The sequence below is a fragment of the Tamandua tetradactyla genome, chromosome X (genome assembly GCF_023851605.1).
Source record: "Tamandua tetradactyla isolate mTamTet1 chromosome X, mTamTet1.pri, whole genome shotgun sequence".
In the NCBI taxonomy this organism is placed as follows: domain Eukaryota; kingdom Metazoa; phylum Chordata; class Mammalia; order Pilosa; family Myrmecophagidae; genus Tamandua; species Tamandua tetradactyla.
Window position 1 is genome coordinate 93,487,413 of NC_135353.1, and position 72,089 is coordinate 93,559,501.

Sequence of the window (72,089 nt, forward strand, 5' to 3'; positions counted from 1 at the left end):
CCTGAAACCACCTCCCCTGGGGAAACAACCTCAATCCTCTGTCTGGAGAGATTAATCCTGTTTCATGAGATGAAACTGCAAGAGAATGTCCTTAGGTAGTTGGCTTGAAAGACATTTCTAATACTTTTCATTACCGACCCGCACCACATCTCTGTCTTCAAGGCTTATAATTAGACTGAAGTCCCAGTAGGCCCAAAAGGTGAGGTACAAAAGAGGTATTCTACAGTCCAAAAGAACTGCATGAATTTTTTAATTCTTATAGACAGAAATCAGAGGAATATGTGAGGGAATGGATATTAAGGGTGTGAGATAATGGTTGAAGGAATATAAAGTTGGATAAGACTGAATTTATTGATATGGGCTCACTAAGCATTGATTCTGCAGCTTGAGGGGATAGAAAGGGTGTTGAAAGTTTGTTTAGGTGGTTGGCTGAAATGTGGATCGAAAGGTAATTAACGTTACTTGAGGTTGAAATGCCAGAATTGCTCTGGTATAATGCAGATGAGGGGATCCAAAGGCTTAGAGATTGGAATGTGAGAGTGGATTTATCATGGAAGGCCTGCTCGCACCATAGGAATGTCCAGACAACACACTGTTTCCTAGGCTTTTGGGGAATAAATTTGTGAGACTAGCTCCATCATACCTGAAGAGCTCTGTAGTCACCCTTCCATGTAGGTCAGATATTACTATGGGAAGTGCTGTCACTGAGCTGGAATCCTTAATCACGATGGGGATGATCAGATCCTGAGTTGACAGAAAGAATGTGGTGGCAGTTAATCGCCAAAGACAAGGTAGGCATGGCTACCATACATGGACAACAGATTCAAAGTAGCAGTCAGATAATCTGACTCACAGAGATTTATGAAGTTGGATCAATTTATTTCTAAAATAAAATTGATGAACAATCTACTAAATTCTTGTTGATCTGTATAAGCAGAACAGTTCTAGGTCAAGTGAACAGAAGTCTAACTTGAATTACAAAAACAGGCAGTCACAGCCCCTTAACCAATTCCTAGAGTTCAGACAATTTATAGATACAGAGCCCTTTCAATGAATAAAAGACTGGGTATACTTGGGAAGGATCCTGTTACACTGACAAAAATTTAACTGTTAATCTTCCCCCAAGCCTTCCCCAAGGAGACCTTCAGCCTTTTACTAGGGTAATGTGCATCGGGGTAAATGAAATGATCAGATATTTTGGAGGTTATTAGACACTGGCTCAGAAGTGACATTAATTCTAGGAGACCCAAAACATCACTTTGGTCAACCAGTCAAAGTAGGGGCTTATGGAGGTCAGATTATTGATGAAGTTTTAGCTCAAGTCAGTCTCACAGTGGGTCTAGTGGGTCCTCAGATCCATCCTGTGCTCATTTCCCCTATTCCTGAATGCATAATTGGAATCAACATACTCAGCAACTGGCAGAATCCCCACATGGGTTCCTTGACTTGTGGAGTGAGGGCTCTCACAGTGGAAAAGGCCAAGTGGAAGCCACCAGAACTGCAACTACCTAAAGACAATGCCACATTACTGGAGGGATAACAGAGATTAGCACCACTCGTAAGGGATTGAACGATGCAGGTGGTGAATCCCATCATACCCCCATTAAAATCTATTTGGCCTGTGCAGAAAACATATGGGTCTTGGAGGATTGTAGTGGATCATCATAAACTCAACCAGGTAGTGACTCCAATTGCAGCTGCTGTTCCAGAGGTGGTATCGTTGCTTGAGCAAATCAACACATTTCCTGGAACCTGGTATGCAGCTTTTGTTTTGGAAATGTTGGAAAGAAAACCATACCTGAAAGAATAAATACTCATCCAATTGTAGAGAAGGAAAGAATTTATTAATGACCTTGCAAGAATGGGCACACAACTGAAATGTGGTGGCTGGCACGCAGATCAACAGAAAGCATTAGCATTTATTCCCTAAAGCTTAATAAGCAACTTCCTCCCCTGTTTCTCTACTGATTGGATACTCCAGAGGTTATAGCTTATTCAGGTAGTTTAACTAACCAATAGTTCCCACATTTGGTTATGTTTTTATATCCTAGTGACCTTTATCATTACTTGTTTAGACTTGTTTTTATCTGGATAAAGATCTGACATGAATTTTGGGCTTATGCTAGAGGCCCTCTCCTTCCCCTGTCTGTGAGACTGTCTTGAGCTGTCCTTGCAGTGCTTTGTTTAGCTAGTTTAGTTTTCCCCTCTCTGTGTTATTTTGTGTGAGAGCTAAACTTAATTATATTCTTATAAATTCCCCCCTATTTTTTTAAACCTGTTTAGCTTTCACATTTTAGTTGTTTTTTAAACTTACTAAGAATTTTTTATATTGTTCATCATAGGGATCTTCCTCTTTAAGGTAGTATAAATTATTTTGTCTGTATTGAACAGACATTTACTTGGCTAGGGCAGTCTCAATAAGACATTGGGTTAGCCCCTGGGTTCATGGGATGATGCAACAATGGATTACTGTTAGAATCCTAGTTATGATGATTAAAGAAGTTAAAATGGACAGTTCCACCCCTTTCCATTTTCTGAACCAACATTCTAACTATTCTGTGAGGGGGTTATCAATGCCTGAATTCTCCACCAATTCTTTAGACAAGGCTGTTAAGCCTTGCAAAGCTTTGGGGATAGTTCTATTTGGGGCTATATTATTGGGATTAATGTACAACAACCACCTCCAATCACAAAAAAAATGCCTCCCTTTTCAACTAGCATCATATCTAGGGCTATCCTGCTTTCCCATGTCATTTAACTAGCAGCAGCTAGCTGATCTGTGATTCCCCTCATTGCATCTTTGGTGTAGTTGATGAATTTTTGTTGATTATGATATATGTAATTAATCCAGTCTACATTTTTATTAACTGCAGCCCACCAATTAATAAATAAGAATTAAATTAAAATAGGAATGACTTAAATCCCACAGTTATTTGATTTCTGGCCTTAAACTCATCGGGGATTCCCTGTGGTACCCTTATACTGTTTAAATAAATTCGGTTGTCAAAGGAACCAAGTAAGCTTCTTTTCTTTCCTTCTCTTTGGATTTGAATTTCCTTCTCTTTTTAAAATGCCAGGATGAATGGGATAGTCAAATGAATCAGATAACAGGTCACTTTCCACTTCTTAGACAGAGGATGCCCTTTCCATAATACTACCAAAGTTCTGCCCAGGGTATGGCTAAACTGGAGAAATTGCTAGTCTTATCCTTAGTCACATCCCATGCTTGGTTGCACAAGGCCAGGGTCCCAAGGTCCTGGAGCCCTCTCCCCATCAAGAGAGACAGGCAGAGTGGTTTCTTGGACTGAGGTGGGAAGCAAGTATGGCCTTGACTTTTCTGCCATTGATTGGAGGGAAGAGAGAGGACAATGTATTACAAATTTCACCAGGAGTAGTGTTTTGAAAAAGAAGTACCATGCATTTGAACTCCTCTTCATTTTTCTTCATACCTATCAGAAAGGGCACTATAAGAGCAGTGGGTCAACCTGTTGCACAAGCATAACAGTTGCTTTTGTTTAGACTTTAGACTGTATATTTAATCCATTTCACCCAGGCGTTTTTATCTCCATACTTTGTCTTTATCTCTATAGTTTGTTTCAAATGTTCTGCCTTGACGATCCTGACAACTGTGGGGGTCATTTCAAACTGGGGAACTAGCCCCTGTTGGGTCTCCTTGGGTGTTGCTGAAGAGCTAGCTAGAAGGGATGTTGTCAGGAAAGTGCTCAATGGGGGTGGGGGGACCTGTGTACAGAACATTCCCAGAGGATTTCTACCAGTGACATCTGCCCACATTCCATATATCTTGTTAATTGTCTGATACCAGTTGTTGCTCTCTGCCTCTTATTTGTTTGCTTTTTTGATGGTTATTATCACCGGGTTACAATGAAGATCCTTGCAATCTGATGGGGCATTTCCTTTATAAAAGGTTATTTTATCCTTTAATGGTTGCTATCTTGATCTCACATCTGCAGTCCATCCCCAATGCTGTGTATTCCATTCCACTTTTCGCCAAGTGTTGCAAGGGAGGGATTGATTGTAACCCTCCTCCACTCATTCTGGGCACAGGTATTTTTTTGTCCTTCAATTGCCACTGATTCACTAAATTTCCAAGTCTATTACTTGGCAAGCATCAAACAGTACAGTTTGGGACTCTAAACTTTCGGTTATATTCATCACCAATTTGACAGGGCTCATTGCGTCTCAAATTTGGAACATAATATCTAGTATAATTATTCTCATTTTTAAATTGGGCTTCAAATCCCTCATCTGCTTTCCTTGTAAGGAGCAGGGTCACTATTTCCCATGTTAGATTAGAATACAGAATCCAAACACTGAATTCAACCCCCACCCCTCTTACTCTCCCAAATATTGTCTCTTTAAAGTAATCTTTAAAGAATCCAAAGTTATAGCTATCTCCCAGGAATTGGACTCTGTTGTTGTGTACTTATCATTTGGCTTAGGTATTGGTCCTTTTACTTGGTGTAGTGAGTCCAGCTTTTTTTTTTTTTTTTTTTTTTTGCCATCCAGACTGTTGTTTCAGTTGTCAACAGAACTTGATAAGGTTCTTCCCAGGCTGGTTGGCGTTCAGACTCTTCATGTTTTGATGAAGCCCCAACTGCTGGGTTGGTGGTGATGGACATCAAATTCAAGAGGTGAGGTCTTGGCTAGCAAACTACAGTGACTGAGGGATGATAGAGTAGAAGACAAAGCTAATATATAACGCTTAAAGAAGAGGTCCTTTGAATCTAAAAAAGGTAGATTTTTAGTTTTCCTGGAAAAAGCAAGCCAAAGAGCATATCACGGGGGGGGGGGGAATCCCTAACTGTTTTCTAGTTCTAATTCTTATTAGAGCTATGGGTAGACAGTCCAAAGTAACTTGGATTTTCAGACTAGCTTAGAAAGATGCTTTTTAGAGGTCTAATTCATTCTTCTCACCCTCCCTGAGGATGGTGGATGCCAGGGTGTGGGAAAATTCTATGCAATACTTAGCTTTGCATAACATCCTGCAGCACATGGGAGGTAAAGTGGCTACCATTGTCAGAATCGATATTTTCTACCAACTCATAATGGGGAACAATTTGTTCAAGGATAATTTTGAAAGTTCCCAATGTTGTAGCCAAGTCTAGAGGACATGCCTCCACCCATTCTGTTAGATGGTTTACAAGAACTAGAGTATATTTTAGTCATCTTACTGGAGGCATCTCAGTGTAATCAACTTGAATGCTCTGAAATGGTCTGAGGCCTGTTTCCCTTCCCTCTTGCACCTCTTTCCTTAGAACCCTTTTATTGACCTTTTGGGAATTATGCATTGTTTATATATTTGTTTAGCTATGGTGTAGAAGCCCTAAACACAAAATATTTAGGTACTATGTCACACGTGGCCTGTGCTCCCCAATGACTTCCCTGATGTAAGACTGCTAATATTTGTTTCTTTAACATCTGTTTGTTATCTTGGAGGACCCATCTACCTTGATCATATGAGCTTGCTCCTAATTATCCTATCTCCTTTACTTCTTTTTCAGAGAATATAAGAACCTTACATTCTTTGGGAATGGAGGGTATTAAGACCACTAATCTTGATGGGGCACAAAGGGAAGCCTCCATAGCCTTTTCATCTGGTAATCTGTTGCTCTTTGCCTCAGGGATATGACCTTTCTGGAGCCCATTTACATACACCACCAGTATTGTCCTTGGTAAGAGTAGGTTGGTTAGTACTTGTTTTATTAATTCTACATGGACCAATTCTTTTCCCTTGCTGTTAATTAATCCCCTTTCTTCTCATTTTTTCACAAAAGTGTGGACCACCCCAAAGGCATACTTAGAGTTTCAGGTGTTGCATAAATACCTAAAGTTTCTGGGAATGATCAGGTTATATCAAGACAGCTGAGTATATCAGAATTTAGAGATAAAAGAATTCCTGAATATATGTGACTGCTGTAAGCGCTTACAGTGTGGGACTCTTTACAATAGGTCCCAACCTGATAACCAATGCTCTCGACTTCAACTCTGAGTTTGTATATTATAGTTAGGCCATATAAGTGTGGCTCAGTTGAAGATTTTTTTCACATGGGCAGGTACCAGGAATCAAACCCAGTCCTCCAGCACAGCAGGCAAAAACTCTGCCTGGTGAGCCACAGTGGCCCGCCCTCAGTTGAAGACTTTTAAGGGAGAGGTGACAACTTCAGCAATCAGAAGACAAAGTGTTCTTCTCTATTTCAGCCAGCCATCTTCTGTAGACATCATTGGAGGGCTTCATCATTATTGCCAGCTCACGGCCTGCCCTGCAGATTTGGACTCATGCAAACCAGTTTTGTGAGATGCTTTTATAAAATCTTGTATTTAGATATGTCTCCTTTTGGTTTTGTTTCCTTAGGAAATTATGGCTAATCCAATTGTGTTTTCAATTTCATGATAAACTCCTTTGAGTCACAAAAGTTTTTAATTTGGGGGAGGTTACAGTCTTCTGTTTTTTCTTTCATGCTTGTTTCTTGGGTTTAAATTCTAAGAAACAATTGCTTTGTAAGAAACAAGATCATGAAGATTCTTCCTTACATTTTCTTCAAGGAGTTTTATAGTCCTGGTTCTTCTATTTGGGCCTTTGATCCATTTTGAGTTAATTTAGTTATATGGTGTAAGATAAGGATCCTCTTTCATTCATTTAAATATGGGTATCCAATTCTCCTGACAACATTTGTTAAAGAGATGCTTCTCTCACAATTGTGTGTACTTGGCAGCCTTGTCAAAAATCAATTGGTGGGGGTGCAGGTGTTTCAATGTTAGAGTTCTCAACTGTCATGTGGGTTTCTTGGGTTCAATTCTCAGCACATGTACTAAAAAATTCAACAAACAGTGCTGTGACAACAGGATATTCACATAGAAAAGAATTGAAATGTGACCCCCACCACACAGCATACAAAAAAATCAGTTGACAATGTGGAGGCAAGATGGTTATGTAGGGAAGTATGGGATTTAGTACATCTTCCAGGGAAGCTAGTAAATATCCAGGAACTGTCTGGAACAACTGTTTGGGGGATGTACTCAACTGGACATATATCATACACCAGTTTAGAAAGGGTGCAAAGGATGAGATCATAGCACAAAACTGTAAATAAAGTTCCCAAACTGTGGAGGCTGACACCCCTCCCCCACTGGCATGGCAGGCTCTGTTGCAGACACTTCCCTGTGGCAAAAATAAACAGTTTCTACTAGGAGCAAGGGAAGGTAGTTCACCAAGCTGCAAGATCCAATTGCAGTTTATTTTTTATATGCTGTATGGCAGGGTCACATTTCATTATTTTTCCTTGTAAATATTCTATTATTGCAGCACCATTTGTTGAATTTTTGTTTGTTTGTATTTTTGGGGGGGAAGTGCACAGAACAGGAATTGAACCCAGGTCCCCTGCATGGCAGGTCCAATTGCATTTTAAAACATTGAAATTATTCAGAGCACTTACTCTGATCTCAATGGAATGAAGCTGGAAATCAATAACAACCAAAGAATGAGAACTTTCACAAATATATGGAGATTAAATAATGCACTCCTAAAAAAACAGTGAATCAAAGAAGGAATTGATAGAGAAATCAGTACTTATCTGGAGACACATAAAAATGAGAATAGAACTTACGTGATGTAGAAAAGGTTGTGCTGAGAGGGGGAATTTATTGCCCTAAATGCCTATATTAAAAAACAAGCAAGAGAGAAAATTGAGGACTTAACTGCTCACTTGGAGGAATTTGAAAAAGATCAGCAAACTAGACTCAAAGCGAACAGAAGAGAAATAAAGATTAAAGCAGAGTTAAGTGAATGGGAGAACAAAAGAACAATAGAAAGGATCAATAAAACCAAAAATGGTTTCTTTGAGAAAATAAAATATTGATGGATGCATACCCACACCAACACCTATTGTGCATGGCAAGCCTAGCCTAATCTATTGAAGATTGGATCTGATGTACCAAGCAAGCCCTATACCCTAGGATTAAGACATTGGGAACAGGAATCCCTTATTGCATATATAGATAACCTTCACCTAACCTTGGCCTCTTCTCTTGATCTTTAAGCTGGCCCAACCTCTCCTTACCTCTCTGCACCATCTTCCCATTTAAACTAATTTCCAATGTTCCAGTAGGAGATTAAATCATGGGGCAGCCTAATGGAAATGTAGTCTCCCATGAAAGGGAAAGATTTCAAGGGGACACTACAGCAGAAAAGCCAGCTCTAATTAGCAAAAATGAGGTAGTTCAAATAGTTGTTCTTTGTAACGATAATACAATAACAATAAAACATTATTCCTGCTTTGCAGACCTTGAGCTGCTGCAAGACTGATTCTTGAGATTGCTCATGTACCTGAGAACCCAGTGCAACAATAAGGGTTTAGATTGAAATATTCAAAAATACAAAACCAGAATATTTATATTAAGAAAAAAGTTAAAAAGCGTAAGATATGTCATTACCACACAGGTATTGCAATTGACATCCTGGAGAAAATGGGACTCAAAGTACATTTATCCAAGGGAGCAAATAAATAAAATCTTATTGACCAAGAATGGGGTAGGAGTGATCTTAGGAACAGTAGGTTTACAGCTGTCCCACCAACCACCCCTTTTGTCTATCATCACAACCCACCCAGCACACTGTCCCAAGTGTGGGATGTAAGGAAACAAGACATGGAGAAAACCTGTCCTAACCCTGAGCAATTCCCTCCCACAAAATGTAGTGTTCATTGGTTGGATCCATCAATCTGCTCTCATACTTAAGCTTTTCACACTGGCATGAGAAATTTTTATAAATTCTCTTTCAAAGGAAAACAACTTCCCTATCCAGACCACTGTCAAAAAACTGGAAATTCTAGACATATTTCATGCAGGCTCTAGGGGGTATTTCTCTTGAGACTCCTCACTTCTATTTGTATAGAGCATGGTTGGAGTGTCTTTGTTTCACTCCTTTCCTCCATTAAGATGGAAGAGGGGGTGATGCAATGGATCCCACCTAAGATACACAGTAGTGCCAGCCGCACCCTACCCACCGTATCCCATTTTCTCCACTCTGTAGATTTTTGCCTGATCCACGGAGCTTCCTGATCACAAAAGGATTGCCCCCATGCACTGTGGCTCAATTCTGAATCTCTGGGCACAAGGCAGGGCTGTGGATCTCTTTTGCTTCCTCCCCAATGTATGAGGGATTTTCCCCTGAAGTGGGGGCCTACTGAGCTTTCATTGGATGTCAGGCCACCATATGGCTGATGGTCTGGCAGAAGTGGTACCCCTTGGGCTGGGGTGGCAGCTTGCATTCCTTGACATGATGGTCTAGACCTCCACAGCTGTAGCACCTCTCTTTTTGATATGTTCTTCTGCATGTTCTTCCTATTTGGCCTCCTCTCACTCCCAATACAGAATACCCCATGATGTCCAATGACAGGGATAGAGTCCAGGACCTTGGGAGACTTCTTTAAGGTGAACTCCACTGCCCCACTCTCCTTCAGACTCTGGAAGCCCTCCATGTGCAGTTTACTCTGATGTCCAAAGATGTCCAAATGGGGATTGAGAGCTGCGGTGTGGGGTGCCATGGACAGGAGATGGAACCCAATCCTCATGTTGAACTGCTTACAGATGCCAGCACTGTGCAGCAACTGCAGCTCTTCTGTCTCCCAGGCTGCATTGTCCAGCACCTCCTCTACAGCCTTGATGCAGCCCCCACTTGCAAACTTTTGGGTGGACACAGAGTCCACGGTCGTCTCCTGAGCCTGCAACCTCACGCCCTCAGTCAGATTACTGCTGGCACCAGAGAAATCCAGAGGCAAAGGGGTGGTTTGGACTCTAGTTATTTTTATACTTGTCTGTCTTCTGCACCAAATTAGAAGTCCTTTCACATTTTTTGCCTTCCCTCAGCAGATGGCTCAGGACACAACATATTCTAGATGTTCAAAAAACGTTTTGCTATTTTAAATTGACATAGCATTTAAGCTGAGTCTCAAAGTACGGTTAAGATTGCAGTAGGTAATGATGTGGGTAAAAGCATTCCAAGCAACTGTGCAGAAGTGTGATGGGGAACAGGTTCTGGCAAGAGCCACCTGTGGTCAGTCCTTTTTCTTGGAGAGATTACAGAGGACATGTAAGGTGGAGATTATAGTAGTCAGGTGCTTTTTGTGATCAGGAGTAGAGATCCAGTTAAGTTAGCTCATAATAAGAGGCTCATCAACCCAGAGCTCAGGAACAGGCTACTGCATCTTTCTCACAGGATTCATTTTCTGCTTCTTTTGATGTGTCTGCTTCAATTTCCCTTTACTGACTGGCATCCTCAGCCTGATTCTAGTCCTATTCCTTCAACATCTCAGCCAGAATGGAGTTCATCCTGGTGACATTTATCCCTCCTTTATTCACTGTGTCTGTTTCTTCTATTGACTGAGAAATTCTTTTTGTTTTTCATGGTCAGGTTCCCAAGACAGAATCCAATTGATACATAGGATGTTTTTGTCTTCTAGCTTCTTTCAAGATTTTCTCTTTGTCTTTGATTTTATGCAGTTTGAATGTGATATGCCTAGGTGCAGATCTTTTGGTATTTATCTGGTTGGTGTTCTCTGAGTTTCCTGGATCTGTGGTTTGGTGTGTGTCATTAATTTTGGAAATTTCCAAACCACTTTTAATTCAAATATTTCTACCCTTCTTTCCTTCCTTCCTTCCTTCCTTCCTTCCTTCCTTCCTTCCTTCCTTCCTTCCTTCCTTCCTTCCTTCCTTCCTTCCTTCCTTCCTTTCTTTCTTTCTTTCTTTCTTTCTTTCTTTCTTTCTTTCTTTCTTTCTTTCTTTCTTTCTTTCTTTCTTTCTTTCTTTCTTTCTTTCTTTTCTGGTATTTGAATTATGGGTATGTTACATCTTTTGTAATTATCCCACAGTTCTTGGATATTCTTTTCTGTTTTTTTTTCAGTCTTTTAAAATTTGCATTCCAATGTTGGGGTTTCTATTGACATATCTTTAAGCTCATGGAGTTTTTTCCTTTGACTGTGCCCAGTGTACTGCTGAACACATGAAAATCATTCTTCATTTCTCTTATAGTGTTTTTTATTTCCAGCGCTTTTTTTAAAAGTTTTTCTTAGAGTTTTCATCTCTCTGTTTACATTACCCATCCATTCTTGAAGTTTGTCTACCTTTTCCATTATAACTTTTAGCACATTAATCATAGTTATTTTAAATCCCTGGTCGGATAATTTAAAACCTCTCTCATATCTGTCTGGTTCTCATGCTTGCGCTGTCTCTTGAGACTGTGTATTTTTGCCTTTTATTATGTCTTTTAATTTTCCCATAACCTATTCAGAGCATGATGTATTGTGAGGTGAATGGGTCTTTAGTGTGAGATTTTATGTTTATTTGGGTAGGAGGTAGGCTGTGTTTACTGTTTGATGTACCTATAGGTGTTAGTGGCTATGATTACTTTTGTGCTTGTTTATTTTTGTATGCTATATGGTGGGGTCACATTTCATTATTTTTCCATGTGAATATCCCATTATTGCAGCATCATTTGTTGAGTTTTTGTTTGTTTGTTTTGATTGATTGTTTGTTTTCTGGAAGCACATGTACTGGGAATCAAATCTGGGTCTCCCACATGGCATCTGGGAATTCTACCACTGAACTACCCTTGCACTCCCTATAATTACTTTTTTTTTTTGCATGGTTAGGCATTGAGAATCAAACCTAGGTCTCTGGCATGACAGCCAAGAACTCTGCCACTGAACCACCATGGACCACCCTATAATTACTTTTGATGTCCTTGTTTTTGTCCTCACTCTGTCTTTGGGTTTCACTATGAATTTCTTCTTAAATAAGAACTTAGCCTTGCAGTTCTTTTTGCTTCTCTTCAACATTTGACAGACTGATTAGTATGTATCTTGGGGAAGGCCTGTTTGGATTTATTCTGTTTGAAGTTCATTGGGCTTCTTTGACTTGTATATTCATCTCCTTTGTAAGGGTTGGGAAGTTTTCCTCCATTATATCCTCAGCTGCTCTTTCTAGCTCTTTACTCCTCTCTTCTTCTTCTGGGACACCAATGATTCTTATATTTGTGTGCTTTGTTCTGTCTATCATTTCCCTGAGCTCCAATTCAAATTTTTCCATCTTTTTTGCCATTTGCTGTTTTGAGTGTTCAAAATCATTTATCCTGTCCTCTATATCACTTATTCTCTCTCCTGTCTCTTCAAATCTGCTGTTGTGTGCCTCTACTATGTTTTTTATTTGGTCAACAGAGTCTTTAAACTCTGTGATGTCTACTATTTTTCTATTTATTCTTTCAAATTCCTTTTATTCTCTTCTATTGTCTTCCTGATTTCCTTTATGTCATTAGCCATCCTACTTGTTTTATTAATAGAGTTATATGAACATCTTTGATTAGTTGTTCCAATGTCTGTGTCTCCTCTGGTGTTTTATTTTGGTTATGGGCTAGATGTCTGCATTGTGATATGCTTAGTGATCTTCTGTTGTTTTGTTGCACATAAATATCGTGATTGATTTACTTTAGGAGTTGATTTCTTTCAGTATTCTAAATCCTTGTGTTTGTAGGGTGGGTGTGTAGCAAGATGAAGGGTACAGGGCAAAGCACAATAGTGTAGTGATGCATTGCAGCACAGATATACCTAGGTATAGGTGCAGGTTGGGGATTTTATGCTGGTGCTTGTGATCATGGGGGCCCAGTGCCCAGGGAGGATGTAACTGCGTGGGTACACAAGTCAAGGAGGCATAACTCTTTTGTCTACTGGTCTAGGGCATGGGGCCTTTGTGTGCAAGTGCAGAGCTATGGCAATGGGTCAGCCTTTGCCTTCATGGGCTGGGGATAGATATGACCTAGCTGCAAAGGTCAGCACTTTCTCAGAGCTGAGAAGCATGACTAAAGGCCATGTGTATGTGTGGGTCTATGAGTGCCATAAACTGATGAGCAGAGCTCATGGGGGGCCAAGGTAAGGCTATGTGAAACTACGGGTGGGGGGTGGTTGTAGCTTGGGTATAGAGGTTAGCACCCACAGCCTTTATGAGCTGGCAACAGCCTGCAGAGTTCAGGGATGGGGAGGTAGTGTTTGGATGGGGTGCAGGAAAGGTAAGTTGGGCTGCACTTGGGGTGGGGGTGTGGGGTCGGTATGCATGCTAGGGATTGGTGGGGTCAAGGTGCTTGGAGCATGGGGAGTGGGGGCAGGTGATGGGGTTCATGTGCATTGGGTATGGGGTGAGTTATGGGTCGTGGGCTGCACTGATGAAGGTAGTGCATTCAAGGAACATGGCTTGGCTTACTTCCTAGTCCCCATCTTCCTGTCAGTGCACTACTGTGGGCTCTGTGCTTACACATTAGGCTCCAGTTTTCAAATTCTTACCTCTTCAGCCCCTGCCCATAGTGGTTGCTATTAATGGTTTGTGTACATATCTGTCAACTTTCCTGGACCATAAGATATACTTCTAAGTAAATGTGCGTGGTAATTAAAAGCAAAAGCCCTTGTGATGGCTTCTGATAAAGGGGATGGGAGTAAAGCCTACATTAAGGAGTACCATCCCTTGCCTTATTTTTGGGACCCAACATGCTGGGTAGGAATCATGAGAACTCCCCAGATACAATTATTCAGCACATAAGTTAACTAGTGGGCTAGGAAATGTTCCTGGAGGATGGAATTTGATCAATGCAAAAAAAAAAAAAAAGACTACAATGAAGAAATGCTAATGGAAGTTATCTGCAGCAGAGGTCTGATGCCCACTCTCTGAGGGGTTCCAATGGCCTAATGATTCTGCTTGCATGAAGAAACAGAGAAGGTGAAGGAAAGTTATTTATACAAATGAGAACCATCCTATGGCGTTTCTTGTGACAGAGGGCCCCTGGAAGATCACAGAGTACAGCTCCCCTAAGATCCTGGGAAGATGAAGCTTTGGGGCCCAAAAGGATGGGGAAGTCTACAGTCTCTTTGGCATTGCATAGAACTTTCCCCTCTTCCAGGCTTAGAAGTCGTTGCCTCTCACAACTTCCTGAAGGAAACTCTTTGGTCAACAGCTGTGTTTTCGTGATCATCTCCCCACCTCTATGAAACATATTTTAATCTTCCAGAATATCTGTCTTCAGCCAAGTACCCCTCAAAGGGATAACACAGAAACACATGCAGGGGTTTTGATGGCTGTTGACAGCATAGCTATTTTTCATGGGGGACTTGCCATTTTTCAGGAGCAATAACTTGGAATCAAGGGTGAAGGATGGTGGCTGGGAATTTCTTCCATAAATGGTTATAACTTTGTGGATTTTTTCTGGTTGTAAATTATATTAATGCTTATTATAAAAAATAAAGCAACTGAAAAGTATAAATTAAAAAGGGAAAATTAACTAAAATTTTTTCATTTAGAAAAAATGATGCTTAATTTTATAGTGGACTTCCTTTTAGAATCTCTATCTTTCCACAAACATACACATATATACAAAATTGTGTATAAATGGGATTATAGAATATATGTTATTAAGTTTCATTCTCTTTATAGTGCCTACCACAGTACATGGTACACAGTAGATGCTCAATATATATCTTATGGATGAATATTCATTATTAAATATGCTCTAAACTTCTAACAATGTATCTATCCATGTCACTATGTATTAAATCCTTTTCCCAAAGTGTCTGTACTATGTTTAATTGAATGTAGATTATTTTATTTAACTGGTTCCCTATGTATGGCATTTACATTATTTCAAACTTTTTTTGCCTTTACAAACAATTCTGAATGCATACTTATAATCTACACCTTTGCTCAGTTCTCTGATTATCTTCTCCTTAGGTCACATTCTCTGAATGTGAATTATTTGATCAAAGGGTATGTGCATTTCAAACTTTAATACATTATCAAACTTCACTTCAGAAACAGTGTGAAGTGTTTTTTAAATTAACAAAGTCATATATTGTATAGCTGTCTATTTGTAAAGCCAGTCCCAGAACCCTAGAATTCATGTCTATAAAACAGCATGCAGCAATATAGGGGTAAGGAAATAAACTTCAAATCCAGGTAAAAGGATCACTGGAATTTCTCCTTCCAGTGTATTTAGGCCCACAACTCCTCACCACCAAAAGTATTAAATAAAATAATATTATTTTGGTTAAGATGATAACACCTAGTGTCGGTAACATGTAGAAAATAGACTGCTGAGGAGAATGAAAATTGTTCCACCTTTTACTGAAGGTCACTTTGAAAATATATTTTAAAAGCTTTAAAACTGTTCTTGACTTATGGAAAGACATAGGAACAGATAACATGTTTGGTACTGAAGCTAATTTGCTATTTTTTCAAATTATGGGTTATAGACATAGATTGTGCAATAAAAACCTCAGGGTAACCACAAAATATTTAAAAATATATAGAAATGGGAATGAGAAAAGGATCAGAGAGATAAACTTTAAAGGAAAGTAGGATGCAGCAAAGGAAAAGAGATGCAAAAGAATTGGCAAATAAAAATCAAGATAAAAAATAATTGAAGAAACTCCTGCTTTTACAGTAAAAAACATTGAATGTTAATGGATTAAACTTCCCTCCAAAAGAAAGAGATTGGTATAATGGATAAAAGTAAGATCCAACTAAAAGTTGTTTACAAGAGACTCATTTTAGACACAAAAATACAAATAAGTTGCGAGTGAAAGGATGGAAAAAGATTTTCATGTAAGTAGTAATCAGAAAAGACCTGGGATAGCTATATGAATATTGGACCAAACAGACTTTAAGTCAAAAGCTGTTAAAAGAGACAAAGAAGGACACTATATATTGATAAAAGTGTCAATCTACCAAGAAGAAATAATAATTAGAAATATTTATGCACATAATGATGGTGTCCCGAAATACATGAGGCAAAAACTGGCAAAACAGAAGGGAGAAATAAACACCCTTAAATTAATATTTGGAAAATTCAATAGACCACTCTCATCAATATATAGAGCATCAAGACAGAAGATTAATGGGGAACTAGAGAACTTGAATAATATAATAAGTGAACTAGACCTAACAGACATATGCAGAACATTGCACTCCAAAACAGCAAGATACACATTCTTTATAAGTGCACATGAATCATTCTCCAGGATAGAGCATATGTTGGGGCACAAAACAAGACTCAATAAATTTAAGAAGATTGAAATTATGCAGTGTATTCTCTGACCATTATGGAATGAAACTGGAAGTCAATAACAGGCAGGAAAATGGAAATTCAACAAATATATGGAAGTTAAATAACAACCAATAGATCAAAGAAGGACTTATGAAGGAGATCAGTAAATATCTTAAGACAAATGAAAATGAGCATACAACATATCAAAACTAAGGAGATGCAGCGAAAGCAGTGGTTAGAAGGAACGTTATTGCCCTACACGCTTACATTAAAAAAGAAGAAACAACTAAAATCAAAGACCAAACCACACAAGTGGAGGAACTAAAAAATGTATGACAACAAACTCAACCCAAAGCCAGAATAAGGAAGAAATAAAGATTGGAGCCAAAATAAATGAAATGTAGAACATAGAAAACATTAAGGGGAATTAACAAAACCAAAAGTTGTTTCTTTGAAAAGAACAATAAAATGAACAAATCTTTAGCTAGACTTACAAAGAAAAAAAGACAAGATGCAAATAAGTAAAATCACAATTTAGAAGAAGGACATTACTTCTGATGCCACAGAAATCAAAGGGATCATAAGAGGATACTATGAACCACTGTATGCCAACAAATTTGACAATCTAGATGAAATAGGCAAATTCTTAGAAACATACAAACAGCCTACACTGGCTCTAGAAGAAATAAAATATCACAACAGACCAATTAAAAATAGAGAAATTGAATCCATCATGAAAAACCTCCGAACAAAGAAAAGCTTAGGACTAGATTGCTTGACAGGTGAATTCTACTAATCTTTTCAAGAGTAATTAGTACCAATCCTGCTCAAACTCTTAGAAAAAATTGAAGAGGCAGGAACACTACCTAACTCACTCTATGATGCCAACATCACTCTAACACAAAAGCCAGATAGAGCTACTACAAGGAAAAATATATAGATCAACTTTTATTATAAATATAGATACAAAAATCATCAACAAAGTACTTACAAATCAAATTTAACAACACATTGAAAGAATTATGTGTTGTGATCAAGTAGATTTTATCCCAGGTATGCAAGGGTGTTTCAACACAAGAAAATCAATTAATGTAATACACCACATTAATAAATGGACAGAACAAATCCACATGGTCAGAGAAGGGCTTTGATAAAAACCAGCATCCTTTCATGATAAAAACACTTCAAAAATAGTAGTAGAAGGAAACTACAATCAATATAATATAGGGCTTATATGAAAAACCTACAGCTAACATAGCACACAACGGTGAAAGACTGAATGCTTTCCCTCTAAGATCTGGAACAAGACAAGATGCACACTGTTTCACTGTTATCAATATAGTGCTAGAAGCTTTAGCCAGAACAATTAGGCAATAAAAAGATATAAAAGACATCCAAATTGGAAAGTAAGAAGGAAAACTGTCACTATTTGCAGATGACATGATCCTACATATAGAAAGTCCTGAAAAAACTACAATAAAGGTACTAGAGCTAAGAAACTAATTCAGCAAAGTAGCAGGATACAGGATCAATGCAGAAAAAATCAGTGGTGTTTCTACACACTAGTAATGATCAATCTGAGAAGGAAATAAAGAAAAAAGTCCATTTACAACAGCAGCTAAAATTTTTTTCTTTTTTATGCTGTATGCTGGGGGGAGGCACATTTCATTCTTTTTCCATGTGAGTATTCCCCTATTGCAGCACCATTTGTTGAATTTTTGTTTTGTTTGGTTTTTTTTCATTTGTTTGTTTGGGAAGTGTATATGGACCAGAAATCAAACCCAGGTCTCCCACATGGCAGGTTAAAATTCTATCACTGAATTTTCCTTGCAGCCACAATAGCAGCTAGATTTTAATCAAGGATTTAAAGGATTTGTCAGAGAATACTTCAAAATGTTACTAAAAGAAATCAAAGAATACCCAACTAAGTGGAAGGACATTCATGCTCATGGACTGGAAAGACTGAATATTATTAAGATATCAGTTCTATTTAAATCTATGTATGAATTCAATGCAATTGCAATAAAAATTCCAACCACCTACCTTGCATAAATGGAAAAGCCAATTATCAAATTCATTTGGAAAAGTAAGGATACCAAATAGCCAAAAGCATCTTAAAAAAGAAAATTGAAATAGGAAGATGCACACTTCCTAACTTAAGAGCATATTACAAAGCTACTGTGGCCAAAACAGGATGATACTGGCACAGGAATAGATATGCCAATCAATGGTAATTGAATTGAGAGTTCAGAAATAGACCCTCATGGCTATGGCCCATTGATTTCTTTTTACAGGGGCAGGCACCAGAAATTGAACCCAGGTCTCCAGCATGGCAGGCGAGAATTCTGCCACTGAACGACCGTTGCACTACCCTGGCCCATTGATTAAAAGAAATTGTTTTTGTGTGAAATATAGTATATATGCAAAAAAGCAATAAATTTCCAAGTACATTTTAACAAGCAGTTTTAGAACAGATTTTAAAGTTTTGTATGGGTTACAGTTCCATGATTTTTCAGTTTTTTCTTCTAGCTGCTCCAAGGCACTGGAGACCAAAAGAAATATCAATATAATGATTCAGCAGTCAAGATCATTTGTTAAATCCTTTCTTCTCTGTTGTACTCATCCTTCTCTTTAAATAACATATATGCATAATGTCCCATTGATTTTTGATAAGGCTGCCAAGTCTGCTCAATTAGGAAAGAATAGTCTCTTTAACAAATGGTGCTGAGAAAATTTTATATACATATGCAAAAGAATGAAAGAGGACCCCATATCTCACACCATATACATAAATTAACTCACAGTGGATCAGAGACCTAAATATAAGAGCCAGGACTATAAAACTCTCAGAACAAAATGCAGGGAAGCAACTTCAAGATCGTGTTTTAGGCAATGGTTTCTTTAACTTTAAGAAAGAAGAATTGAATGCAGCAACTCAGACATTTGCACACTGATGTTTAGAGTGGCTATTATTCACAATTGCCATAAGATGGAAGTAACCCAACTGTCCATCAACTGATGAATGGATAAACAAAATGGTATATACATACAATGAAATATTATTCAGCTGTAAAAAAGATACATATGAACATGGATGAACCTTGAGGACATTATGTAGAGCAAAATAAGCCAGACACAAAAGGACACATATTGTATGATCTCACTCTTATGAACTAATTAAGGTCAGCAGGCTCATAGCGTTAGGACATGGAATATAGGTTACAAAGAGAAAGATCGGGGTTAGAGAATTGTGAATTGATGCATAACTTGCATAGAATTTCTATTTAGTCAGATAGTAAAAGTTCAGAAATCGATGGTGGTTATGGTAGCACATTACTGTGAGTGTAATTAAGAGCAGTAAAGTATATATGTGAATCTTGATAAAAGAGAAAACAGAATTTATTATTACTAGAATAAAAATTAAAAGATAAAACATAGGACTATACAGCACAGTGAACCCTACTGTAGATGATGGACTATAGTTAATAGTAAAATTATGAAAATGTTCTTTCATGGGTTATAGCAAATGTATGATGCTAAGGTAAGGTTGTAATAATGGAAGAGTAGATGGAAAAAATAGTATATGGAATTAGTATATGGAAAAATACTATATGGAAAAATAGTATATGGAAAAAATACACCTAGTATAAGTAATGAATGATAGAATTATTTTAATAACCTTTCATCAATTGTAACAAAAGTAAATATTCTTAAAATTAGTACAATTATATAAAATAAAGTGTTATCGTCAAGAGTAACAAATGTTCCACACAAATACAAGGTGTTGATGGTGAATAGGAATCCTGTATTTAATGCGTGACTGTTTTGTAAACTCAAAACTTCTTTAATAAAAAGTGTGTGCATATATATATATATTTATATTTATATAATGAACTATTTTAACCCACAGTTTTAAAAGGATTATCATCTTCTAGGTGGTGTATAGACATGTTCAATAAATGGTTGTCAACTTGAAAAAAAAAACACTTAGAAAAATAGAAATAGAAGGAAACTTCCTGAACATGATGAAGGGCACCAATGAAAAACTCACTGTTAACATTGTACTCAATGGTGAAAGACCAAAAGCTTTCCTTCTAAGATCTGGAAAGAGACAAGGATGCCCATTGCTACCCCTGTTAGTCACAGTATACTGCACCTCATACACACATGCAACTAAACTCTCAGTTTTAGCCTCTTGACTCACCCAATCTCTTTACTCTGTTCTCTCTCCTCTCATTCTTGGAAGTTGACCTTTTCTCCTACTTGACCACAATTTCTTCTCTTGTTACACATAAACAATTTTTTTTTGCATGGGCAAGCACTGGGAATCAAACCCGGGTCTCTGGCATGGCAGGTGAGAATTCTGCCTGCTGAGCCACCATGGCCTGCCCTATAAACTCAATTTAAACTGGATTCACTATCTCTTCCTTTCCTGTCTCAGTGGAAGTGGTATAGCTTCTCCTGCTCAGAGTGTATACCTCTACCAAAATTCTGGATCCAATTCTATGCTGTATTCTTAGGCATTTATGTGATCAGTAACCCTCCTCTTACCCTGCACACACTTCTGTATTTTCAACCTCTTCCTTTATACTACCTCTATCTCCTCATCTCATTAACATCTTTGAAAATAAGTCCTTCATCGGCTCCACAAATCCCTGTTTCTAAGACCTTATTTGTGTCCTTTATTTTACAGCCAAATGTCCTTTCTTTTCTTTTTATATTATGGAACATTTCACAAATTTGCATATCATCCTTGCTTAGGGGCCATGTTAATCTTCTCTGTATTGTCCCAATCTTAGCATATGTGCTGCTGAAGCAAGCCCTATAGTTAAATTTCTTGAAAGTAGTTTAATTTCCTATTTTACTTCACCACCATTCATTCAATCCCTGACTCACAGGTATCTTCCCTCTTTCTTCATCATGACACTTAAACTACCCTCATTAAGGTCATCAATGATGTTCATATTGATAAATTCTGTAGACTCTTTTCTGTCTTCATTTTATGAGACCTTCATGTTTCATTTGATGAAATAGAATACTTGTATTTATTAAAGTCTCTCCTTCCCACCTTGGCTTTTGTGACACTATTCTCTCCTGGTTTTCGGCTACTTTTCCAGCTGTTCCTTTTCAACCTCTTATGTTATAACTCCTCTTCTTCTGTTAATTCCTCAAAGTTTCATGTCTCTTAGAGCTCTATTTTCAGCCTTCTGTTCTCTTCACCCAAAACACTGTTTTCTACTAATGGTCAATGAGAGGGAGGGGCAAGTGGTTTGGGACATATGAATTTTTTCTTTTTGTTTCTTTTTCTGGAGTGATGCAAATGTTTTAAAATGATCGTGGTGATGAACACAAATATGTGATAATATTGTGAAGCATTGATTGGTACTATGGTTGGACTATATATGTATTAAGATTTCTCAATAAAAATATTTTGTAAAAATGAATGAATGAATAAATAAATAAATCATCTGTCAGAGCAAACTCATTTAAACTTATGGATTTAATAATATGCTAAAGACTCTGAATTTTTTAAACCTCCTTTTAGGACACTGTGTTATCTAGGGTTCTCTAGAGAAACAGAATCAGCAGGAGATATATGTGAATATAAAATCTAGAAAAGTGCCTCATGTAACCATGGGGATGTAGAGTCCAAGGTCTAGGGCAGGCTATGAGCTGGAAGCTCCAATGAAGGTCCTCAATGAACTCTCAGGATAGGCTGACTGGCTGAAGCAGGAAGAGTGATTGTCTCTTCTAAAGCTTCCTTAAAAGCCTTCTGGTTATTAGATTAAGCAACACTCATTGCAGTAGACACTCCCTTTAGCTGATTGCAAATGGAAATGCAATCAGCTGTGGATGCCACCAACATGATGGACTTAAAAATAAGCTCATGAAATGTCCTCATAACAACAGACAGCCAACATTTGCCCAACCAGACAACCAGGCACCACCATCTGGCCAAGTATACGAACCTCACCATGACAGGTATATACATATCCTTAAACCATACTTAATCTCTAAATAGAAAACCATAGCAGATACATTTTTTGTCCTCACCTAACAATACTCAACTGTCCCGTGTACAACTGGAAATGTGTTAAATCTGTCCAGAACAGGGTGCAAGTCCTTAGGCAATATTCACTCTTAAAGTTGATATCTAACAACTTAAATACTATAACATGAACAAAACAGCTTAAGTCATATGATAAAGGTGATAAAATGAAGAGAAAAACAAAGATATTTGATTTATGTATAAATACATAGATTCTAATTACAAAGAAAGGAAGAAATATTCATACCATTACAGTCCTTGTTTCTATAACTGATCATGCGGTCGTAGTTCAGATTTATCACTACCTTCTTCCACTACCCATTCCATGTTCCCTTTATCCTCAGCAAGCACTTTAGCTGGCCATGGTTCTTTGCCTGGTGGGGTGACACATACCTTCATTCTTGAAGTTTCAAGTCTTGCCTGGATTGAGTTGTTGCAATTTTTCTTCGATTTTAATCACAGGGCATAGTAGTACAAAACGATGTCCTAAAGGATCTTCTATATTCCAAGAAAATTCTTCTTTACCTCCATTGTGTAGTTTCAGTACTATTTCCCCCCTGATAGTCAGAGTCAATTACCCTAGCCAGTAATGCAATCTCCTTCTTGGTTTCTTGATCCAGGGGCATGAGTAGCCTAAAGTGACCAGGTGGCAGCCTTAGATTCCAGCTTAATGGAATCACTTTTGTTTCACTTTGTGGAAACACTACCCCTTCTGGAACTAAAACCTGTAGACAAACAGAGCTCAAGATCACAGGGACAGGAAGCAAAAGGTTTCCCAGTGTCTCACTAGGAATAATAGTGAGTGGTGCCACTCCCATTTCCACCCCTTGGTTCCTGTACCCATGAATCCTGGCTATGGGAGAAATAGCACCATAGAGTGGATGCTTATTCTGAGCATACACAGCCTCCTAGAGAACATCACCTCAACCCTACAAGGTATTGCCACCTAGTTGGTATGGTAATTGAGTTTTCAAAAGGCCATTCCACCGTTCTATCAATCCAGCTGCCTCTGGATGATGGGGAACATGTAAGACTAGAGAATTCCCAGAGCATGTGCCCATTCCCACATTTTATTTGCTGTGAGGTGATTTCCTTGATTATAAGGAATGCTGTGTGGAATACCATGATGATGGATAAGGCATTCTGTAAGCCCACAGATGGTAATTTTGGCAGAAGCATTGCATGCAGGGAAAGCAAACCCATATCCAGAGTATGTGTCTATTCCAGTTAGAACAAATTGCTGCCCCTTCCATAATGGAAGTGGTCCAATGCAATTAACCTGCCACCATGAAGCCAGCTGATCACCTTAGGGAATGGGGCCATATTGAGGGCTGAGCATTGGTCTCTACTGCTGGCAGATTGGGCACTCAGCAGTGACTGTAGCCAGGTCAGCCTTGGAGAGCGGAAATCCATGTTACTGAGTCCATGCATAACCTCCATCCCTACTGCCATGACCACTTAGTTCATGAGCCCATTGGGCAATGACAGGAGTTGCTGGGGAAATAGGCTGACTATTACCCACAGAATGAGTCATCTTATCCACTTGATTATTAAAAAATCCTTTGCTGAAGTTATCCTCTGGTGAGCATTCACATGGGACCAAAATATCTTCATGTTTTTATCCCACTCAGAAAGCTGTATCCACATACCTCTTTCCCAGACCTCTTTGTCACCAATTTTCCAATCATAATGTTTCCAAGTCCTTGACCACTCAGCCAAACCATTAGCAAAAGACCATGAGTCAATATACAAATGCACCTCTGACCAGTTCTCCTTCCAAGCAAAATGAACAATCAGGTGCACTGCTCGAAGTTGTGCCCACTGGGGGGATTTCCCCTGATCATTGTCCTTCAGGGACATCCTGGAAAGGGGTTGTAGAGCTGCAACTGTCCACTTTCAGGTGATATCATGTGTAAACCAGGCCTGAGTTTTCTTCCTCAGTCAATTCATTATAAGGAACTCCCCAAGAGGCCATAGCTGTGGTCTGGGAAAGAGAAGGTAATGTGGCAGGAGTGCAGACCATGGGCATTTGAGCCATTTCCTCATGTAAATTACATTTGCCTTCAGGGTCTGCTTTGGTCCTATCTCATATATGCCATTTCCATTTTATGATGGAGTGCTGTGGCATACATCCAACTTTATGGCTTGTGGGTCAGACAACACCCAGCTCATGATAGGCAACTCAGGACTCATGGTAACTTGTTGGCCCATGGTTAAGCATTCAGTTTCTACTAAGGCCCAAGCAGGCCCAAAGTTGTTTTTCAAATGAAGAGTAGTTATCTCCAGCAGATGGCAAAGCTTTGCTCCAAAATCTTAAGGGTATGTGTTGTGATTCTCTTGTAGGGGCCTGCCAAATGCCCCAGATAGCATCTTTATTTGCCACCGACATTTCCAGCACCGTTGGACCTGCTGAATCATATGGCTTAAGTGGCAGAGCAGCTTGTACAGCAGCCTGTACCTGCCTCAGAGTCTCCTTTTCTTCAGGTCCCCACTCAAAATTAGCTGTTTTTCTGGTCACTCAATAAATGGGCCAGAGTAGCACATCCAAATGAGGAATGTGTTGTCACCAAAATCCAAAGAAACCAACTAGGCATTGTTCCTCTTTCTCTGGTCATAGGATGGGCCAGATGCAGCAACTTCTCCTTCATCTTAGAAGGGATTTCTCAACATGCTCTACACTACTGGACACATAGAAATTTCACTGAGGTGGAAGGTCCCTGTATTTTTCTTGGATTTATCTCCCATCCCCTGACACACACAAATGCCTTACCGGTAAGTCTAGAGTAGTTGCTATGTCTTGCTCACTAAGTCCAATCAGCATGATATCATCAATATAATGGACCAGTGTGATGTCTAGTGGGAGGGAGAAATGATCAAGGTTCCTGCAGACAAGATTATGACATAGGGCTGGAAAGTTGATATATCCCTGAGGTAGGACAGTGAAAGTATATTGCTGACCTTGTCAGCAAAACAGTTTGAAAGCAAACTGTTTTGGGTGGTCCTTACTAACAGCTATTGAGAAAAAAGCATTTGTCAGATCAATAGCTGCATACCAAGTACCAGGGGATATGTTAATTTGTTCAAGCTATGATATCGCATCTGGAATAGCAGCTGCAATTGGAGTCACCATCTGGCTGAGTTTATGATAATCCACTGCCGTCTTCCAAGACCCATCTGTTTTTTGCAGAGGCCACATAAGACAGTTGAATGAGGATGTGGTGGGAATCACCCTATATCCTTCAAGTCATTAAGAGAGGCACTAATCTCTGAAATCCCTCCAGGAATCTGGAATTGCTTCTGATTTACTATTTTGCTAGGTAGGGACAGTACTAGTGGCTTCCGCTTGGCCTTTCCTACCACAGTAGCCCTCACTCCATAAGTCAGAGAGCCAGTGTGGGAATCCTTCTAGTTGCTCATTGTGTATATTCCCATTATGCATTCTGAAACTGGGAAAAAAACTACAGAATGGGTCTGGGGACCCACTGGATCCGCTGTGAGATGGACCAGAGTTAATCTCCAACAATTACTTGACACCCATAAGCCCTCACTGGACCAGAGTGACGTTTTGAGTCCCCTGCAATTAATGTCACTTCTGAACTAGTGTATAATAATCCCCCAAATATCTTAACATTTCCTTTTCCCCAAATGCACAGTTACCCTAGTAAAAGGCTGTTTGTATCCTTGGGGAAAGCTTGGAGGAAGATTAACAGTATAAATTTGTGGTGGTGTAAAAGTGTCCTCCCGCAAAGGGACTTGGCCTCCCCCCTCATTCAAGGGGCTCTGGGTTGTAAACTGTGTCAAGTCTGGAAATTGATTAAGGGGCTGTGAATGTTCATTTTTGTAATTCAAGTTAGACTTTGGTTCACTTGACCTAGAACTCTTTTGTGTATACAGCTCAAAAGGAATTTAGTAGACTGCCTATCTGTTGTACTTCTAGGTACTCCATGATCTTGTAGCCAATGCCACAAGTCTCTGTGAGTCAGGTTATTTTGACTCTTGCTTTGAGTCTGCTATCCATTATGATAACCATGTCTACCTTGTCTTTGGCGATTAAGTGCTGCCGCCTGGTTTCTGCCAACTCGGGATCTGATCATCTTCATCGTGTTTAAGGATTCCAGCTCAGTGACAACAGTATCTGACCTAAAGAGAAGGGCAGCTACAGAGCTCTTCAGAGATGATGGGGCTAGTCTCACAAATTTACTTCTCACAGTTCTGGTAAAAGGTGCATCCTCTGGACATCACTGAGGTGTATAATCAGGCTTTCCATGATAAATCCATTCTAACATTCCAATCTCTCTAAGCTGTGGGATTCCCTCATCTACATTATACCAGGGCATTTCTGGCATTTCAACCTCAGATAATGTTGACTGTCTTTTGATCCATGTTTCAGCCAACCATCCAAACAAACTGTTAATGCCTTTCCTAACCCCTCGAGCTATAACATTGAATGTGGAGTCTCTGCTTAGTGGGCCCATATCAATAAATTCAGCTTGAACCAGCTTTATATTCATCCCACCATTATCCCTCACCCTTAAAATCCATTGCTGCACATATTCCCCTGATTTCTGTCTACATAAGTTGGAAAACACAATTTTTTTGGAGCATAGCATACCTCCTCATGAGTGACATTTTGTACCTCACCTTTTGGGGCCTTTTGGGATTTTAGTCTAGTACTAGATCTGGAAGAAAAGAGGGGTGGTGTGTTGGGTCATGAAAAGAATTAGAAGTATCTTCCAAGGCAATTGCTTCAGGGCATTCATTTGCAGTTTCATCTGGTGAAACAAGATTAATCTTCCAGGCAGAGGAGCAAGGGTTGTTTCCCCATGGGAGGAAATTATGTGCTTCACAGGCACTGAAGGTTTAATACCTGCAGGTGGAAGTTGGGTGGTCAACTCCTCAGGGCAGGCTAGATGTGGGGCAGCATGTCCTCAGGGCAAACTATTATAAGGTTATCTAGAAAAGACTCAGCAAGGTGTAGGGTTTCAATGTCTCCACAATCATCAGTATCAATCCACACGTGGCCATTCCATTTTTCAGGGTCCCACTCCTTTCCAATAAATGCCCTCATTTTAATGGCAGGCACCATGCAAGGTTGTGATTTCAGTTTATGTTGTAAATTTGCTACTCTAACAATGAGACTCTGAGTCTGATTTTCAGAGATCTCAAGTCTTTGGCTACAGGAAATAACATTTTCCTTCAGGGCACTCAAAGAAGCTTTTACATCTGTCATATGGTGCATAAGCTTCTCATTTCAAGCCTTCAGCTCATCCGTTTCCCTCATCAATGCATACAACGTATCTAGCAATAACCAGCCAACATCTATACTTCCAAAATCCACAAAACTCTTTAAAGGTATTGTTCTAGCTTGCTAGCTGCCGAAATGCAATATACCAGAAACGGAATGACTTTTAAAAAGGGGGAATTTAATGAGTTGCTAGTTTACAGTTCTAAGGCCGAGAAAATGTCCCAATTAAAACGGGTCTATAAAAATGTCCAATCTAAGGCATCCAGAGAAAGATAACTTGATCCAAGCAGGCTGATGAAGTTCAGGGCCTCTCTCTCAAGTAAGAAGGCACATGGTGAACAGGGTCAGGGCTTCTCTCTCATCTAGAAAGGCATGTGGTGAACACGGCATCATCTGCTAGCTTTCTCTCCTGGCTTCCCTTCATGAAGCTCCTTGGGAGGCATTTTCCTCCTTCATTTCCAAAGGTTGATGGACTCTCTGCTTCTCATGGCCATGCCATTCTGCTCTCTCAGAATCTCCAAAATATTTCCTCTTTTATAGGATTCCAATAAACTAGTCAAGACCCACTTGAGTGGGTAGAGACACGTCTCCACCTAATCTATTTTAACAACCACTCTTGATTACTCAAGATCATATCAAGATGTGACTCCCTAAGTCACATCTCCAGGGAGATGATCTAATTACAGTTTCAAACATACAGTACTGAATAGGGATTAGAAGAAATGGTTGCCTTTACAAAGTGGGATTAGGATTAAAATATGGTTTTTCTAGGTTACGTACATCCTTTCAGACCAGCACAGGTGTCAAAAACATTATCACCCAGAGCCCGACTTTCTATAAGAAACAATTAATAGAATCAAATGGTGATATTATGACTATCTCTTTTGCCAGCTCACCACATGGATGGGCAGTTTCATTCTGATTATAGAAACATAGTCATTAGTGCTTTTGAATCCAGTCAGAGTAGAAGATCAATTGTAAAAATTCATTTAAAAAATTCTGTTTCTTAAGAAACACTCCAGGTACCAAGCAGTATTAGCTAGGGTTCTCTAGAGAAACAGAATTAGCAGGAGATATCTGTAAATACAAAATTTATAAAAGTGTCTCATGTAACCATGGGGATGTAGAGTCCAAGGTCTGTAGGGCAGGCCATGAGTTGGCAGCTCCAATCGAGGTCCTCAATGAACTCTCAGGAGAGGCTGACTGGCTCAAGCAAGAAGAGTGATTGTCTCTTCTGAATCCTCTTTAAAAGCCTTCTGGTGATGAGATTAAGCATCACTCATTGCAGAAGACACTCCTCTTAGCTGATTACAAATGCAATCATCTATGGATGCCACCAACGTGACCATGATTTAAGACCATGAAATGTCCTCATAGCAACATTTAGGTCAGTGCCTGCTGGCCAGACAACGAGGCACCACCACCTGGCCAAGTTTGCACATGAAACTGACCATGACAGACCTCTCTCCTCAGTTTCCAACTGTCTTCTGGACAATCTCCATTTGGATGACTCAAAGCATCTCAAACTTAAGCCATCCAAAGCTGAACTTATCATCTTCCCACCCAAACTTACATCATCTTCTGTGCTCCCTATCTCACTCACTGACTGACACCATCATTCATCTCATTACCTATGTTAGAATGTCTGGAATCACCTTTGACTTCTTCTCTTCTCACATCCAATTACTCATTGTTTCATTACAAGATCACAGATCTTGGTTTTCCTATTTGTAAAGTTCTCTTTAAATAATTCCATTGCCTTAGTTCAGAGCACTATCACCTTATATAAGACTGTTACAAAAGCTTCCTAACTTTTTTTCACAACTTCTGTCTCATTCCCTTACAATCCATTATTCATATGGAATTCAGAATGATCTCCCTAATTACAAAATTTGATCAGGTACCTTTGTCTAAAATTCCTTAGAAGCTGTCCATTGCTTAAGCCCTCAGAATGTTATTCAGGGCCCTCCATGACCCAGTGCCCATCAGATTATGGTATAGTTTTTCCAATATATGTATGTACAGTTTACTTTAATCTTATTTAGCTACTTGCAGTTCTTAGTAAGTCTTACTGTGTTTCTTCTGCTTCGAGTGTTCTTATCCTCTTTTAGCTTAAGGAACACCTACTTGTCCTTCCAGACCTAGCTTGAGCATCATCTTCCTGAGGACTGCTCCCCAGAGTTCTCCCTGAATATCTAATTTGATTTAGATTTTCTTCCTTTGTGGTTCCTTGTCACCTGTTGCATACCTCTATAGTAGCACTTTTTACACACTATAGACATTTGACATACATTTGATTTTTCCTTTCTCCCATTTAAATCTATGTCCCTTAGAGGAGAGAACACATAGCATTAGTCTTTATATTTCTACTGGCTAGCTTAATGCTTGATATATATTAGGTGCCCAATAAATGTTTGTGAAATGTATGAAAGTATGACTGAATGGATAATGACAATATAAGGTCAGATAAAGTCCTTGCAAATAATTGAATAGCTGTAACAAGGTTATGATGCATTTAGGGAACAGAGAATAGTTTAGTGTGATGTAGAATAGAGTATGAAGTAGCAGGAAGAGGAATGGTGGAAGATGAGGCTGAGAAATATGCAAGAGCCAGATCACAAAATACCTTTCTGTGTCTTATGGCATGATGAGATTTATGTTTTAGATATATCACTCTGGCTTCTTTGTAAAGAATATATCTAATGGTTAATGTGAAAACAAGGTCACTGGTTAGGTGATTGTGGTATTCTTGATGAGAGACAGTGGAGGCCAAGACCAGGGTAGTGGGAGCAGGGATGGAGGGAAGTGGACAGATGAGGTGGAGGTGGAGTTTTCTACACAGAAGGAATAGCATACATGATGATCCAGGTTTGAAATAAACAATTGTGCCTTGAAGGAACTGAAAGAGATTTAGTGTGGTGGAAGTGCTGAATATGAAAGCCTGGAAGCAAGAGATGAGTCCTTGTCTGCTTCTCTAGGAAGTTGGGACTTGATTCTGTGAATAAAGGAGAGCGATTGAAAGGTCTCAAGCAGAGAGTTATGTGATTAGATTATGGTTAGTAAGATCACTGTATTTGTGGAGAAAATGAGAATGTTCAGCTGATAAGCTGCTGCAGTTACCCAGGCCCCAAAACAGATCCAGGATTCTAGGTCAAGGAGCAGACTCATTGCTCCAAATAAAAATGTCAAAAGAACAAATTCTATTGTATTGTTTCTACTCTTCTTTATGAGGAGTAAGAATGGTCTTGGCTTCAAAATCTTGGCCCCCAGAATGAATAGGATGGTCTTAGAAACTATCTTCTGTAAATACAAATGGAAGTGGCCAAGATGGTAGAATAGTGAGGTGTGAAATTTAGTTCTTCCTCCAAATTAGTTTGTAAACAGCCAGGAACTGTATGGAACAACCACTGGGGGGACATAAGTGACTGGATACACAACATACACTGGTTTGGAAGAGGGGGGAAAAGCTGAGATTCTACTCAGAACTGTAAGTCCCACAAACCAGGGAGGCCAATGCCCTTCCCCCATGGACACAGCAGGATGGATCCACAAGGGAAAAGGAAACAGACCTCATTAGTAGCAAGTGCTTAGCTCAACTAAGCTCCAATTGCAGAATTCGTTAACAAATTCTGACTACTAAAAACAAGCCCAAGCACAGATAAACCTGGAATAAACAATAAAGGAACCAGGCAGAGAGGGGGTGGGGCTGATAAAAAAAACAAACAAGCAGGGCTTTTTGAGTTGCACAGCACAAAATGTTGGAAAAGTGCTGAACTCCAATAAAAGGTGACATATAGAGCCTGGGGATACACAGAACCACATACACAACTCAAGATTTTGATTGGTAGAGCCAGGGAGTGGTGTCTGGCTCTGAAGAGGTTATTTGCTTATATTTTTTTACTTCTTAGCAGCTCATTAGATAGAACTGCAAGCATTCTCAGGCTCCAGCACTTCCCCAGGCAAGGGTAAAACTAAGACTTGTTTGACAGACAAAATGATTAGTCAGGTGAAAAGAGTTATTCCCTAAAGGGCTTATCCTCCCCAAGAAAATTGTGGTGGAGCCCAGCTCAAATGGAGGTCCTCACTTAGGGAATTCAGGCCCCAGCAGCTAGAAGAGAAGCAATCAAAGCCCGCCTGCTACTGTAGCCTCTGTCTAAACTACAACACTGGCAAGGGGAGTCTGCTGAAATTAAAGGTACCACATCATTTAATGCTGGTGGGAACCTGTGGGCAGACAAGCACCACATGCTCGGCAAGATAGGAATAGCAGGGAGTATAGAGGCTTTGTAGAAAAGTCTGACAGCCTGCTGGGTTTCACTCTCAGGGAAACCTGATGCCTGCTCTTTCCTCCTGAGATGTGGGCCTGTCTGGCCTTTGGAAAATCCGACTGGGATTGATAACATCTGAGGAGACCCTCCTCAATAAAAAGGCTCCATATAGGCAGGGCAAGAAACAGAAAAACAAGGACAGAAAACTTCTAATCACTTAAATAGAACCTATGCTATAGGTCTAGAATAAGTTGAACTGAATGTCAAGGAACAGATAGAGAATAAAACCATCTAGCAAGAAAATCCCAGGTAAAAGAGTGAAAACAACCTGCAGAATAAACTAATTAAGGAAATCAAATGCCTACACACCATCAGAAAACTATGAGTCATACTAGGAAAATCAAAGATATGGCCCAGTCAAAGGAACAAACCAACACTTCAAATGAGACACAGAAATTGAAACAACTAATTCAGGATTTTTGAATAGACATACAAAATTTCGTAAAAAATTGAATCAATGAGTTAAAGAAGGATATAAAAAAGACATGGGGGAACATAAAGAAGAACTCAACAGTTTGAAAAAACATATCAGAGAACTTAATTGAATAAAAGGCACAATAGAAGAGATTAAAAAGCATTGGAAACCTACAACAATAGATTTGAAGAGGCAGAAGAAAGGATTAGTAAACTAGAGGACAGGACATCTGAAATCTGACACACAAAAGAAAATATAGGGAAAAGAATAGAAAAACATGAGCAGGGTCTCAGGGAATCCAAGGACAACATGAAGCATGCAAATTTATGGGTTACGGTTGTCCCAGAAGGAGAAGAGAAGAGAAAAGTAGGAAAAAGACTACAGAGAAAATAATCACTGAAAATTTCACATCACTTATGAAACACATAAAATTATAGATCCAAGAAATGTAGCATACCCCCAAACAGAAGAGATCCAAATAGACATACTCCAAGACACTTACTAATCAGATTGTCAAATGTCAAAGACAAAGAGAGAATTTTGAAATCAGCAATAGAAAAGCAATCCTTCACAAACAAAAGAAGTTCAATAAAACTATAGGTGGATTTCTCAGCAGAGTCATGGTGGCAAGAAGGCAATGGTACGATATATTTAAAATTCTGAAAGAGAAAAACTGCCAACCAACAATTCTACATCCAGAAAAACTGTCTTTCAAAAATGAGAGGGAGAGTAAAATATTTTAAGACAGTCACTGAGAGAATTTGTGACTAAGAGACTGGCTCTACAGGAAATACTAAAGGGAGCATTACAAGCTAGAAGGAAAGTATAGGAAAGACAGGTGTGGAGAAGAGTGTAGAAATAAAGACCATGAGTAAAGGTACAAAGAGAGAAAAAAGATATGACATATAAAATCCTAAAGAAAAAATGGTAGAGAAAGTACTGCCATTATAGTATTACATTAAATGTTAATGGATTAAATACCCCAGTCAAAGACACAGACTGGTAGAATGGATTAAAAAAAAACTGCACCCATCTATATGCTGTCTATAGAAGACTACTTTAGGTCCAAGGACAAAAATAGGTTGAAAGTGAAGGGTTGGGACAAGATATTTCATTCAAACAACACACCAAAAAGAGCAGGGTTAGTGATACTAATATCTGACAAATTAGACTTCAAATATAAAAAATTAAGTGACAAAGAAGGACACTATGTGTTAATATAAGGAACAATTCAACAAGAAGACATAAAAATCATAAATATTTATGCACTGAGTCAGAGTGCTCCAAAATACATGAGGCAAACACTGACAACACTGAAGGGAAAAATAGACATCTCTACCATAATAGCGGGAGACTTCCATTCCCCATGCTCATCAGTGGACAGAACATCTAGAAGGAGGATCAATAAGGAAACAGAATTTGAATGATATAATAAATGAACTAGACTTAACAGAAATTTACATAAAATTACACCCCACAACAACAAGATACACCTTTTTCTCAAGTGCTCATGGATCATTCTCAAGGACAGACTATATGCTGGGTCACTAAGCAAGACTCAATAAATTAAAAAAAGAATGATTGAAATAATACAAAACACTTTCTCAGATCATAATGGAATGAAGTTGGAAATCAATACAGGCAGAAAGCCAGAAAATTCACAAATATATGGAGGCTAAACAAAACACACATAAAAACCAGTGGGTCAAGGAAAAAATTACAAGAGAAATCAGTAAATATCTCGAGGCAAATGAAAATGAAAACACAACATATCAAAATGTATGAGATGCAGCAAAGGCAGTTCTGAGAGGGAAACTTATTGCCTCAAATACTTATATTTAAAAACAAAGAAAAAGCAAAAATCGAGGAATTAACTGTCTACTTAGAAGAACTAGAGATAGAACAGCAAACTAAACCCAAAGCAAAAAAAAAAAAGGAAAGAAATACCAAAGATTAGAGCAGAAATAAATGAAATTGAGAACATGAAAACAATCAAGGAAATAGACAAAAACAGAATTTGGTTCTTTGAGAAAATCAATAAAATCAGTGGACTCTTACCAAGGTTGAAAAAAAGAAAAAGAGGATACAAATAAGTAAAATCAGAAATCGAAGAGGAGACATAATCACTGACTCTGCAGAAATAAAGGAGGCAATGAGAGGATACTATGAGCAACTATATTCTAATAAACTAGAGAATGTAGATGAAATGGACACTTCCTAGAAGGCATAAACAACCAACACTAACTTGGGAAGAAATAGATGACCTCAACAAACCAATCACAAATTATGAAATTGAATCAGGGATTAAGAAACTCCCCCCAAAGAAAAGTCCAGGACCAGATGGCTTCACATGTGAATTCTACCAAGCATTCAAGAAAGAATTAGTATCAATCCTGCTCAAAGTCTTCAAAAAAATTGAAGAGGAGGGAAAGTTACCTAACTCGTTCTATGAAGCCAACATCACCGTCATTCCAAAGCCAGACCAAGATACTACAAGAAAAGAAAATTACAGACCAATCTCTTTATTGAATACAGATGCAAAACTCCTCAATAAAATACTTGCAAATCGAATTCAGTAGCACATTAAAGGAATGACACACCATGACCAAGTGGGATTTATTCCAGGTATGCAAGGCTGGTTCAACATAAGAAAATTAATTAATGTATTACACCTTATCAATATATTAAAACAGAAAAACCACATGATCATCTTGATTGATGCAGAAAAAGGATTTGACAAAATTCAACACCCTTTCTTGATGAAAACACTTCAAAGGATAGGAATAAAAGGGTAATTACTCAATATGAAAAGGGGATATATGAAAAGTCAACAGCTAGCATCATCTTCAACAAGAAAAGACTGAAAGCTTTTCCTCTAAGATCAGGAAAAGACAAGGGTGCCCACTGTAACCATTGTTATTCAACATTGTGTTGGAAATTGTAGCCAGAGCAATTAGACAAGAAAAAGAAATACAAGGCATCCAAATTGGGAAATAAGACGTACAATATCATTGTTTGCAGATGACATGATATTATATGTCTAAAATCCTGAAATATCTACAGCAAAGTTACTAGAACTAATAAATGAGTACAACAAAGTGGCAGGATACAAGATCAACACACAAAAATCAGTAGTGTTTATAAACACCAGTAATGAGCAATCTGAAGGGGGAAAGCAAGAAAAAAATTCCATTTACAAAAGCAACCAAAAGAATCAAATATTTAGGAATAAATTTAACTAAGGATACAAAAGACTTATACACAGAAAACTACAAGAAATTGCTAAAAGAAATCATGGAAGGCCTAAGTAAATAGAAAGACATATCATTTTCACAGATTGGAAGACTAAATATAGTTAAGGTGTCAATTCTACCCAAATTGATTTATAGATTCGATGCAATACCAATGAAAATCCCAACAGCTTAATTTTCAGGAATAGAAAAATCAGTAACCAAATTTATTTGGAAAGGCAGGGTGCCCCAAATAGCTAAAAATATCTTGAGAAAGAAAAATGATGTGGGAGGTCTCACACTACCTACATTTAAAGCATATTATGAAGGTACAGTGGTCAAAACATCATGTGTGCAACCAAAGGGAGATGTTTATTTAGTGCAAAATTTGTTTTGGTTCATGCATTTCCTAATTTAACTTGTATAGTTAGTTTGGTTGAACACCATAAGTATGAATAGAATGTGAAGTTTTGTTAGTTTGTACAGGCTAGTGTGATGCCCAAGCATATCCCAGAGTAATTTGGGCAGTGAATAAAAAACTATTTGCAAAGTTTCCTTGGGGGACTTGGGAGAAAGGATGAAATATTCAACTTCCTTATTTTGGGAATTCCCGATATTCTCACAAGCAGTGGGAACACCAAATCAATAGGCTGAGCCTCAACCTTGGGGTTCACACCTATGAAACTCATTCCTACAGAGACTAAGCTATGCTTTCTTACAATTATGCCTAAGATTCACACACAGAGAACCTCTTTCTGTTGCTTAGATCTGGCCTCTCTCTAAGCAAACTCAGCAGGTGAATTCACTGCCTTCCCCCATCCCTACGTGGGACATGACTTCTAGGGGTGTAAATCTCCCTGGCTATGTGGGACAGTATTCCTAAAATAAGCCAGGACCTGTAGCCATGGGATTGAGAAAGTCTTCTTGACCAAAAGGGGAAGAGAGAAATGAGACAAAATAAAATTTCAGTGGCTGAGAGATTTCAAACAGAGTCAACAGGTTATCTTGGAGGTTATTCTTATGCATTCAATAGATATTCCTTTTGTGCCAGTTGGAAGCTATTTTGCCCTCCAGTAAAGCCATGTCCTTTAATTCTCATTCAATATTGCTGGGCGGAATCTTTTTTTATTGTTTCCATGGAGATATGACCCATCCAATTGCAGGTGGTATCTTTTGATTAGATGGTTTCTATGGAGATGTGTCTCCACCCATTCAAGGTGGGGTTGCTTACTGGAGCCCTTTAAGAGGAAACTATTTTGGAAAAAGCTTCAGAGCCAGCAGAACCATAGAGCCTATGCAGCCAGAGACCTTTGGAGCAGAAAGAAAATGTCCCCAGAGAAGCCTTATGAAATGAGGAGAGAAGGCTAGCAGACATTGCCATGTGCTCTCCCAGCTGACAGAGAAACCCCAAACTTCATCGCCCCTTTCTTTGGAGGTAAGGTATCTTTCCCTCAATGCCTTAATTTGGACATTTTCACGGCCTTAGAACTGTAAGCTTTCAGCTTATTAAATTCCCTTTTTAAAAAACCTTCCATTTCCAGTAGCCTTTATTCTTGAAGATGATCATGATATAGTTTCTACAGTGTGACTGTGTGGTTGTAAAAATCTTGTGTCTGATGCTCCTTTTAGCCAGGGAATGGACAGATGAGTTAAAAAAAAAAAAGGATAATAAATAACAGATAATAGGTGGGATAAGGAGCAAAACAAATTGGGTAGATTGAAATACTAGTGGTCAATGAGAGGGAGGGGTAAGGGTATGGGATGTATGAGTTTTTCTTTTTATTTCTTTTTCTGTAGTAATGCAAATGTTGTTAAAATGACCATGGTGATGAATACACAACCATGTGATGATATTGTGAGCCATTGATTGTACACTATGTATGGACTGTATGTCTGTGAAGATTTGTCAATAAAAATATTAAAAAAAGAAATACTGATGGTCAATGAGAGGGAAGGGTAAGGGGTATGGTATATGTGAATTTTTTCTTTTTTATTTTTTCTTTCTTTTTCTGGAGTGATACAAATGTTTTAAAACTGATCATGGTGATGAATAGAGAACTATGTGATGATATTGTGAGCCATTGATTGAACACCATGTATGGAGTATATGTGTATGAAGATTTCTCAATAAAAATATCTTTAAAAACTATATCCTTTTCTCTCAGACTCCTTAGATCTGTAATTCAGGGAGTTAAAATCTGCCAGGGATGGGGTCAGAGACCCTGGACAGTAGAATAGAATTAGATACCTGGAGACTTGGTGGCCTTGGAAGCTGTGGCAGTTGCCAACAGGCCTGGGTAGTACAAAAGCCATACTGATTCATGGATTTGGAGAGCTCATGGAAGGGAGAGATTCAAAGGAATGGTCTCTGAGGACATGAATGAGTCTCTGCCAATTCCTATGCTATCATTTCTCTCCAAAAACCTCCAGTGTAAGCATGCTTGATGCTCCTTATTCCTTTCATTGCCTTTTTTCTTTCTTGTTCATTTTGGCTATCTTCCTTACTGCCTGTTAGTGCAATGTGGCCCCTCTCACTATTGCCCCCATCACTTTTCTTTCATAGAACCAGGAAATCTCAGGACAAGGAGGGTCTGATTTCCGATCTGAACCAGGCCTGCTGTTGGAGATTAAATCATGCTTACCACAAAAGGGATGTTCAGATCCCAACTTTTAAACTTTTGAGTGTGAACCCATTTGTAAATAAGAGCTTTGAGGATATCAGTTAAGGTGTGCCAAAACTGAATTAGGCTGGGCTTTAAGTCAATAAGGCTGAAGTCCTTATAAACCAAAGAAATTGGACATGGAAAGAGAAACCATGGAAAGCAGCCAGAAAGTGGAAGTCAATGAAATCCATTAGATAAAGGAGAAGGTGTCACCGTATGCATTCCCATGTGACAGAAAAGCCAAGGAACTCCAAAGATTACTGGTCAACTAGAAGATACCTATTCTAGGAGGAAGCAAGCCTTCTAGCTTCTGAAACCACTGAGCCAATAAATACCTATTGTTAAGCCAACCTATTTATGGTATTTGTTTTAGCAGCTAGAAAATGAATACACATGCCAAAGAGTCATGGGGAAGGTGCTTTAAGACCTCCTATGGTGGTGAATTCAGATGAACTCCTTCCATTTCTGCCCATTTCTAACGATTTTATTGAACTGAAATCCATCCCTCTGTAACTTCTACTTCTTGCACAAAATTTTAAATTTCAATGAAGTTCAATTTATCTATTTTTTTCTTTTGTTACACTTACTTTTGGTGCTATATCTAAGAATATGTTGCCAAATGCCATGAAGATTTACTCCTATGTTTTTTCTAAGGATTTAATGGTTTTAATTCTTATGTTCAAGTCATTGATTCATTTTGAGTTAAGATTGTATATGGTGTGAGGTAGAGTCTAATTTCATTTTTACACATGGATACCTGCTGTCCTAGCATCGTTTGTTGAAGATTTTATATTTCCGCACTGAATTGCGTTTGCACCGTTGTAAAGAAGCAATTGAACATAGATATATTGGTCTATTTCTGGACTCTCAGTTCTGTTCCATTGGTCTATTCTGATTAGTATAGTTTTGCATGTTTTGAAAATGCAAACTGTGAGTCAGACAACTTTGTTCTTCCAAGGTTCTTTAGGTCACTTGCAATCGCCTATGAATTTTAGGATTGTCTTTTCCATTTCTACAAACTTGGCTATTGGAGTTTCATAGGGATTGCACTGATCTGTAGATCTTTGGGTAGTATTGCCATCTTAACAATATTAAACTTTCCAATCTGTGAACGTGGATGTTTTTCCCTTTATTTAGGTGTTTAGTTTTTTTCAGTAATGTTTTATAGTTTTCAGTGTACAAGCCTTTCACCTCCTTGGTTAAATGTATTCCTAGGTATTTTATTCTTTTGGGCACTAAAATTTACTTTCTTAATTTACTTTTGGGATTATTTATTCTTATTTTTCCTCTCATAGCTGGACCATCTGAGAATTAGTTGCAGATTTTCTGACACTTTACTCTTAACTACTTAGTGTATATCTTAAAGTTAAACAGAACTTCATTATATTACACAATACAATTTTTAAATTCGGGATATATAACATTGATATAATATTTTTATCTAATTTAAAATCCATATTCAAATTTTCTGATTGACTCAATAATATGTTTTATAGAAATATCTCTATCAGCACACCCTTCCCAATACAGGATTCAATTTAAGATCTTGCATTGCATCTTCTTCATTCTGTTTTAATCAACAACAAATATTTGACTTTACTTTGTCTTTCATGACATGACATTCTGGAGTTCTGGCCACTTATTTATTTTTTATTTATTTTTATTTTATGGGGTACATGGTCCTGGAATTGAACCCATCTCTTGCATGGAAACCGGACATTCTAACCACTGACTACCTATGCACCCTTGGCACTTGTTTTGTAAAATGTCCCTCAAATTGAGTTTTTTGATGCTTCCTCATGATTGCATTAAGTTATGAATTTTTGGCAGAAATACCACAGAAGTGATGCTCAGTCCTTTTCAGTACATCATATTAAGAGCCACACAATGTTAGTTTTAGAAGAATGATAGAGACAAGAAACAAACTATTTTGCACTTGTCATAGTAATCATCGATTAGGGAAGAATCATCAATGGATGCTAAAAGTTGTGGGTATAGTTTTGATAAGGAGCAGGATATTTACCAATACACAGAGTCTCACCAAGTTCTACTCTTATTACAAAGAAGAAGATGTAATTTTTACAAGGTGGAAAACCTGGTGCAAATTCATTTTTAATTAAGAGGCATATAATTTGAGACAGAGATAGGTACCACAAGGTTTCATTTCAATCCTGATGGATATCTCTGAATTCTCGTGCCAACTTCCATGAAAAATTTCATGGTGGTAGTGGTGGAGGGTGTAGTGGGAAAGATTCTAAGGTTGCTGTGTGTCTGTTCACTAGCCAGAAGCCAGCAGGTTTGTATTTGTATTCAGAACCATTTGAAAGTTACTCTCCCTTAGACTCTTTGGTCCTAATGAACTCCTGGAGCTAGGAGGAAGTTGGTCTCAAATGCTGTGTGCAGTTAGGTGAGGGTGATGGAGTGTTGTAATTTTTTTTTCTTCAAAGCTATCTGCATTTCCAGCCTTTGAAGCTGGAGGCTTTGGACTCTGGTTGGGCTGCCAAACCTTTTTTCTTTATAGTGCCTCTTCCTGCACAGTGGGGAATGACTCAAATGGATGATGAAAACTGGGGGTGTGGATGAGGAGACCTTTGAAACGAAGTCCTGTTTTCCTGTTATCAATTTTTTATTGCACTTTATGGGATTCAGCCATCTTCATCACATTCACTTTCAGTTATCATCCCCTCTCATTTCTTCCTAATCCATTTCCTCAATTCGCCTTTAATTAGCAAAGGCAACAGTAAGAACTTATTAGCTTTGTGGGTTTGTTCAATTCTGAGAGAGACTTTCAGAATATAAACAGCAGAAGTCTGTGTGGTTGCTTCAAGGGAGTCTCTGTGCTGGCTTGAAACTGTTGCATACCTCAGAAAAGCCGTGTTCTTTAATCTTGGTTAATATTGTTGGGTGGGAGCTTTTCTTTTTTTTTTTTTTAACTTTTTTTATTAATTAAAAAAATTAACAAACAGAACTTTAAGATTCATTCCATTCTACATAGAAATCAGTAATTCTTAATATCATACATAGTTGATATTTATCATTTCTTAGAACATTTGATCGATTAGAAAAGAAATAAAAAGACAACAGAAAAGAAATAAAATGATAATAGAGAAGAAAGATTATACATACTACCCTTACCCTCGTTTCATTTACACTAGCATTTCAACTAAATTTATTTTAACATTTGTTCCCATTATTTATTTTATATATGTTCTACTCTTCTATTGATATGTAGTAAAGGAGCTCAGACACAAGGTTTTCACTCACGAGTCTCATTGTGAAGCTATATGTTCAATCATCATAAGAAAATGGTAGGAAACAGCTTCATTTTCAGGAATTCCCTCATCTCTTGCTACTTGAACAACAGGTGATATTATTAATGCATAAGAATAACCTCAGGATAACTCTCAACTTGTTTGGAATCCTCAGCATTGAATTAGTTCATTTCACTTCCCCTTTGGTGAGAACATTTCTCAATCCCTTGATGTTAATTTCAGCTATTCTAGGGTTTTTCTCAGTCCTGATGAGGTCTCAGCTATTCCAGAATTTCTGTCATGTTGCCAGGAAGGTCCACCTGGGGTCATGTCACAGAGAGGGGAGGGTGGTAAGACTGTTCATCATGTTGGCTGGAGAGAGAGGCAATCTGAGCAACAAAGAGGCTCTCTTGGGGGTGACTTTAGGCCTAAATTTTAAGTAGACTTGACTATCTTTGTGGGGTTAAGTTTCAATGAGCAACCAAGGATGGGGGTAGTCCTGAGCTTTGGTTGTCCACACTGCTTGTGAGAATATCAAGAATTCAACTTGGGGAAGTTGAATTTTCCCACTTCACATTCAGAAGGGGGTTGCAAATATCTTCCATTACTGATAAATCATCTGGGATCATGGGGGATACTTGGACAAACACAAAATCTCATGTCTATGCGATTCAAGTACTTATGAATTCAATCAAACTACTAATGAGTATATAGGAAATGCTTAGTCAAAATATAATTTTGTAACAAATAAACATTTTTGCTTTAGTCTCAACATAAGGTGACATTTTAAAGTATTAATTATCATCTATTTCAGCACTGCATATGACATTCCGTTGTTTTCTCATGCAAAAAATTTTTAAAAATTTGTGTTTAGTCACTATTATTATAACTTAGGCATTCTTTATACCATCCGATCTTTAACATCTATTTTCTGATTTCATTTATGTCCAGCCTTCTCTTATATTTCGCATGCAGCTTCATTCAGTGTTTAAATAATTGTATTACAGTTAGGTAGTATTGTGTGTCCATTTGAGTTTTTGTATCCAGTCTGTTGACAGTTGTATCCCTTCAGGGGAGCTTTTTTTTATTAAATATTTTATTGATAAATCTTATACAACTTTCTTAGTATACAAAATTCCATACATGATGTACAATAATGGCTCGAATATCATCAATAGGTGTGTATTTCACCATGATCATTTTTTTAAAATAAATCACTTAGAAAAAAAAACCCATAAACATACCTTACCTCTGTTCATTGAATACTAATATTTTCATCTATCAATTTATTTTAACTTTTTTCCCTATTGTTTGTTTATTTTTGTTCGTATTTTTTACCATCTTTCTTGCCTAGATAAAGGAGCATCAACAAAGGTTTTCACAATACATCACACTGTAAAAGTATCAATAATTACATCTTCTTCAAGAATCAAGTTTCTGGAGCAGCTCTACAGTTTAGGTTCTTCTCTTTAGACTTAAATACCATAAACTAAATGGGGATTCTAATATGTGTAAGAATAACTCCTGGATAACCTCTTGACTCTATTTGAAATCTCTCAGCCATTAACACTTTAGTTTTTCATTTCCTATTCCTTTTTGGTCAAGAAGGTTTTCTCAATCCTGATACCATGTCCTGGTTCATCTGGATTTCATCACATACAGGGACATTTACATACCTGGGAGTCAAGTCAGGTTGGGGAGAAGGCAGTGAGTTCACTTGCCATATTGGCTTAGGAGAGAGGCACATTGAACAAAAGAGAGGTTCTCTGGGGGTGACTTTTAGGAATAATTTTAAGAAGGTTTAGCCTATCTCTGTAGGAATAAGTTTATAGGGGTGAACCCAAGATCGAGGGATCAGCTATTGATTTGGTTGTCCCCAGTGTTTGTGAGAATATCAGAAATTTCCCAAATGGGAAAGTTGAACATTTCCCTTCGTCATTCACCAAGGGACTTTGCAAATACTTTATTCGTGTCCATAACTGAGATTTATTGGGTTATACTAATAATCAATCGGTGAGTATTGGCCAAAGGACAAATCTCCTCTATTCAAGATTGCATGTCTATGGTGTTCAACTAAATGACCATAAAGTTAAGTAGGAAATGCACTACCAAAGTATAAATTTTGCACCAAATAAACATCTTCCTTTAGTTAACACACAAGTTGAAGTTTTAAAATATGGACGATATTTATTGACCAATTTTTAGTATATTTGTCTATCATGGTCAGTTATTATATTCTTATAGTGCTTGATCATTTTTTTATTTTAAATTATATATTATATATTTTTTTAACTTTTATTATTTATTTATTTTAATCTTTAATTGCTTAAAATAACATAAACAAAGAAAAGAAAGAAACAATCAAGAGTTTCCAAAACATCTTAACAAGTAGTTAAGGACAGATCCAGTTGTCATGGACTACAGCATCATCTCAGAATTTTCTTTTAGCTGCCCCAGAATATAGAAGGATGGAAAAATAAATATATTTTTTATTTTATGATAGTTTTTTGGTGAAAAATACATATATACAAAAAAGCAATAGATTTAAAGACTGCAAATTAGTTGTAGAACAGATTTCATAGTTTGTTATGGGTAATAATTCCACTAAAATTTACTTCTAGATGTTGAAGATACTGGGGACTAAAAGAAATATCAATTAATGATTCAACAATCATATTCATTTGTTAACTACCTTCTTGAATTATTCACATCACTTTTGATCTTTCTTATCATCTTTAGGGGAATTTGCGTATGACCAGTCTAACATTTTCATATTAGAAGGGGCTGTCAATAATATGGGTAGGGAGACAGAATTGCTGATGTTCTGGAAAGGTGGACATAGGTTTGGACATAGCTGGTCCAGGGACGCATTTTGAGGTTGTAGCTTTCTGGAAGGTTACCCCAGTGCATGGAACTTTTGTACAATCTTATTATAGCTTTAGGTATTCTCTAGGATATGCTGGAATGGCTTTGGTTTGGGTTTTCAAGTTATGATAGGTAGCAAGTCTAACTGAAGCTTGTGTAAAGTGACCTCCAGAGTAGCCTCTTGACTCTATTTGAACTTTCTCAGTCCTGATACTTTATTGTTACATTTCTTTTCCTGCTTTTGGTTAGGATGGAATTGGTGATCCCATCATGTCAGGATTGGGCTTACATCTGGGAGTCATCTCCATGCCATCAGGGAGATTTTTACCTCTGGATGTCATGTCCCATGTAAGGGGAAGAGAAAGATTTCACTTACAGAATTGGGCTTAGAGAGAGGGAGGCCAATCTGAACAACAAAAGCAGTCCTCAGAAGTAATCTTAGGCACTAAAGGTAGGTAGTTCTTGTACTACATAAGCTTCACAAGAATAAGCTAGAGCAAGGGCTTGGCCTATGATTTGGGTATCCAAAGTTTGACATAGTATCAGGAGATTCTGATGGTAAGCTTAATAGTTCCACATTTTTTCACCCACCTAAGGGACTTTGTCAATACTTTCTGACTATCTGCTTAATATATTCTGGGATGTATCCAGGCATTACATTAAACTATACAGGATTAAAGTCCCTCATTCTTATCTGGGCTCCCTGTGTTTCAGTTGTTCAAATGACTATCTAGACAGGTTGCATCAGATTATGCGCTACAGAAAATTTGGGTTCCAGACAAAATCCACCATCTTTCCTTTGGTCTCAAAGAGTAGATATGATTCTAAAACATAGCAATGGCTTCCTTATTCCTGTGTTCTGATTACCTTAATGCCAGTATAGTCAGCCTCATTCTTATCTCTGAATCCAGGTTATAGATATTTTAAACAGCACCTGAAAATCAGAAATATAACCGTTCCAGACTAGAGTGTCTACTATAAGAGCTTACAATCTGACCCCCGTTTTCTTATAAGCATTTTTAAAAGAGACCACACTAATTGCTCTTTCATTTCTGGATTATTTTCCTCACCATTTGTTCCACAGGTTCATTCACATCATTGCATGCCTCATGACATTGTTTTCAGCACTATAGTTATCATATGTATGCACCATCATTTGCCAATCTATTTCTGAATCAGGCATCCTTCAGCCATCTGCATTCATTAGGCTTCCTGTATAATGCCCAACATCAGCAACACATACACACTCAATTTTAGATAATTTCTTTGTTCCCAAGAGAAAGATAACCAATAAACACATTACCAAATAGGAAATCTAAACCTCCTCTTAATAGTGGTGATAGAGGGCATTTTCTTGTTCCTCATCTTAGAGGGAAAGCTTTCAATCTCTGTCTATTGAGTATGATGCTGGCTATCAATTTTTCATGTGTGTCCTTTATCATATCAAGGAAGTCATTAGATTTCTATCTTTTGAAGTGTTTTTATCAGAAAAGGATTTTGAATTTGTCAAATGCTTTTTCAAGATCAATCGAAATGATCATGTGATTTTTCCTTTCGATTTGTTAATGTGCTGTTACCTTAATTGACTTTTTTGTGTGTTGAACCACCCTTGCATTTCTGGTATAAACTGCAGTTGGTTGTGGTGTATAACTTTTATGTGTGTGTGTGTGTGTGTGTTTTAACATGGGCAGGCACGGGAATCGAACCCGGGTCCTCTGGCATGGCAGGCAAGCATTTTTGCCTGCTGAGCCACCGTGGCCAGCCCTGGTGTATAATTTTAACGTGTTGTTGGATTTGATTTGCTAGTATTTTGTTGAGAATGTTTGCATCTTTGTTCATTAGGGAGATTGGCCTGTAGTTTTCCTTTTTATAGAATCTTTACATGGTTTTTGTATTAAAATATTAGCTTCATAAATGAGTGAGATAGTGTTCCTTTTTCCTCAATTTTTTGGAAAAGTTCGAGTGGGATTGGTGTTAGTTCTTTGGAATGTTTGATAAAAGTACCCCGTGAAGCCATCTGTCCCTGGGCTTTTTTTGTAGGAAGATTTTTGATGACTGATTGAATCTCTTTACATGTGTTTGGTTTGTTGAGATCTTCTATTTCTTCCTGAGTCAGTGTAGCTTGTTTGTGTGTTTCCAGGAATTTGTCCATTTCATCTAAGTTGTCTAGATTGTTGGCAAATAGTTGTTCAAGCATCATTTTTAAATTTTGTTTCTTCAGGGTATGTGGTAATGCATCCTTTCTCATTTTGATTTTGTTTGTTTACATCCTCTCTCTTTTTTTGTCAGTCTTACTAGTGGGCCATCAATTTATTGATTTTCTCAAAGAACGAACTTTTGGTTTTTTAATTCTGTCTATTGTTCCTTTGTTCTCCCATTCATTTAACTCTGCTTTAATCTTTGTTATTTCTCTTCTTCTATTTGCTTTGGGGTTAGTTTGCTTTTCTTTCTCAAGTTCTCCACTCGAGTAGTTGAGTCCTCGATTTTTGCTCTTTCTTGTTTTTTAATATAGGCATTTAGGGCAATAAATTTCTTTCTTAGCACAGCCTTTGCCATATCCCATAAGTTCTGATATGTCCTATCCTCATTTTAATTTGTTCTCAGGTAGCTACTGATTTCTCCAGCGATTTCTTCTTTGACCCACTGGTTATTTAAGAGTGTGTTATTTATTCTTCATATATTTGTGAAAGTTCTCATCCTTTGGTGGTTATTGACATCCACCTTTATTCCATCATGATCAGAGAATGTGCTTTGAATAATTTCAACGCTTTTAAATTTAGAGACCTGTTTTGTGCCCCAGCATATGATCTATCCAGGAGATTGTTCCATGGGCACTAGAGAAGAATTGTTCCATGGGCACTAGAGAAGAATGTAAACCTGGTGTTTTGGGGTGTAATGACCTATATACATCTGTTAGTTCTAATTCATTTATCAAGTTGTTTAATGTCTCTGTTTCCTCATTGGTCTTCTGTTTGGCTGTTCTATCTATAGAGGAGGTGGTGTATTGAAGTCTCTTACTATTGTTGAAATATCTATTGTGCCCTTCAGTTTTGCCAATGTCTATCTCATGTACTTTGGAGCTCTTTTATTGGAAGCGTAAATATTTATGATTGCTATTTCTTCTTGGAGAATTGTCACTTTTATTAGTAAATAGTATTTTCTTTGTCTTTATGATGTCTTTACATTTAAAGTCTATTTTGCCTGATATTAGTATAGCTACTCCTGTTTTTTTGGTTATAACTTGCATGGGACAACTTTTTGCATCTTTTCACTTTCAATATTTTTTATCCTTGTGTCTAAGATGAGTTTCTTGTAAGGAGTATATAGCTGAATTATATTTCTTAATCCATTCTGAAAGCTGTATCTTTTAATTGGTAAGTTTAGTCCATTAGCATTCAAAGTTATTACTGAAAAGATGTTTCTTGAATCCACCATCTAAACTTTTGGATTTTATTTGTCAGATCTATATATTCTTTTCCCTCCTTCTCTTTTTATCCTTTAAGTTACCCTTACTGGTACATTTCAATTCTGTGCCCTTCTCCAGACCTCCCTCTCCTGTCTTTTTTTTCAACTGGCAGAACTTCCTTTAGTATTTTCGTAAGGGCTGGTCACTTGTTGAAAAGTTCTCTCAACATTTGTTTGTTTGTGAAAATTTTAATCCCTCCCTCAGTTTTGAAGGACAACTTGGCTGGGTACAGAATTATTGGCTCGAAATCTTTCTCTTTCAGGATCCTAAATACATCATATCACTGCTTTCTCCCTTTCATAGTGCCAGTTGAGTAGTCTGAGCTCAGTCTTATGTTGTTTTCCTTGCATGTAGTAGAATGTTTTCTCTTGCCGCTTTCAGGACTTTCTGCTTCTCTTCAATATTTGACAGACTGATTAGTGTTTTGGGGAAGGCCTGTTTGGATTCATTCTATTTGGAGTTCGTTGAGTTTCTTTGACTTGCATATTTATGTCCTTTATGAGAATTGGAAGTTTTCCCCCATTATATCTTCAACTTCTTACTAGCCCTTTACTCGTCACTTCTTCTGGGACACCAATGATTCTTATATTTGTGCGCTTTGCTTTGTTTATCATTTTCCTGAGATCCAATTCAAAATTGTCCATCTTTTTTTGCCATTTACTGTTTTGAGTGTTTGTCCTCTAGTTCACTTTTTCTTCCTTCTGTCTCTGCAAATCTGCTGTTGTGTGTCTCTTGTATTTTTTTTTTGGTCGACAGAGTCTCTAATCTTTGTGATATCTACTATTTTTCTATTTATTCCTTCAAATTCCTCTTTATGCTTTTCTAGAGTCTTCTTGATCTCATTTATGTCATTAGTCATCCCATTTATTTTATTTAATAGAGTTATATGAACATCTTTCATTAGTTTTTGTTCCAATGTCTGTGCCTCCTCTGGTGTTTTAATTTGGTTGTTAGACTGGGCTATATCTGTCTGCATCATGATATGTTTGGTGATCTCCTGCTGTCTTCCTGACATGTAAATATCTTTATTGGTTTACTTTGAAGTCGATTTCCTTCAGTAGTCTAAAACCTTGCATTTTTGGTGCAGCGCATGTTTAGGTGCAGGTTGAAGATGCTATGATGGCTCCTGTGAACGTGGGAGCCCAGCATCAGAGAGGATCTAGGTGTGCGGGTGCTCAGGCCTGAGGAGTGGGGCTATGGTGTGTGCTTGTCTGGGGTGCCTGGTCCTATTTGCATATGCACAGAGGTCTGGGCAGCAGGTTGGCATTGCACCTGCATGGATTAGCAACAGATGTGACTGGGCTGTGCAGGCCAGCCTTTGCCCAGAGCTGGGGGTCATGAGGGGGCAGTGCACATGTGCAGTCTTGGAGGTCCATAAACTGATGTACATGTGCACAGAGATAGAGGGTGGGTGAGGTGGGGTTGCAGAAATGCATGGGCTTGGGGTGGATGTAGCCTGGCTATGCAGGTAAATGCCAGCAGACTTTATAAATTGCCAACTGCCTGTAGGGGGCAAGGATGGGGAGGTAAGACTTGGGTGGGGTGGGTTTAGACTGCACTTCTGTGGGAGAGGTGGTTTGGACTGGGGCAGACTTGCTTTCACTTGGAGTGGAGGGGTAGGGTGAGAACTTGCTCGAGGGGTTGGCGGGGTGGGGGTGCTTGGAGTGTGGAAAGAGGGTGCAGGTGATGGGGTTCAGATGCATGGGGTGTGGGGTGAGCCATGGATCACAGGACTGCTCTGGTGAGGGTAGTGCAGTCTTAGAATGCAGCTTAACTTACTTCCCAGTCTCAATCTCCCCATCTGTGCACTCCTGTAGGCTCCAGGCTTCCATGTTAAGTTGTTTGCACCAGCCAGCCAGTTTCCAGTTCTCTGCTTCTCAATTCCTCAGCTTTTGCAACCAGGGCCTCCTACGTGGTGCAGAATACTTACCCAGGTCACCTACATCCTGGAATCACCATCTCAGATGCCCTCCCATCCATTCTCTAGCTGTTCCTTAGAGCAGGGTTGAACTCGAACTCGACCTATTGTTTTCCACCATCTTCCTGGAACCTCATTTTTCCCCAACTGTTTAAACAGTTCCTGTATGGGATACTGCTGACTTTCATGGCTTCAGAGGTCTAGCCCTGTGCCTCAGGTGTCACATAAGTACCAAAGTTTCTGGGAAGGAAACTTTCTCAAATTTAGAATTAACAATTACCTCCTGAATATCTGCAACTGCTATAACAGCTTACAATCCAGGACATCTTCAATAAGCCCTAACCTGATAACCCGTGCTCTCAACTTTGTTTCATTGAATTTTTATATTATAGGTACTCCGTATGATTGAGGCACGAGGATTTTTGTTCCCGACATTTCATTTAACATGCAGCTGTTAAATTTCATTCATCTAGTTGCATGCCTCACAATTTCATTCCTTCTTGAGGCTGCAGTAGTCCATTGTATGTATACACAATAGTTCCCCTTTCCATTCCTCAGTGGATCGTGAACACAGCACCAGAAAACCAGTGTGTCCCCACACTCAGTTCCTCCAGGTATATACTGAGCAATGGGGTTTCAGGATCACATGGCAAACCCACCCCTAGTCTCCTCTGGAAACACCACACTGCACTTCAAGGGGCTGCACCTCTCATTTCCCTACTGACAGTGAATAGGTACATCTCTTTCTCAGATTTTCTCTAGTACTGGGTTCTCCCTGTTCATTTTTAAATAGTTTTATTCACATATCATACAATATGGCCTTAATGTAAAGACACACCTTTGCCACCATGTTCTATCTCAAGACATTTCCTTTCTTCCACAAAGAACCTATACTCCTTTCAATCCCCCACCTGTTGACATTTAGTTTTGGCATAATGCTTTTGTTACATTTAGTGGAAGCATATTACAATGTTACCGTTGACTATAGACCCTATCTTGCATTGATTGTACTTTTTTCCCCATATACCATCTATCTCCAACATCCTGCAATACTGGTATTCCTTTGTTTCTCCTCATGCAAAAACATTTCATAATTTGTATTTAATTATGATCATTGTACACTCTATGCATTCCTAGATTATACTACCCCAGCGTTTATCCTATATCTTTCTTCTGGTTTCATATGTGCCCCAGCCCTTCTCCCTCTATCATACTCACATTCAGCTTTATTCAGTGTACTTATATTATTGTGTTACAATGGTAGTATTGTGCTATTCGTTTCTGAGTGTTTACAATCAGTCTTGTTGCACAATCTTTTTTTTCAGCACCAGTTACCCAATCTCTACCCTATTTTTATCTCCTGATAACCTGTGTTCATAACTTCAATTATGTAAGTTCACTGATTCATCTTATTTCGTATCAGTGAGACCATACAGTTTTGTTTTGTTTCTAGTTAATTTCACTTAGCATCGTTTCTTCAAGGTACATCAATGTTGTTACATGTTTCATGACTTTATTCTCTCTTAGAGCTGTGCAGTATTCCATTGTATGTATATACCAAGGCTTGGTTTGCCATTCATCCATTGAAAGACATTTGAGCTGTTTCATCTATTGGCAGTTGCAAATAATACTGCTATAAACATTGGTATGCAAATGTCGCTTCATGTCCTTGCCCTCCTGTCCTCTGAATAAACACAGATGGTATTGATGAATCATATGGCAATTCTGTATTCAGCTTCCACAGTGGTTGTATCATTTTGCATTCCCAAAAACAGTGGATAAATGTGCCTCTTTCTCCACATCCTCCAGACTTGTCATTTTTGATTTTTTTTAGTAATCACCATTCTAGTAGATGTGAGATGATATCTCATTGTGGTTTTGATTTACATTTCCCTAATAGCCAGTGAAATTGAGCATCTTTTTATGTGCCTTTTAGCAATTTATATTTACTCTTCTGAGATTGCCTATTCATATTTTTTGCCATTTTAAACTGTGTTGTTTGTCTTTTTGTTGTTGAGTTGAAGAATTTTTTATTATTCTGGATACTAAACTTTTATCTGATATGTGATTTCCAAATATTGCCCCCATTGCATAAGCTGCCTTTTTTCTTTCTTGACAAAATTCTTTGATGTACAAAAGTATTTAATTTTGAGGAGTCCCTATTTATCTTTCTTCAGCGCTTGTGCTTTTGGTGTAAGATCTAGGAAACCACCTCCTATTACAAGTTTTATAAAATATTTTCCTATATTTTTCTAAAGGTTTTATGTTCTTAGTTCTAATGCTTAGATATTGATCCATTTTGACATAATTTTTGTATAAGATGTGAGATATGGAGATGATATCCAGTTCTCCAAGCACCATTTTTTTGAAGAGGCTGCTCTGTCCCAGGCTTGACTGTTGTATCAAAGATCAATTGTCCATAGATGAGGGCCTATTTCTCAACACTCTATTCCATTCCTTTGGTCAGTATATCTATCTTTATGCCAGTACCATGCTCTTTTGACACTGTAGTTTCATAATATGATCTAATGTCAGGTGGTGTGAGACCTTTGATTCATTTTTCTTCCTCAGGATATTTTTAGCTTTCAGGGCACCCTCCATTTTCAAGTAAATTTAGTTATTAGGTTTTTATATTTGTGCAAAGTAAGTTTTTGGGATTTTAATTGGTATTGCATCGAATCATGAATCAATTTGGGTAGAATTGACATCCTAAATATATTTAGTCTTCCAATCCATGAACATGGTATGCTTAGGTTCCATGATTTTTTTTGGCAATTTCTTATAGTTTTCTGTATGTAGGTCTTTCGTATCTTTAGCTAAGTTTTTCCTAAATATTTGTTATTTTGGTTGCACTTGAAGCTGGAATTTTCTTTGATTTCCTCAGATTGCTTTACTAGTGCATAGAAAACTCTGATTTTGGGGTGTTGTCTTGTACCCTGCCACTTTGCTGTACTCATTATTAGCTTAGTAGGTTTGCATGGATTCTTCTGTATTTTCGACATATAGTATCTATCATCTGCAAAAGTGAGAGTTTACTTTTCTAATTTTGATGGCTTGCATTTCTTGTTTAATTGTTGGCTAGAACTTCCAGTATAATGTTGATAACAATCTGAAGTGGACATCCTTATCTTGTTCCTGTTTGGGGAAAGGTTTCAGTCTTTCCCATTGAGGATTATTTAGCAGTGAGTTTTTTATATACTCCCTTTATCATCTTGAGGAAGTTTCCTTCTATTCCTATCCTTTGAAGTGTTTTCAACAAGAAAAGATGACAAATTTTGTCAAATATCTTTTCCGCATCAATTGAGATGATCATGTGGTTTTTCTGCTTTGATCTGTTGATATGATGTATTATATTAATTGATTTTCTTATATTGAACCATCCTTGCATACCTGGAATAAATCCTACTTGGTCATGGTATATAATTCTTTTAATGTTCTACTGGACTCGATTTGCAAGGATTTTGTTGAGAATTTTTGCATCAGTATTCATTAGAGAGATTGGCCTGTAATTTTCTTTTCTTGAATGTATTTGTCTGGCTTTGGTATGAGGGTGATGTTGGCTTCATAGAATGAGTTAGGTAGCCTTCCCTCTTCAATTTTTTTGAAGGCTTTGAGCATTATTGGTACTAATTCTTTCTTGAATGCTTAAAAGTAGAATTCACATGTGAAGCCATCTGGTCTAGGCTTTTCTTTTTTGGGAGCTTCTTGATGACTGATTCATTCTCTTTACTTGTGATTCACGTCTTGAGGTCATCTATTTCTTCTTGAGTCAGTGTTTGTTGTCCATGCCTTTCTAGGAAGCTGTCCATTTCACCTACATTGTTTAGCTTATTAGCATGTAGTTGCTTATAGTATCCTTTCATTACCTCCTTTATTTCTATGGGGTCAGTGGTTATGTCTCCTCTTCCACTTCTGATTTTATTTATTTGCATCTTCCCCCTTTTTCTTTTTGTCAACCTAGCTAAAATTCCATCAATTTTATTATTTTCTCAAAGGACCAACTGCTGGTTTTGTTGATTTTCTCAATTGTTTTCATGGTATCATTTCATTTACTTTTGCTCTAATCTTTGTTATTTCTTTCCTTTTGTTTACTTTAATGTTAGTTTGTTGTTCTTTCTCTAGTCCTTCCAAGTGAACAGTTAATTCCTCAGTTTTTGCTTTTTCTTCTTTTTTGATATAGGCCTTTAAGGAAATAAATTTCCTTCTTAGCACTGCCTTTGCTGAATCCCATAAATTTTGATGTGTTGTTTTCATTTTCATTTGTCTTGAGATTTTTCTGATTTCTCTTGTAATTTCTTCCTTGACCCACTGGTTGTTTAAGAGTGTGTTGTTGAGCTTCCATATATTTATGAATTTTCTGGCCCTCTGCCTGTTATTGATTTCCAACTTCATTTATTTATGATCTGAGAAAATGTTTTGTATGATTTAAGTCTCTTAAATTCATTGAGACTTGCTTTGTGACCCAGCATATTTTCTATCCTTGAGAATGATGCATAAGTATATGAGAAAAAAGTGTATCCTACTGTTGTGGCATGTAATTTTCTGTAAATGTCTGTTAAGTCTAGCTCACTTATTGTATTATTCAAATTCTCTGTTTCTTTATTGATCATCTGTCTAGATGTTCTATCCATTGATGAGAGTGGGGAAGTTAAGTCTCCAACTATTATGGTAGAGGTGTCTATTTCTCCTTTCAGTGTTTTCAGTGTTTGCCATGTGTAATTTAGAGCACTCTGGCTCAGTGCATAAATATTTATGATTGTTATATCTTCTTGCTGAATTGTTCCTTTTATTAATACAGTGTCCTTCTTTGTCTTTTTGATTGTTTTACATTTGAAGTCTAATTTGTCATAAATGAGTATAGCTATTCTTGCTTTTTTCTGATTGTTGTTTGTATGAAATATCTATTTGCAATCTTTCACTTTCAACCAATTTTTGTCCTTAGGTCTGAAATGAGTCTCCTGTAGACAACATATAGATGGATCCTGTTTTTTAAATCCATTCTGGCAAGTCTATGTCTTCTGATTGGGGAGTTTAATCCATTAACAGTTAGTGTGATTACTGTAAAGGCAGTAATTTCTGTTACCATTTTGTCTTTTGGATTTTATATATCCTATCTAACTTTTTTCTCTTTTTTCACCTTACTGATAGTCTTCATTTCTACATTATTCTCCACACTCTCTCCTGACTTTTCCTATCTGCCTGTTATGCTCCCTTTAGTATTTCTTGCAGAGCCAGTCCCTTGGTCACAAATTCTCCCAGTGATTACTTGTCTGAAAATGCTTTAATCTCCCCTTATTTTTGAAGGACATTTTTGCTGGATATAGAATTCTCCGTGGGCCATTTTTCCCTTTTAAAATCTTAAATATATCATACCACTGCCATCTTGCCTCCATGGTTTCTGCTGTGAGAGCCACACATAGTCTTATTAGGCTTCCTGTTTTCAAAATTCTCTCTTTCTCTTTGACATGTGACAATCTGATTAGTAAGTGTCTTGGAGTATATCTATTTGGATCTATTCTGTTTGGGGTATGCTTCACTTCTCGGATCTGTAATTTTATGTCTTTCATAAGAGATGGGAAGTTTTCAGTGATTACTTCTTCCATTAGTCTTTCTCCTCCTTTTACCTTATCTTCTCCTTCTGGGACCCCCACAACATGTATATTCATTCACTTCATGTTGTGATTCAATTCTCTGAGATCCTGCTCATATTTTTCCATTCTTTTCCCTATATTTTCTTCTGTGTTTTAGATTTCATATGTCCAGTCCTCTAGTTCACTAATCTTTTCTTCTGCCCCTTCAAATCTATTGCTGTAGGCTTCCATTGTTTATTCATCTTTTCTACTTTGCCTTTCATTCCCATAAGTTCAGTGATTTGTTTTTTCAAACTTTTGATTTCTTCTTTTTGTTCTCCCATGCCTTCCTTATATCCTCCTTCAACTTGTTGATTTGATTTTTGTTGAGATTTTCCATGTCTGTTCAAACATCCTGAATTGGTTGTTTCAACTCCTGCTATCTCATTTGAATTGTTGGTTTGTTCTTTTGACTGGGCCATATCCTCAATTTTCCTAGTATGACATTATCTTTTGCTGATGTGTAGTCATTTGATTTCCTTAATTAGTTTATTCTGGAGGTTGTTTTCACTCTTTTACCTAGGATTTTCTTGCTGAATGGTTTTGTTCTCTACCTGTTCTTTGGCATTCAGCTCAACTCATTCTAGATCTCTAGCATAGGTTCTGTTTAACTGATCAGAGTTTTTCAGTTCTGTTTTTCTGTTTCTTGCCTGGCCTATATGGAACACTTTTTATTTGAGGAGAGTCTCCTCCAATATTATAGACCCCAGTCAGATTTTCACAGATTGGACTGGTCTCCTCACAGGTGAAAAGTTTTGCCTGCATAAGTTTTCCCTGAGGGTGAGATGCAGCAGATTGAGACTCTCCTGTGAAGTCTCTAGTCTCTGTGCTTTTCCTATCCTGCCTAGCATGTGGCATTTGTCTGCCTGCAGCTTCCCACCAGCATAAAGTGGTGTGGTGCCTTTAAGTTCAGGAGACTTTCCCCGCCAGGGGTGTGGTTGAGACAGAGTTGAGGTTTTAGGCTGGCCTTAATTGCTTCAGTTTTCCAGTCTCTGAGGCCTGAAATCCTTGAGGGAGGGATTCCACTTGATCTGGGCCCCACCTTTCTCTTGGGGATGGTAGAGCCTTTAAGGAATTAACTCCTTTCACCTGAATAGTTACTTTTCTCTCAGACAAGCTTAATTTTGCCTTTGCCTGGGGCAGTTCTGGAGCTAGAGAACTTGCAATTCTATCTAATGAGAGTTGTGTGTGAGGTCTCAGCTGGTCCAGCTGGTCCAGACTGTGTACACTGTGTGTCTGGTCACTGATTTGGCCCCAGCAGTTGTTCTGTACTGTTCCTGGCTATTTACTACTTTCTCTGGAGGATGAACAAAATTCCACACCTCACTAAACTGCCATTTGCCCCGGGTTACCAGGTGGGGTCTTTTTGCTTAAGTTGTTTTCATGGAGATGTGACCCACCCAATTTTGGGTGGGATCTTTTGATGAGGTGATTTCTATGGGCATGTGTTTCCATCCATTCAAGGTGGGGGTGCTTACTGGAGACCTTTAAGAGCAAACCGTTTTGGAAAAAACTTCAGAGCCCACATAGCCAGAGAACTTTGGAGATGCAGAAGGAAAATACCCTTGGGGAAACCTTATGAAATGAGAGGCCTGGAAAGAAAGCTAGCAGATGTCACCATGTGACTTTCCAGTTGGAAGAGGTGTTCTGGACCCATTGACATTTCTCGAGCCAAGATATCTTTTTCTGGATGCCTTAGTTTGGACATTTTATAGCTACAGAATTGTAAACTTGCAAGTTAATAAATTCCCATTTTAAAATCCATTCTTTTTCTGCTATATTGCATTCTGGTAGCTTTAACAAACCAACACAGCCTCCAAGCCCTTTCAAAGCATACTATGGGCTGGATAGGTGAGACTGCAACTACAAGGGGACGTTCAGTGCAGTCTGCAACTACTTCAATGACCTGTTTCAGTGGCGTTAGCTAGGAATCATTTTAGCAGCCTAAAGGGATTGGGGCTTGTATGCTATGATGGAGGCAGATTAGAAATATTGGGAGTTTGGGGTCCCTTATTATGGAGAGAGGGAACTACTCTTTTCATTGAGATACTACTTGAAAGAAAACTTTGAAATTGTCAGAGAGGTGATGGGCTTCCTTAAGAATTAATGAATTTGCTGTATCTTGAGGACCTGAACACCTGCAATCGTGTTTTGAGTCTTCTAATCTGACTGTAAAGTTAGCACCCAAATATAACTCTTGCAAGCCTAGTGTCTATGGGTTCTCCTTTCTGGCTCCAAGCCCTCATACAAAGTAAACCTTCTTTTTATTTCCTATGGACCTGACTTCTTTCTAGATTTTATTTTTCTTAACAAAGGCCCTGTTTTCTTCACAGAAGAGAAAGTGGGTGGCAGTAGATAAAAGACGGGAAAAAGAACTAACTGTGTCATGTAAGAAATGATGGAAAAAGAGTTAAATTGAGGTCTTCCATACCTCTGGGAGCCCATATTTTACATTAAAACCTTAGCAGGATATTTTATTGCATTTTAGAAAATTTGTTCAGCAATGGTGACTGAGCTGACAGTGATACATAATTGGTAGTTGGCTATTAATTGTAGAAGAGCAAATAAGAAGTAATGTTCACTTTGGCCTTTGGGGGTTTATGACTTGGAATCCCCAGAAAGGGAATCACAATAAATTTGTTGCTTCAGTGAACAGTTTTGTGAGAATCAGCAGAAGTTCTTTATTAAATGATTCTTTACCTTTTATTCTTTTCTTTATCTTTTAATAAAGGGTATCAAAGTGAAACTTTCACTGCTAGCAAATCAGGTAGGAACAAGCAGTGCATGAAGTAAATAGAATATCTGAATGGAAGAATAGATATTAATGACATTAATTCAATTATTTAAAAACTTTCCTACAAAGAAAACTCTAGGCCCAGATAACTTCTCTGGTGAATTCTTCCACACATTTGAGAAAGAAACACCATCAATCATTTAGAAATTCTTCCCAATAATAGAAAAAGGAGGAAAATTTCCAATTCACTTTATGAAGCCAACATAATCTTGTTAACAAGATCTAACTAGGTAGTAAAAGAAACAAAATTAATTTATTGATCAATCTCTTATGATTTTGCAAAAATCCTTCACAAAATAATACATTGAATAGGTGTTAATTGCCTATAACTTCATAACTAGCTCAAAACATAGTTGCTTAAAACAACAATAAGTATGTATCTCATGCAGTGTCTGTGGGTAGGAATTTGGGAGTGACTTAGCTGAATGATTTTATCTCAGAGTCTCTCATGAGGTTGCAGTCAAGATTTTGGTCAGGGCTGCAGTCATTTAACTTTTAACTTTGAAATAGCTATAGATTCACAGGAAGTTTCAAGGATAGTACACAGAAGTCCTGTGTATACTTTACTCAGTTTCTCCCAATGCTTATATCTTAACTATAGTACTATGTCAAAACCAGGAAACCAGCATTAGTACAATATATATGTATAGTTCTATGCTAACTTATCATGTGTAGATTTGTGCAAACAGCATTGCAATCAAGATATATGATGTTATAATTTACTAGCCACTGCTATCTCTCCCATTCCCCAATCCCTTGTCTTTGGCTAGAGTTTTGTCATTTTGAGAATGCTATATAAATGGAATCATACAGTATGTGACATTTTGGGATTGGCTTTTATCAGTCAGCATAATGCCATTGAGATTCATCCAAGTTGATATATATATATATATATATATATATATATATATATATATAGTTTCTTCTTTTTTGTTGCTGAGTAGTATTCCTATGGTGTGTATGTGCCACAGTTTGCTTGCTTCCAGCAATGGGCTATTTTGAGAAAAATGGCTATGAACAATAATCAACAAGAATGTACAGGTTTTTGGTTCACACAAGTTTTCATTTTTCTGGCATAAATGTCCAGGACTGACCCTAACTAGATATTCTTGTCTTAAATATTTCCACTACATACATTGAGAACCACATTAAACAGTGCTATAATTATATTTCAATATAATATGTCCTAACATATTGAAGAAACATTCAATCCAGCAGTTCAATTCCATAAACCCTTGTTGAGACCTATTGCATACGTGATGTTAGAAGTATTAGGTTGAATAAGGGCAATTCTTGCCCTTGAAGATCCCATAACCTAGTAAGGGGAACAGACTTATGAACAGATAATTAAAATACAGTGCAGTAAATGGAAGCCATAGAATTTTGTATAAGTTATACAAAGAAGGTAAAGATTAACTCTGTCTAGGTGGAGAGTCAAGAGAGATGTGAACATACTTTCTTAGAACATTCTTAGCAAAGATTCAGAAGGTTCAAACGACCAAATTACTGGCCCAGGTGGATTCTTAGAAGAGTAGGAAAGATTTGGGACTGCTCACCCTCAAGGATGAAGATGCTGCAACATTGACTGAAAGACCTGTTGCTTAAACCTTTTGGGTCCTCATATGTACATTTGTATCTGTTGTTGCATTCTTTACAAAAAAGCCCATGATGTCATCAGGGTGGGGATTACTATCCTCATTTGGAAGAGGAAGAAACTAAGGATCAAAGAGTTTAAGTGATTTTCTTTCAAGGTTTAATGGACAGTTAATGGAAATGTTGGGACTTGAACCTTGGTCTTTTGGCCAGTAGTCCAATGCTGTTCGTGAAGGAGCATGGATCTGGGACACAGGGGAGAGAAGCCTAGAGGGCAAGTTTAAGCCAGCTTGCTGAGGACCTCCTGTCCAAGAAAGAGTAGTCAAGACTATCTCAGCATTGGTAAGCCATGGAAAGGTTTTGAACAGGTTTTGTTCAAAAGCCTGTTGACTTGTCTCCCTTGCTACTTCAGCACACACTGTTTGTTGACTGGTCTCCCTTGCCACTTCAACACACACTATTTGGCACTTAAAAACAAGATGATAAGTTAGTTTTACACTCCTATTAGCAAGTCAGAACCCAATAGTTTTTAGTCAAACTGTTTATGTATTTTCTTTTAACAGTTTTTCTCTCAGTTGTTTTCCACTTTATTTAAGGGCATTCCAGTAATTTCCATCTGTCCTCTATTAGAGGACAACCTTAAAAAATCCCTGGTTTGTGACTCCCTCCCTTCACCCTCCCTGATTTAATGAGATATCTGGTTTCTCTAATTCTGAAATGAGATCTAGCTAAACAAGCAAAGCACAATCACTTTGGACATGGAACACACTGAAATGGTGATTATTCTTCTTCATGAACATTCTTGTCAAATGCTTGCTTCACCTCACACCTTCATTTCTTATAAAACATCTGGCATGCAGCTTTTTTCCTCCTCCTTTCTACACGTTGCTTAATTTTTCTTTCTTTCTTCTCTCTCTCTTTCTTTTGTTTTGTTTTTGCTACTTAGGGAAGAAAATGTTAGAAGCAAGATGAAGATGTCAATGAGCTAGATGCCTGGTAATGCCTCCTAGATCCTCACTACAATCTTGCAAGGGAGAGCAGGTCAGAGATCATCCAGCCTTTTACCAAAGCAGAGGAAGTAATGTATCAGAAACTATCTATAAAAGAAATAGAATATGAGAAGAAAATGGGGCCAAGATCTGTGCAGTGCTCTGCCCTGAACGCTATACTATAAAGGACAAAGATGCTGAGGCTTAGAAAGCTAGTGAATTAGTGAAGGCTTCATGGTGAGTAACTTGTGAAGCTAGGATCCAGCTTGTATTGGTTCCACCATAGTATGGAAAGACTCAAGACAGGAAGTTCTACACACTGAAGAACTTAGAATACTGCTTTCTTTTGTTTGTTTCAGTCTTTTGCTTTAAACTTTTTATTTTTAAATAAATTTTGCCTCACAAGGAGTTGCAAAAATAGTACCAAGAGTTCCTGTGTACCTATCACCCAGCTTCTTCAAATGATAACATCATATATAATTAGAGTACATTTTCAAATCCAGAAATTGAAATTGGTACAATACTATTTATTAAATTAAATACCTTATTCAATTTCACTGGTTTTTATATGCACTAATTTTTGGGAGTATAGTGCTAAGAAATGACATTTGATCATATATATAAATGTGCATAACCACCATCACAATTATGATTCAAAGCTATTCCATCAGCATAATAAATTCTTAAATCCTTCCCCATCCCTAATCCCTGGTACCAATGATATTTCCCATCACTTTTGTCATTTTAATTATTTTTCCCATAATTTTGTCATTTTAAGGATGCTATATAATATGGTCATTCATATTTTGAAACTTCAACTTCTGTGCGAAACTAAAGAAAAAATGTTTATTTGGTACAAAATTCATATTATGGGCAGGTTAATTGAACACCATAAGTACATGGAACCTTGAATGGGGCATGAGATTTTGTAGGTTTGTCCAGTGTGATGCCTTGATAAACCCCAGAATGACTTGAACAGTGAATAAAGAAGTATTTGCAAGATCCCCTTGGGGGAATGGCAAGAAAAGGGGAAAATTAAATTTGGAGAATTCCTGATTTCTCACGAGCAGTGGGGACAACCAAGTCAATAGGCTGAGCCCTCGATCTTGGGGTTTGTTCATATGAAACATTTCCCCGAAAATCATAGGCTAAACCTACTTAGAATGAGGCCTGGGGTTCACCCCCAGAAAACCTCTCTTGTTGTTCAGATGTGGCCTAGCTCTCTCTCAGCCAACATGGCAAGCAGACTCACTGCCCTCCCCATCTCTATGTGGGGCATGGCTACCAGGGATGTAAGCCTCCCTGACAATGTGGGACTGAAATCCGAGAATGAGCAGGGACTCAGCATCAAGAGATTGAGAAAGCCTTCTCAACTGAAAGGGGGAGGAGAGAAATGAGACAAAAATAAAGTGTCAGTGGCTGGGAGATTTCAAACAGAGTCAAGAGGTTATCCTGGAGGTTATTCTTATGCATTATATACATATCCTCTTTTTAGTTTAAGATGCACTAGAGAGGCTAGAGGGAAGTGCCTCAAACTGTAGAGCTGTGTTCCAGTAGCCATGTTTCTTGAAGACGATTGTGTAATGGTATAGTTTTTGCAATGTGACTATGTGATTATGAAAACTTTGTGTCTAATGCTCCTTTTATCTATGGTATGGACAAATGAGTAAAAAATATGGATTAAAAATAAATAAATAATAGGGGGAACAAATGTTAAAATAAATTGAGTAAATTGAAATACTAGTGATCAGTGAAAGGGAGTGGTAAGGGGTATAGAAAAAAATAGGGGGGACAAAGGTTATAATATATTGGATAAATGGAAATACTAGTGGTCAATGAGAGGGAGAGGTAAGCAGTATGGTATGTATGAGTTTTTTGTTTTTTCTTCTTATATCTGGAGTGATGAAAATGTTCTAAGAAATGATCTGGTGATGAATATATTACTATGTGATGATATTGTGAGCCATTGATTGTACACCATGTATGGAATATTTGTATGTTAAAAATGTTCATGCTTGTATGCAGTTTGGGTTTGTCAATAAAAATGGAATGCTATAGAAATGCAATCATACATTTTGCGACCTTTTGAAGTTACTAATTTTTCATTCAGTATGATGCTCTTGAGATCCATCTAAATTGTGGCATGTTTCAATAGCACTTTCCTTTTAACAGCTAAGTAATATTCCATGGTGTGGTTGTACCACAGTTTGTTTATCCATTCACCCATTGGTTGTTTACAGTTTTGGGCTATTACAAACAAGGATGTTATGGATATTTAGGTACAGGTTTTTGTGTAAACATAGGTTTACATATCTCTAGAATAAATACCTCAAAGTGTTATTGTTGTGTTATATGTTTAGATTTATGAGAAAGTGTCAAACTATTTCTCAGATTGACTGCACAATTTAACATTCTTAACTACACCATATGAGAGATCCAGTTTCTCCACCTCTTCACCAACAATAGTGTGGTCACTGTTTTTTTTTTTTAATTTTAACTCTTCTGATAGGTATGCAGTGACATATCACTGTGGTTTTAATTTGCATTTTCTTAATGTCTATTGATGTTGCCCAGTTGTCTCCTCACATTATTAGCTCATTTTCTAATTGATTTATTTGTTGTGCTTTTTTTTTACTGTTGAAATTTGAATTCTTTATATATTCTAGATAAAAACAGAGAAAAATCCTTTGTTGGATATGTGGTTTGCAAAAACTGTCTTCAGTCTGTGGCCTATGTTTTCATCTTCTTAACAGGATCTTTTGTTAAAAAATTATTAATTTTGATGAAGTATACTTTTCAATATCTTTTTATGGCTCATGTTTTTTATATCATGTCTAAAATCTCTTCACCAAGTCCTAGGTTTTGAAGATTTTTTCATACATTATCTTCTGAATGTTTTATAGCTTTGTACTTCACATTTAAGTGCTTGATTCATTTTGAGTTGACTTTTGTATGAGGTATGAAGTTTAGGTTGAGGTTCATTCTTTTTGCTGAAGAATACTGTTTTCTTACAGTGGTCTATACTAAAAGTCATGTGAATACTTCCCATGATCTTAAGGATAGAGTGCAAGTCTTTCCTCTGGCATTCAAAGTTTTCTATGATCGGGGCTCACTTAACCATCCTGTTCTTTCTCCTCTTGATTTCATACTACAGGCTTCACGACATGCTGCCCATGAACATGAACTCTGGAGCCAGATCTCCTGCAATCAAATCCTGGTGGGGTCTTTTATTGGCTCTTGGACCTAGCACAAGGTGTTCTCTGAGACTTGGTTTTCTCATTTGTAAAACGGGGATACTAAAACTACCTACTTCATCAGGTTGCTGTAAAGATATTATTTCAGTTAATTAATGTAAATAACACAGTGCCAGGTAAATCCTAGCTCTTACCATTATTGCTTTAAGCTCTTTCAACTGCTTGCCTCAGATCTTCATTTACTGCTTTCCTTCTGATTCTGTCATTGTTTTTAACTTCAAATTCCTACCTGTGTTTGTGGTTGTCTCTGAGCATGGTGCGGCAGTCAGGATTGACTGGAAAGGGGAACATTATAAGACGCTGGTAAGATTCTACATCTCTTTTATTTTTAGCTTTTTTATTGTATAGTAAAACATATGTGCAAAGCAAAGAAAAAAAAAGCAAAAGTCTTCAAAGCATTCATCAACAAGTAGTTACAGGACAGATCCCAGAGTTTGTCATGGGCTACCATATGATACTCTCATATTTTCCTTCTTGTTGCTCCAGAATATAGGAGGCAAGAGGGTTTAAATATTTTATTATCATCACAATTGACATTTTTTCTGAAAAATACAATATATACAAAAAAAAGCTATAAATTCCCAAGCATAGCACCACGATTAGTTGTGGGACATATTCCAGACTTTGACATGGGTTACAATTTCACAATTTTACATTTTTACTTCTAGCTGCTCTAAAACACTGGAGACTAAAAGAGATATCAATTTAATGATTCAGGATTCATTTTCATTTGTTAAATCCTAGCTTCTATGTATAACTCCAACATCATTTTAAATCTTTCCATCCCTCTCTTTAGGGGTTTTTGAGCTATGGAAATTCTAAATTTTTCATGTTGGAAGGATCTATCACTAATATGGGGTAGGGAGATATAACTCTCTGATGTTCTGGAGAGGCTGGGCTAGGATTCAGTACTTATCTGGATCAGGGACCCATGTGGAGGTTGTAGGTTTCTGGAAAGTTACTCTAGGGAATAGAATCTTTGTGGAATTTTAGAAATGGCTCTAGGTGTTCTTTAGGATTGACTGGAATGGTCCTGGTTGGGGGTTGAGAGGTTATGATAGCAAGGTATAACTGAAGCTTGCATAAGAGCAAAGTCCAGAGTAGCCCCTCAACTCTATTTGAACTCTCTCTGCCACTGACACTTTATTAATTACATTTCTTTCCCACCTTTTGGTCAGGATGAAATTTTTGATCCCATGGTGCCAGTCTGGATTCATTCCTGGGAGTCATCTCCCATGTCTCCAGGGAGACTTTCACCACTGGATGTAATGTCCCACATAGGGGGTAAGGCAATGATTTCACTTGAAGTGTTGGGCCCACTTGAAGAGATGGAGGCCACATCTGAGCAACAAAAGAGGTACTCCAAAAGTAACACTAAGGCATGCCTATAGGTAGTCTAAGCTTCTCCACTACCTACATAAGCTTCACAAGAGTAAACCTCCTGATCAAGGACATGGCCTATTGATTTCGGTGTTCCTAATGTTTGACACAGTTTCAGGGGATTCTCTGACAGTAAGGTTTAATGGTTCCATATTCTTTCTCCAATCCCTCAGGGGACTTTGCCAATACTTTTTCATTATCTGCTTATTATACTCTAGGATGTATCCAGGCATTACAATAATTTATACTGAACAAAAGGACTGCTTTCTTATTCTGTTTTCCCTGTGTTTCAATTGTTCAAATTAGCTATACAGATAGGTTGAATTAGATTATGCACTACAGAAAATTTCATTTCCAGACCAAGTAAAACTCTCTTCCAATGGCCTCAAAAAGTATGTGTGGTTCTAAAATATAGACACTGTCATTATTACCCCTATGTTCTGAATTACTTTAACCCCAAACTACCCAGCTTCATTCTTATCTCTAAATATCAGGTTATATGTATATAAACAGCGTCTCAAAATCTAAAACTAATGATCACCACTCCAGGCCTAATGTGTCTGCTCTAAAAGCTTACAATCTAGACCCCTGCTTTCTTATAAGCATTTTCTAAAGGTGACCACACCATTCTTGGTCTTTTGTTTCTGACTTATTTTGTCTCACCAAATGGCCCACATGTTCATTCACATCGTGGCATGCCTCACAGCTTTGTTCTGTTTTGTAGCAGCACAACCTTTGTTCATACATATACACCGTCTTTCACCAATCTCCATCTCCATCAGTGCATCCTTCAGCCAACTGCATTCATCCAGCTTCAAGTAGTGGGCCAAAAGTCCACAGTCCATCAACATTCTCAATTTTAGATAATTTCATTGTTCCCAAGAGAAAGAAAACTAATAAACACACCTTTGCCAAATAGGAAATCTAAACCTCCTCTTATATCTTGTTCCTATCCCCATTATTTACCTCTGCTGTTGTTTTAGTAGTGCTGATGGTTTCCTTTTGAACATAGTTCATAGCATACAACAGTAGTTTTCCCCTTGTACCCTGGACTTAAACTCTCTTTGTCCAAGAATCATATCTTTGAAGTAATACTTGTAAGAACTAATTCATATTTCTATCGTTAATCAGTGGGACACATAGGTCTATACAACTTGTTTTAGTCTTGTTCATCTTCAATTGGTAATATTACTTATAAGCCCACTAGAGAACCACCTTCACTCCTATTTCCTTGCATTGAAGGTCAACCTCATTAGCTAATGGTTCACCCATCTCTAGCTTCTATGTATCTCTAAGGTCCCTATATTCTTTATTACAAGCCTCTGATGACACTTTTATGCTGGTAATAAAAGTGGAATCATACAGTGTCTATCCTTTTGTGTCTGGTTAATTTCACTCAGCATTATGACCTCAAGGCTCATCCATCTTGTCATGTGCTTCAGGATGTCATTTTGTCCTACTGCTGCATAATATTCCATCATATGTATATACCACATTTTGTTAATCCACCCGTCTGTTGATGGACATTTGGTTTGTTTCCATCTTTTGGCGATTGTGAATAATGCTTCTATGAACATCAGTGTGCAAATGTCTGTTTGTGCGGTTGCTTTCAACTCTTTTGGGTATATACCAAGTAGTGCTATTGCTGGGTCATAGGGCAACTCAGTATTTAGTTTCCTAAGGAACCATCAAACAGTCTTCCATAGTGGCTGCACCATTATACATTCCCACCAGCAGCGCATGAGTGTCCCAGTTTCTCCACAACCTCTCCAATATTTATAGTTTCCTGTCTGTTTAATATCATCCATTCTTCTAGGGGTGAGGTGGTATCTCATTGTTGTCTTGATCTGCATTCCCCTATAGCCAATGAAAATGAGCATCTCTTCATGTGCTTTTGAGCCATCTGTGTTTGCTCTTCAGAAAAATGTCTATTCATATCTTTAGCCCATTTTATAATAGGGCTCTTTGTTCTTTTGTTGTTGAGTTGTATGATTTATTTGTGTATACAGGAAATTAAACCTTTGTCCAATATGTGATTTCCAAATAGCTTCACCCATTGAGTTGGCTGCCTCTTCATTTTTTTGACAAAGACTTTTGAGGTGAAGAATCACTTGATTTTGAGGCATTCCCATTTATCTATTTTTTTGTTGCTTGTGCTTTGGGGGTAAGTTTAGGAAGCTGTTTCCTATCACTAGACCTTGAAGATGTTTCCCTGTATTTTCTTCTAGAAGCTTTATGATGCTAGTTCTTGCATTTAGGTGTTTGATCCATTTTGAGTTAACTTTCCTGTAGGGTGTAAGATAAGGGTCCTGTAAGCATCTTTTGGCTATTGATATCCACTTTTTCCATGCCCAATTACTGAAAAGACTGTTTTATCCCAGTTCAGAGGATTTGGGTCCCTTGTCAAGAATCAGTTGACCATAGATTTGTTGGTCTATTTCTGCACCCTCCATTCGATTCCATTGGTCAATGCTTCTATCTTTGTGCCAGTACCATGCTGTTTTGACCACTGTGGCTTTACAATAGGTTTTAAAGTCAGGGGGTGTTAATCCTCCCACTTTGTTCTTTTTTATGAGAATGCTTTAAGCTATTTGGGGTCCCTTTTCTTTCCAGATGAATTTGGAAGTTAGCTTTTTCAAATCTTCAAAGTAAGCTGTTGGAATTTTGATTGGTACTGCATTGAATTTGTAGATCAATATGGGTAGAATTGACATCTTAACTATATTTAGCCTTCCTATCCATGAGCAGGGAGTACCTTTTCCCCTATTTAGATATTCTTTGATTTATTTTAGTAATGTTATGTAGTTTTCTGTGTATAAGTCTTTTATATCCTTAGTTAACTCATTATTAAGCACTTGCTTCTTTTAGTTGCTATTTTGAATGGAATTTTTTCCTTAACTGACTCCTCATTAGGTCATTGCTTTTGTATGGAAATATTACTGTTTTTTTAAAGAAATATTACTGATTTTTGTACATTAATTTTATATCCTGCCACCTTGCTGAATTTGTTTATTTGCTACAGTAAGGTTGCTGTTGATTTCTCAGGATCTTCCAAGTATAGTGTCATATCATCTGCAGATAATGAGAGTTTTATTTCTTCCTTTCCAATTTGGATGTCTTTTATTCATTTGTCCTGCCTGATTGCTCTAGCTAGAACTTATAGCACGATGTTGAAGAATAGTGGTGACAGTGGGCATCTTTGTCTTGTTCCTGATCTTAGGGGGAAAGCTTTCCGTCTCTATCCATTGAGCATGATGCTGGCTATCGGGTTTTCATATATGCCCTTTATCATATTGAAGTAATTACCTTTAATTCCTATCTTTTGGAATGTGTTTTTTATCAGAAAAGGATGCTTAATTTTGTCGAATGCTTTTTCAGCATCACTCAAGATGATCATGTGATTTTTCCCTTTTGATTTGTTAATGTGCTGTATTACATTAATTGATTTTCTTGTGTTGAACTATTCTTGCATTCCTGGTATAAAACCCAGTTGGTCATGATGTATAATTCTTTTAATATTCTGTTGGATTCACTTTGCTAATATTTTATTGAAGATTTTTGCATCTATCTTCACTAAGGAGATTGGCCTGTAGTTTTCCTTTTTTATAACATCTTTACTCCGTTTTGGTATTAGCATCATAAAATGAGTTAGGTAGACTTCCTTTTTCTTCAATTTTTTTGAAAAGTTTGATCCGGATGGGTATTCATTCCTTATGGAACATTTGATAAAATTCCCCTGTGAAGGGCGGGCCATGGTGGCTCAGCAGGTAAGAGTGCTTGCCTGCCATGCCCGAGGACCCGGGTTCGATTCCCAGTGCCTGCCCATGTAAGGAAAAAAAAAAAGATTCCCCTGTGAACCCATCTGTCCCTGGGCTTTTCGTTTTAGGAAGATTTTTGATGACTGATTGAATCTTTTTACCTGTAACTGGTTTGTTGAGATCTTCTATTTCTTCCTGAGTCAGTGTAGCTTGTCTGTGTGTCTCCAGGAATTTGTCCATTTCATCCAACTTGTCTAGTTTGCTGGCATACAGGTATTTATTGTATCCTCTTATGATTTCTTTTATTTCTTCTGGGTCTGTGATAATGCACCCCTTCTCATTTTTTATTTTATTTGCATCCTCTTTTTTTTTTGTTGTTTTTCTTGTTTGTGGCCCATCAATTACATTGATTTTCTCAAATAGTCAACATTTGTTTTATTGATTCTATTGTTCATTTGTTCTCCCATTCATTTATCTCTGCTTTAATCTTTGTTATTTCTCTTCTTCTACTTGCTTTTGGGTTAGTTTGCTGTTCTTTCTCAAGTTCCTCCAGGTGTGATGTTAAGTCCTCAATTTTTCCTCTTTCTTATTTTTTATGTAGTCATTTATGGCAATAAATATCCCTCTCAACACAGCCTTTGCCACATCCCATAAGTTCTGATAAGTTGTATTCTCATTTTCATTCATCACCAGCTAGCTACTGATTTCTCTAGCAATTTCTTCTTTGACCCACTGGCTGTTTACGAGTGTGCTATTAAATCTCCATGTATTTGTGAATGTTCTCATTTTTTGGTGATTACTGAGATCCAGCTTCATACATTTGTGATCAGAGAAAGTGCTTTGAATAATTTCAATGTTTTTAAATTTATAAAGATCTGCTTCGTGCCTTGGCATGTGACCTATCCTGAAGAATGTTCCATGAGCACTAGAGAAGAATGTATACCCTTGTGCAATGACCTATATATGTCTGTTAGGTCTAGTTCATTATCAAGTTATTTCACTTCTCTATTTCTTTGTTGATCTTCTGTGTGGTTGTTCTATCTATAGAGGAGAGTGGTGTATTGAAGTCTCCTACTATCATTGTTGAAACTTCTATTGCTCCCTTCAGTCTTGCCAATGTCTGTCTCAGGTACTTTGAAGTTCCTTGATTGGGAGCATAAATATTTATGATTGCTATATCTTCTTGGTGAATTGACCCTTTATTTAGTATATAGTGTCCTTCTTTGTCTGATATGATGTCTTCACATTTAAAGTCTATTTGGTGTGATATTAGAAGAGTTACTCTTGCTTCCTTTTGGTTACAGCTTGTATGAAACATCTTTTCACTTTCAATCTATTCGTATCCTTGTGTCTAAGATGAGTCTCTTGTAAGCAGCATATTGCTAGATTATATTCCTTATCCTATTCTGCCAATCTGTATCTTCTGATTGGTAAGTTTAGTCCGTTAATATTCAAAGTTATTATTGTAAAGGCATTTCTTGAATCCACCATCTTATCCTTTGGATTTTGTTTGTCAGATCTATATATTCTTTTCCCTCTTTCTCTTTTTATCCTTTTTGTTACCCTTACTGGTATTCTTTAATTCTGTGCCCTCTTCCAGACCTCCCTCTTCTGTCTTTTTTTCTTTTGGCCAGCAGAGTTCCCTTTAATATTTCTTGTAAAGTTAATCTCTTGTTGACAAATTCTTCTTTTGGCATTTATTTGTATGTGAAAATTTTAATCTCTCCCTGAGTTTTTTTGTTTTGTTTCATTTTGTTTTTTTTTTGCGTGGGCACCAGGAATGAAACCCAGCTCTTTGGCATAGCAGGCAAGAATTCTGCCTCTGAGCCACTGTCACACCGCCCTCTCCTTGAGTTTTGAAGTACAATTTCGCTGGGTACAGAATTCTTGGCTGGAAGTCTTTCTATTTCAGGATCTTAAGTGTGCCATACCACTGCCTTCTTGCCTCCATGGTGCCAGTTGAGTAGTCTGAATTCAGTCTTATGCTGTTTCCATTGTAGGTAGTTGATTGTTTCTCTCTTGCCACATTCAGGATTTTCTAGTACTCTTCAACATTTGACAGACTAATTCGTATGTGTCTTGGAGAAGACCTATTTGGATTTATTCTTTGGAGTTGATTGGTCTTCTGTGATTTACGTATTTATGCCCTTTATAAGTTTGGGAAGTTTTCCCCCATTATATACACAACTAATCTTCCTAGCCCTTTAATCTTTTCTTCTCCTTCTGGCACACTGATCATTTGTATATTTGTGCACTTTCTTTGGTCCATCATTTCCCTAAGATCCAAATCAAATTTTTCCATCTTTTTTTTTTTGCCATTTGCTCTTTCATGTGTTCAAAATCAGTTGCCTTGCCCTCCAGTTCACTTATTCTTTTTTCTGCCTCTCAAATCTGTTATTCTGCATGTCTAGTATATTTTTTATTTGGTCTACAGCATCTTTAATCTCTGTGATATCTTCTATTTTTCTATGTATTCTTTCAAATTCCTCTTTTTGCTCTTCTAGTGTCTTGATCTCCTTTATGTTACTAGCCATACCATTGATTTTATTTAGTATAATTTTATGAATGTCTTTATTAGTTGTTCCAAAGTCCATGTCTCCTGTGAGGTTTTAATTTGGTCATTAGGCTGGGCTATGTCTGTCTGCATCTTGATATGTTTAGTGAACATCTGTTGCCCTTGAGGCATGTAAATGTCTTGTTAGCGTTACTTTGGAAGTTGATTTTCTTTAGTAATCTAAAGCTTTGCATTTGTGGGATGTATGTGGAGCAGGATGTGGGGCACAATAGTGTGGTGATGGGTTGCAGTGCAAGTACTGGCAATGGTCAGTCGAGGATGCTGTGCTGGTGCCTGTGAGCCTGGGGTGTGGGGCACAGGGTTGTGGAGGTGATATGCAGAGCTGCAGGGGCAGGGTGTAGCTCAGGCAGGCCTTGGAGTGCAGGAACAAAGTACAGCATGGGGGACACAGACATTGGGTGCAACAAGAGATGCATAGGGGGCTGAGCAGATGCATGGGGGCTGTTGCACAGACAAGATGTGGCTGGGTGCATGGAGCATGGGGGTCATGGGTATCAGAGTGTGGGGTAGGTGCCACAGAAGTCAGGGCACAAGGAATGCAAAGTGGGTGAGCTCCTATACAGGGGGAAGGTTCCAAGGAGCCTGGGATG

At 37.8% G+C, this 72,089-nt stretch overlaps 1 non-coding gene and 1 pseudogene across 1 annotated transcript; both read right to left on the minus strand.

The window, feature by feature from the left end:
* Positions 1–9,109: 9,109 nt before the first annotated feature.
* On the minus strand, positions 9,110–49,440 carry LOC143671937 (protein lin-28 homolog A pseudogene; annotated as a pseudogene).
* Positions 20,813–20,915, minus strand: LOC143672291 (U6 spliceosomal RNA). The gene has a single exon (XR_013169759.1). It is a non-coding gene; the product is annotated as a U6 spliceosomal RNA (small nuclear RNA).
* Positions 49,441–72,089: the final 22,649 nt, after the last annotated feature.